This window comes from Nuphar pumila, chromosome 2 (genome assembly GCF_984573655.1).
Source record: "Nuphar pumila chromosome 2, dmNupPumi1.hap1.1, whole genome shotgun sequence".
NCBI lineage: Eukaryota > Viridiplantae > Streptophyta > Magnoliopsida > Nymphaeales > Nymphaeaceae > Nuphar > Nuphar pumila.
In genome coordinates this window covers 6,185,066-6,246,013 of record NC_143250.1, presented here as the reverse complement: position 1 = coordinate 6,246,013, position 60,948 = coordinate 6,185,066, and the positions used below count along the sequence as shown (strand labels likewise).

The 60,948-nt window shown below is 37.3% G+C and overlaps 1 protein-coding gene across 2 annotated transcripts; it reads right to left on the bottom strand.

Annotated features, from left to right (window-relative positions):
- Nucleotides 1-2,342: 2,342 nt before the first annotated feature.
- GEX2 (gamete expressed 2) lies at nucleotides 2,343-50,732 on the bottom strand. 2 transcript variants are annotated; one of them, XR_016429787.1, is made up of 18 exons: nucleotides 50,619-50,732; nucleotides 49,468-49,803; nucleotides 47,715-48,053; nucleotides 46,739-47,065; nucleotides 45,768-45,974; nucleotides 44,222-44,301; nucleotides 43,993-44,134; nucleotides 43,403-43,711; nucleotides 31,785-31,909; nucleotides 31,182-31,399; nucleotides 30,780-31,022; nucleotides 6,505-6,647; nucleotides 5,528-5,763; nucleotides 5,248-5,407; nucleotides 4,812-4,972; nucleotides 4,229-4,320; nucleotides 3,769-3,877; nucleotides 2,606-2,720 (listed from the first exon to the last, which is right to left on the bottom strand). XR_016429787.1 is itself a non-coding variant. In XM_089994897.1 (17 exons), the coding sequence occupies exons 1-17, from the start codon at nucleotides 50,695-50,697 to the stop codon at nucleotides 2,576-2,578; spliced, it is 3,342 nt and encodes a 1,113-aa protein (XP_089851023.1). In that variant the 5' UTR covers nucleotides 50,698-50,732; the 3' UTR covers nucleotides 2,343-2,575. The 2 variants fall into 2 exon arrangements, 1 of the variants encoding a protein (XP_089851023.1); XM_089994897.1 differs by lacking the exon at nucleotides 3,769-3,877 and having other exon boundaries at nucleotides 2,343-2,720.
- Nucleotides 50,733-60,948: the final 10,216 nt, after the last annotated feature.

Genomic DNA, 60,948 nt, shown 5'->3' with positions numbered 1-60,948 from the left:
CTGCTACAATGTCGACAGTGTCATGAGGCATTCCATCATGATTTCCTATATAAGCGTCATCTTGATCTCTTGTTGCATGAAGCCTAACATACCCAAATTCACCCCCATGATACAGTGATCTAGCTGGCTGCGGGTAGATTGGAAAATACTATAATATTAGGAGTCCTACATATGCAAATGAAAGTGACAAATAAAACAAACAACAACTACGCCTTCATCCCAAAACAATTGGGGTCAGCGATATGAACCAAAAAAGAAATTCATTTTGGGTCTTCCACATGAATCCTTTTCCTCCAATCATTTCTATCCAATGCCATGTCCTCGGTGAGGTTCAAAGCATTCATATCCTTTCCTATCATCTCCATCCAAGTCTTCCTAGGCCTACCCCGATCTCTTTTAACTAATATATTTTCCCATTTCTCCAACCTTCTAACTTGAGCATCATTAGGCCTTCGCCGAATATGTTCAAACCACCGTAAACGATTCTCTCGCATCTTATTTTCAATGGGTGCAACACCTACCTTCTTACGTATCTCCTCGTTCTGAATCTTATCTTTTATTGTATTTCCACACATCCATCTAAGCATCCGCATCTCAGCTACACTCATTTTTTGAATATGATGTCTCTTGGCAGCCCAACATTCCGTACCATATAGTAAAGCGGGTCTAATAGTCGTCCTATAAAACTTTTCCTTCAACCGCAATGGCATTCTACGATCGCACAACACTCCGGTTGCACTTTTCCATTTCATCCACCCAACCTTTATCCTATGATTTACATCTTCATCAATTTCTCCATACTTTTGAATGATGGATCCCAAATATTTGAAATAATCATTCACCGGTATTTCTTGCTCACCAAGCTTCACTACACTCCCATCACTACTTCGTTGCTTACTAAACCGACATTCCATATATTCAGTCTTACTCTTACTCAACTTAAAACCTCTAGCTTCCAATGTTTGTGTCCATAATTCTAACTTAGCATTAACCCCAGCTCTAGACTCATCGATCAAAACAATATCATCAGCAAACAACATACACCGCGGTACATTTTCTTGAATTGATCTCGTAAGCTCATCCATCACTATTGCAAATAGGAAAGGGCTTAAAGCAGATCCTTGATGTAACCCAACCGTTATCGGGAAATTGGTTGTCACCCCTCCACAAGTGCGGACATTGGTTACTACTCCTTCATACATATCTTTAATTATACTAATGTACTTGAGAGAAACACCTTTCTTCATCATTGTCCACCAGAGAACGTCCCTAGGTACTCTATCGTATGCCTTCTCTAAATCAATAAAAACCATATGCAAATCTTTGTTCCTCTCTCTATATCTGCGAAGGAAAAAAAAACAAAAAATAGAACTGTCCTTGTCATGAAGCTTGTCATTGCATAAGATTATTTTCTTATATACTATGTTATTTAATGACAGCCTATGTCACACGGATACTCCATTTTGACTCCCATTCTGTATTCTCTTGTTTATTAGCTACATTGAAAACTTCATACATATGGTTGTATCCTCGTATCTTCAGTCGCATCCATGTGACATAGATGACAGTGAGATTTGACTGATTCAACTGTTCTGAGGAATTTTGGTGTGGGACTAGGTTACTCTTTTCCGGCCTATAAGAGTGCTCTACATAGTATCAGGATGCTTGGGTTGGTAACAATGTTTAATTAAATTTTCAGTTGTTTATGTGCGGCAGTTATTTTCCCAGTTGTCCAAATTGTTTGCTTTTCAATATTGTCGTTTTCTCTGCTATCACTTGGTATGCTTTTGAATCTGACAAGGATGTCCACATTGCAGGTAAATAAAACTCAATTATGCATAAGGACTTGGAGCAGTCATGGGAGGTGCATGCAGAACAGATACAGACTAAGTTTTCAGTTCTGCATCAATTTAATGGCCACCTTGTTTTCTTAATTCTAAGATGAATATGATACTTATTTAGTTGAAGGATAACAGATGTTACAATTTAGAAACGATGAATCCTCTAAACAAGCCCAGATAACATTGTTCTTTAGAGCAATCTCAAAAATCACTTTTCTTGTTCTTTTTAAGCATGTTATCCAGACACAACAGAATTTCTTTGAAAAGGTTAATTCGTTCAAGGAAATTCCAATGTATTGATAAGCGTTTACCTGCTTCTGTTTTGTTCTTATGAAAGTGAATGACAAAAGAATTTTTGTTGATGATACTAGTTTTGATCATCAGTTACTGACATGGAGGGGTTTCACTCCACACTAGATTATCTCATTACAAGGGCCTCTTCATTAATACTAACCATGATTGGATTACATGGATCCTTTGGATCATGACCCATTCCCGAAATCCAATCAACCCAACTATTTACAAATTATGTGATCCACGATTGACCAACAAGGTACATATCAAAATAGCTATCAAAACTTGTTCATGAAACTCCACAATAGGTCAAGGCATAATGTCCACAAAATTAAAACATCCACTGCAAGTCCACCAGCTTATGTAAATCAAATACTTAGGTCTCTTTAAACAGAACTACCAAGAGAACATGATGGTTCCCACAATCAAATCATCATAGCTTAATCTTCCCTTGTGAACTCCTTGGTAGGAGAGCGAACAAAATCAGCTGGAAGGTTCTGGTTAGCCTTCTCACTTGGGCAGCAGTCTGGATCCAATGGATTCTCATCCATGTTAGATTCTTCTGACCTTGAGCTCCTCCGAGATCTGAGGTTGTAGGACAAAGTAAAACCAGTGTCAAGTATTTGATTAGTTGTTTCACAAATATCTGCGATGTTTTGAAAATATCATGATTTTATTACAATATATTAAAAAATGATAAAATCCTAATAAATTGCAACATCTTCAAAATATTGTTCTCTTATTGCAGTATGAACACTACTAAATTTTTTGTTTGTTCTTTATGCATATTTTTATTAGTTATTCAATTCTTACTGCCATATTTTCCCAAGTTTTTCCTTGAAAATGCTAATTTATTGCAAGATTTTCCCTTACTGAGACAATCCTGATGCCGAAATTTGTGACATTGGATCCCCACTGAATGGACTCAAACCTTCTGTGGGCTTCCATATACTCGACCATTACAAGTTACACTGGGAAAATGTTTTAAGCAGAGAAAAGAAAACAAGGACAAATGGCTGGCGCTATACGTGCATGTATGGACGTGAGGAAATTATAGGGAAAATGTTAATAGGAAAGAAAAAAGTAGACTTTCCAATTGTTCCATGTGAGAAAAAACTTTCATATGATTTTTTTTCTAAAAATCTAAGCTTTTCATGTCAAAGATTTCTCCATCTCTAGAGATGAAACCTTTTTCATATGACCAGCCTCTCTCTCTCTCTCTCTCTCTCTCTCTCTCTCTCTCTCTCTCTCTCTCTCTTCCAGTTTGATTTTCACGTCACATACACAAGAAAAATTTTCATATGAGAATTCATATGTAAAAATTTTCTTATGAGATTTTTCCTCACTTCTAAGCATGCCCTACAAGAGCACAACTCAGCCCGAGTCCTAAATCTTCAAAGTGTATATGAAGTATTTGCAAAGCTATCCTTGACCTACGAAGACTGATCAACACAGCATTCCATTTAGCTCATGGGCAGCATCAATGTATCAAGCTGTGAATTCATCTGTTTTTTTTTATCAAGCTATGAATTCATCAAATATACCAAGAACCGTAATTCAATTATGACTCACAAAAACACCCTTTCTGAACAAGCATTCATGGTCATCAAATGAAAAGACCACTTGTTATTACCATTAAACTAATGCCAAACGAGCCATCCAAGATTCAGGAAGGGCTAGCCTCAAATGTCTTGGTCCAAATCTGCGATGGTATCTAGCATCAGTCTGTCTTGGTCCAAATCCTAGAAAAGATGCCAAGTAAATAAAGTGTTTTTCATTTGGACCCAATAAGATTGACTCAACTGAATCTGGTTTGAGTAGATGTCTCCAAATAACAGAAAGGACCATCCAGGATTCCTCTCAAAGATGATGCCAGATCCATAACAATTTAAAATAGACAACAAAAGATCTAGCAATCAAAATTAGAATAAAACTGAAAGGTTAGACTTCAAGAGTACAATGGCCATTTGAAATCTGTAAAGTATGAAGGCCACGTTCAAAAGGAGCACAAACATGCAAAATCTTCACTACTATGGAAGCACAAGCACAGACAGGTCAGAAAAATTGTGGTGAATCAACGAGTGGATTATTACCGTTGCCGAAAGTTGGAGTGATAATTCCTGAGAAAAAATGGACCTGAACATCCAGTAAAGTATGTTATGCTTTCTGACGAAGGTGCACTAGTCTGCAAATGTTGAACATTATTAGCATGCGTTTACTCTGAATAAAGTCTGAGATACAAAAACCGATTAAAACACTAGGAACATAGTCTGTTGGCTTCAAGCCATGGATGTGTTTGGCTTGGGACTTCTATACATCCTAGCACTAATGATCCTCAAAGCTTCCAAAGTGGATGCCTCCATGCATCTAATGCGAAGCTCACATTTTTCAAAGAAATCCAAGTTTAAATGATTAATAAGAACAAGAATGAACAACCCTCTTAGGAAATAAGGTTCCAAAAATTGTGTGTGTGTGTGAGAGAGAGAGAGAGGGTGGTAACAGGGCTCCCAAGGAAAAGGCTTCTTTAAGTCTTTATTTCTTTGAAATCTGATGGAGCCTTTGAACTGTTTCATATGACGTGGAAATAGAGGATTCATGGGAAAGTAAGCGATGATTCTCACTGACAATTACCGAGCACACCCTGAAGAAATATGAGGACAAAAGAGCACGACAAACCTCAGAATCATTGAAGTTCTCTGTTTTAGAGAGATGAATATCATCCATACTTTGTTTTCCCTTTTTCCGAAGAGCAAGTGCACACTTGCAACTGAAAAATAAGAGCATAATGCCAAGGAAAAGAGTTGTGATCAATCCCAGAATTACTGCTGCTCCAAGAGCTGCCAATTTCCAAACAATGACGTTGAAAAAAGTCAGGTAATTGAGTTGCAAGAAAGAAAAAAGGTCCAATACTAAGATCGGAGTTAGGTTTAAAATTTCAAGTGCAAATGCAGCCAGAGCCGGGATAATTAATGAACCTAGGGACTGGTGAATCGATCCATCTTCTAGAGCAAATTCTTTTGCTTGGCTCATCTTATTTCATCAAACCCTTTTATAAACAGATGGGATTATGAAGACCAAAGGAAGATGTATAATTTGCTGATTTCATACTTACAACGGGCTAAGAGTGGCTTTAGTGGCCTCCTCCTGATGATATCAACATTGGCCCTTGTAAACAGTGGGGCTGCCTTCTTTGAAGCACAATCTTCTGGATAACATCCATGATTGCCCATGTCATTCAAAACTATAGTCAACAGAGCACCTATAGCCCTGCCCTGAATAAAAAAGTGAACCTCAATAATACAGTTGACTGCATTCTTGGATCTTGACCAATTGCAGCATATATCCTTGAAAAGAAATAATGAAAATGATTTTAGAACAAGGCAGGCGATCACCTGATACAACAACTGCTGCAAGGCATTATTACATTCCTCAATCTTTCCACGAAACCTAATTCCTTTTCCTTCAACAATGACATGGTCTTTGATAATGACAAAGGAATCAAGTGGCTGCCAATGATTGCTTCCCTTCAGTTTCAATTCAACTGTATCAATGACACTAACATGCAGTTTTGCAATCAGGGTTCCAGAACTAACTTCCATCGAAAGTGCAAGCATGAACTGATTTATATCTGAAACAAATATTTAGAAACAAAGTAAAGGCTGTTAGATTCCAATGAGGGTTAAGCATATGCAGGTCGGCTGGCAGCAGTGTCCAAAGGAAGGAAATGGTTATTTATTATACATTAGCCAGTTATTCATTTTCTCTTTCAAAATGAAAAAACTCCATAATATATGTCTTCAAGGTTATTGTAAGCCATCATGTAGGGTCTGCAAATGACTCAACTATGAGTTTGGACAGGTGGATTTATCAATATCACAGATCAAAGGTAGGATATGACGAGAATTTGGCTCTTGGCTCAAACCTAAAGGAACCAGTTGAGTTCATAAACTTTATGGCCAGGTTTCCAAGTCTACCTGTCACCTTTTACAAGCTATGGAACAAAGACCAAAAGCACGCAAGTCATATTTAACCAAACATACTCAGCTGGGTCAACAAAAAACTAGGCTCTCAGAAATGCATTTACAGACCTGGTGGAGCACTTTGACTTCAATCAAGCCTACAATGGACAAAAATGACCCTCAACTGTCATCCTTAAAAAAAACATATGAGAGTAGAAACTTAATCCATCTATTCAAAGTAGACAATCCTCATCGTGATACATTGAATAAAGTGTAGACAAATCGGCCACTAGAACTCTGCTTTATTCTTGACAAACCTGGAAAATAAATGCTATCTGGATCTCCAATCAAGAACTCAAACTTGTCCAAGTTCTTGTCAAAGATCTGAATGCCATTGCTGAATTCCTTACCCTCCAAGTTAACATATTTAGGAGCAGTGATATATGGAGGATCATTAACCGGTTCCACTAAAATTGGCACTTGAGCATGTTGTATGCCATTATTGTTTGATAAAGATATGGTGAGCATATCTGTTCCAAAAAAGTTCTTGTTTCTGCAGAACAAACAAAACATTAATATAAATGAATATAGGAATTACATGCTCACATTTAGTAATTACAATTTTCATGATTCATTTAAAATAGATTACAGCCTTTAAAACACATACTATATGCTTCATTTTATTGGAATAAAGCATCAAGCAATATGTGAATGAGACTAAATCTATAATATCTCTCAAATTTGTGTCTAACTTTAAATTTAATAAATAGTTTTATTAAATGAATATATTTTTGCTGTTTGGAGTGATATAATATATATATATATATATCATAATATTAGTGACTGACGTTAACTTTGGATCCAATATGGATCTTGGACCCTTTTGGGACGAGATCCATGATCCATTTGTATTAAGATAAATAGGTAATTAAAATAACAAATTATAACTATAATACTAAGATAAGATATATTATATATTTTTTTAATGTATTGTTAGGAAGGGATGTTCCTTAATGAAATAAAATTCTTTCTATTTCAGTAAGTAGGGGCGTCCCCTCCCTTAGAGGACTCCTATTTCCTGTTATAAAAAAGGCATGAGCATCCTCTCTTTCTGTATCGACTTTGAGAGAGAGAGAGAGAGAGAGAGAGAGAGAGAGTGGGAGGGCGACTGCAGCAACACTTTTTCTTCCACGTCTCCTTCCTCTCTTTTCTTCGCTGATCAGATCGTAAAGGTACGGGTTCTTCTCTTTTTCTAATAGACGAGAGGCTAGCATGGGTCGAATCACATGGGGTTAAGAAAACTCAAATCTGCATTTATGCACAGATTTATGGGTTTTCCTAAACAATGATTCCTTCCGCAGATTCAAAAATAGTTTTCTGATTTGCGTGTTAATGAACCTAAAAGATCTTATTTTCTTCTACTGAAATTCTGATTCTGTTTAAGCTAAATTTATTGGTTGATATATGAATTTGCATGTTCTTGGACTGGTTTCACGCTGGGTTATAATCAAAGATTCAAAATCTGTTTGTGTTGGGTTCGATTTATTTGGGCCATCCTTAATCTGCGCTTTTTTATTTTGATTTTTTATTTATTGATTTGAATCCACGGTGGGTATTGGGCTTTGAAAATTCTGAATCTAACGTTCCAATGAGACCAAATATATTATTTCTTTGTTTACGTTGAATCAGTTATCTCTGTACAGGTTTTTACTATTATGTTTTTACAATCGTATTTATGCATGATCAAATTTTAGTGAAAAAATTGGAATTTTGGTTGTTGAAAAAAAAATCGGTTTTCAGAGGTTCACGTTGGGATATAATTAGGGTTTATTTCTTATGGTATTGATCAAGATTTACTACTGTGTGAATCAGATTTTTTTTTTTTTGGGGGGGGGGGGGGGGGGGGGGGGGCTTATACATATGTATATATATTCATCCAGGGGCGTAGCTAGGATTCATTTGAGGGGGGGGGGCAAACAGGGATGTAGCAAAAAAAATATTTGTGTGATAATCGGGGGTTCGGGGGCAGCGCCCCCGAATATTTTTTTTTGAGATAAAATAAAAAATGGCTACAATTATTAATAAAAATCTATTTCATATGGACAAATCAAACTATTTGCTGCAGTCAGGGCTGGGCTAGGACTGGTCTGGGCTACAAAAATGAATAAAAAACTATTTCATATGGAATCAGGGCTGGGCTTGGACTGGGCTTTTAAAACAAAAAAAATAAAAATTAACTGTTTCGGGAGGCAGGACTGGTCCTGCCCCCCCCCCCCCTAGCTACGCCTTTGTATTCATCTGCATTTTCTTTACTTAAACTGAGGTTCTCGCACCTTAATCAGACTGTCTGCCTTGATATATATATATATATATGCTGTTATGTAACGTGCACAGGTTCTATATGCGTTACAGATTTTTTTGCTGTGTTACAGAAATTGTAATGACTTAATCTGATTCTTTGCCAGTTAGATTTTTTTATAGTTTGATCTGAATCTTTGTTGGTTCAATTTTAATAGCTTAAACTGATTCTCTTTTTAGAATGAATGGATGGTGCTTGTGAGATGTTAATAGCGTAAACTGTTTATTGAATTATGCTTGCACAATTTTTCTGAACCTGCATTAAGTTGTTTATGAAGAGTCAGAATCGGATCCTTTGGGTTGTTTGGCTTTTTGGACTAGACCCACGGGTCTGAACCGAACCCAGTTATACTTGGGACTGGGACTGAACTACCATTGGAAAAATCAAGATACTCGTTTCTCCTTGGTGGATTCAGGTTGGACCACCACAGGGAATCTAGTGATCCGACTTTTCATGATAGGATGCTCTGAGTCCTGGATTAGTCCTATTCCGCCGTGCATGTGGAGTGACCTTTCTCTAGTATGGTAAATAAGTGGATCAAATCTGAGTTTGTCCGTTGATTAAAAAAAGAAAAATACAACTGGTTTTTATGGTTATAAAGAAAAATCTGTTTGTCTCTACTTAGACACTCTAGACAGGTTTTATGATTTAATAACACCTGACCTGCGGGTTTATAGAAAATTTTTGAGTCTTAATCGACTTGTAAAATGTGGTTTTAGCAAATTAATTGGACCGGTTTAGATTAAAATGTACTTGTGTCTTTCTTAGTTATTAAATCGGGGGTTTTGGGAAAATCCAAGTTTTTGTGAATGGGTAAATCTGATTTTTTTACTAGGATTGACACCGATTTCTTACAATCTGTATGCACATGTTATAATACTCCAAATTTGATTTCAAAATCTAGGTTAATATGCCTTAAAAAAGTCTAGTTTTCGGAAGGTTATTAGAAATCATATTTGTTTTGACCATTTAGTTAAATCCATATTTAATCTAGTAGGCTATAACAATTGGGTTTTTAGTCATGACATTGAATGGGGTTTCAGCTGGCATGATAAATCTGATTTGTTTATTTCAATATGCATTCTTTCATTTGTCATAAATATGCATTAATGTTGTGTACCCTGAACACAAATTGGTATATCTATGTGTGATTGATACAACAACAACAACAACAACAACAACAACTACGCCTTCATCCCAAAACAATTGGGGTCAGCGATATGAACCAAAAAAGAAATTCATTTTGGGTCTTCCACATGAATCCTTTTCCTCCAATCATTTCTATCCAATGCCATGTCCTCGGTGAGGTTCAAAGCATTCATATCCTTTCCTATCATCTCCATCCAAGTCTTCCTAGGCCTACCCCGATCTCTTTTAACTAATATATTTTCCCATTTCTCCAACCTTCTAACTTGAGCATCATTAGGCCTTCGCCGAATATGTTCAAACCACCGTAAACGATTCTCTCGCATCTTATTTTCAATGGGTGCAACACCTACCTTCTTACGTATCTCCTCGTTCTGAATCTTATCTTTTATTGTATTTCCACACATCCATCTAAGCATCCGCATCTCAGCTACACTCATTTTTTGAATATGATGTCTCTTGGCAGCCCAACATTCCGTACCATATAGTAAAGCGGGTCTAATAGTCGTCCTATAAAACTTTTCCTTCAACCGCAATGGCATTCTACGATCGCACAACACTCCGGTTGCACTTTTCCATTTCATCCACCCAACCTTTATCCTATGATTTACATCTTCATCAATTTCTCCATACTTTTGAATGATGGATCCCAAATATTTGAAATAATCATTCACCGGTATTTCTTGCTCACCAAGCTTCACTACACTCCCATCACTACTTCGTTGCTTACTAAACCGACATTCCATATATTCAGTCTTACTCTTACTCAACTTAAAACCTCTAGCTTCCAATGTTTGTGTCCATAATTCTAACTTAGCATTAACCCCAGCTCTAGACTCATCGATCAAAACAATATCATCAGCAAACAACATACACCGCGGTACATTTTCTTGAATTGATCTCGTAAGCTCATCCATCACTATTGCAAATAGGAAAGGGCTTAAAGCAGATCCTTGATGTAACCCAACCGTTATCGGGAAATTGGTTGTCACCCCTCCACAAGTGCGGACATTGGTTACTACTCCTTCATACATATCTTTAATTATACTAATGTACTTGAGAGAAACACCTTTCTTCATCATTGTCCACCAGAGAACGTCCCTAGGTACTCTATCGTATGCCTTCTCTAAATCAATAAAAACCATATGCAAATCTTTGTTCCTCTCTCTATATCTTTCAATAAGTTGTCTAAGAAGATGTATAGCTTCCATAGTTGATCTTCCAGGCATAAAACCAAATTGATTCTCCGATATCATGACAACCTTCCTCAACCTAGACTCAATCACCCTCTCCCAAAGTTTCATAGTATGACTCATGAGTTTTATACCACGATAGTTTGTGCAATCTTGTATATCACCCTTATTCTTATATAAAGGCACCAAAGTACTCTTCCTCCACTCATTAGGCACCAAATAAAATTCTATGTGTGATTGATGTTCACCGAAATTTGCAATGCCATTTAAATTTTGCTAAATTGTGTAGTAGTTATGTACGAACCATTGGTGGATCTTTGGAGGCCAGGTGCATGTGTTTCTCTTAAAATAACAAGTTTTAAATGCATTGCAAAATTGTTTTATATTGCTTTCAAATTAATTACTCTTAAAATTGACAGGGCAAAGGCTCGAATTTGTTAATGCATGTTGATTTGAATAATTGTTTTTGTGTAAAGAACCCTTAATGAATTAAGAATGATAAAAGAGACCAAACAGTGTAATAATTATTCTTCCTTGGTTGCCCTCTATGGATTTTGGAAACCTGGGATGACGGTCATGGGAGACCGTGAGCTTTCGCGTCTTGGTATACCGAGTAATGCCGTCTAGGGTGAGGATGCTCTGACAGTGGTCGTTCAGGTTGAGGATGCTCTAACGGTGGTTGGCTAGGGTGAGAATGCTCGATGATGTCAATATGTCAGCCTAGGGTGATGATACCCTTGTCGTCCCGGCATTAGGTGAGGATGCCCGATGTTCTAGCCTAGGGTGAGAATGTCCGAATTCGGTCGAAGGACATGTGTGAGTCCCAGTTAATAAAATACAAATTGTATGTTTAAAATACAACCGAGGGTTGCCTTGGACCTCGAGAATTTGACCCGAGTTTTGTAATTGCGGGTTTTATAAAAGATGAAACTTAATTGTGTTTCATTGAGTAAAGACATGCATTCAAAAGCAATACTTGGTAATTAAACTTAAAAAGTCATCCATGTATATTGTGTTAGTTCATGCATCGCTAAATTAAACCCTAAATGTTTAATTTAGCATGAGATTGTTGGTTGTTTTTAATTGAAGTGCTTATATTGCAAGTCTGCTCTGAATATGTATTGTTGTTAGAACCTTCTTAAACTTGTGTTTGATTTGATTTATGCTAATTTTCTCACATTTGGATTTCGAGAAGGTCTTGTTCGAGAACTTTAGTTCTTACCTCGTTTTTAAAAAACCTTTTTCAGGTACTGAGGCTCAATGATAGCAGGACCAACTTGCTAAAGGGAGTGAGGGTTATGATATGATGGACCAGATTCTAATAGTTTTGGGGAGTTATTGTTTTGGGAAACTTGTTGAACCCTAAATGGGGACTCATCTATTAAATCCAATTCAATTTAAATTCATGGTTTGATTTATTCTATGTGTGGGGTGTATGTTGGGTTATTTATATTAAATCTATGATGTGCCCCGAGTCTTTAAGATATCTTTCCGCAATGTTTTAAAATTATTCATTAGTTTAAAAAATAATAATTCCACAAAAATTCGAGGAACAGTTTGGGGTCGTTACAAAATCTAAACAAAAGAATAACAAGATATGGGTATCTGAAGGATGGCCAGACAAGAATTGTATTATCTAATGGGCTGCATCCATAAATATACAAATGATGCAACCGAAGGCGATTGAAGTTATATGCCTCATTACCAGCAATGAACAAAATGTGAAAAGAAAAGCATAATAAAAGGGCTTAGGTGCCAAAATTTCTACAATAAACTTTAAGCAGAATGCTTACCTTCTCACATTAGAGTAAAAATGTGTTAAATACTATAATAATATATACATTATATGTATGTACATATTATATGTATATTATATAGCACTATTGTAAAAACCGTAAGTTTTGCCATTAATTTGTTTTTTTTTAAATGGTTGGAAACACGCAATTTGGACCTAAGATCCATATTTCGGATCTAGGACCCATAAATGGGTATTTATGCATAAATAATTGCGTTATACTAAAATAATATTAATATTTGTAATAAAACAAGAAATATAAGTATATATATATAGAGAGAGAGAGAGCAAACTCGAGGATCAACAGTTGGATCCATTTGGATCCAACTTGGGGATCCATATTGATGGGGGAAAGGCGTGGACCCAACTCGGGGTCGGTTATCAGGTCCCGGGTTCGGACCCGGGTCGCCCCTGTGTAACGAGCAAATAAGGGGGGGGGGGGGGGGGGGGGCAACCAGATATTGCTGAAAAGGGGAAAGAAAGAAGGGGGGGGGGGGGGGGTAGGGTGCTGAGAGAAAACCCTAACCCCTATCGTGTGAGGGAAAAGAGGGGGAAAGATGGGTCGCAGCCACCGACGAGAGGGTAACGTCTCCACCAGTTTCGGAGGGCGTCCTTCAAAATGGCAGGTTGGTATCTCCTTCCCCTTACCTCTCTGTTTTGCCCCAAACCTCTCTCTCTCCCTCTCGTTTTCGTGCACATTGTTGGAGCCTCCATCGCCGGCAACTTCCCAACCGCGGCAGGCATACACCCGTGTCAAGCGGTGTTCCTTCTTCCTCCTCCTCGTTGTTTCCCTTCAACCTGAGTTCGACAGTGGGGGGTTCGACCTCAGCCGATCTCTCTCTCTTAAAGGCTGTCTCCGATCACCAGAAATTTGCGAAACGAGGTACGGGTACCTCTTCTTGATTCGAATGAGGCATCGGGTGGAGATTGGATTTCCATGCAACCTTTAATGGAAATCCATGGAGAACAGTGGACCCACGATTTCCACTGTTACCCACTCGTACCTCCTGTATTTTTTTTTCGTAAAAAAAAAGGATATATAATGTAACTAATAAACAGTTTTTATGTGAACTCTTATGCTATCGTTTTTGACAATTGGGCCTGTGTATATGCTGTTGAGCCCAGCCGACAAGGTCGGCTGGACTGGGCATGGCTCTAAGAAAAAAAAAATCTATTTTCTTCTTTTGGGTTCGGCTGTTGGCTGGCTGGCAGCCAGCCGAGTGGCACTCGACTGACTGCTAGCTACTGGCCGAGCCGACAGGCCCAGCCAAGTGATTGGCTGGGTAGGGTGCTGGTTTAGGCAGGACCGAGGCAGGCCCAGCCGACCCAGTCGGCTGGGTGTTGGCCTGTGATCCAAGTAAAAAAAAAGGGATATCATACTGGCCCACAAACATTTTTTTTCGGTATATATATCCATGATGCCTGTACTTGGACTGTTATGTTTCCTATTTATACATTCACCTCTGATTTCGTTGAAGCATTAATAGTCATGGGAATGTGCATGCATCGTACCATCATACCCTGTTGTCAGATGTAAATATCCTCTGTAATTATGAAAATTTCATTGAAGTATAAGGATATCATGCTGTTATCCTTTATTGAAAATATATATATATATATATATATGATTGTATAATGCTCCCAAGGGTTCTGAATTTGGGTTTTATCACTTAATGACTGGGTTTTTCATCTGATATCAGACATACATAGGTACAGCCACAGTGGTTGCCCTGTGTATGTGCTGATAGGGCTAGCCGACAGGGTCGGCTGGACTGGTTTGACTAGCCGGCCAGTAGGTTGTCCGGTCCGGGGTTGACATACCCAACCAGCAACTCAAACATATGTTGGATTATATGTTTTGACAGAAGGAAATATGAATCTCATACATGCAGAATTTTATTTTAAGTACATTATTGTAGTTGTGCACTTAAACGTGTGGATGTTGTGTTGTCATGCATTGCCAGGTCATTGATGTTGTATATTTAATACGAGGATGCACACTTAATGGGAATATGTACTTGTATGTGCACACACACACTCAAGGCAGTATGCATTGGCATGGATATATGTAGGTTGATGCAAGATTTCACAGGGGAAAATGCATATGAATTAAGCACTTTCATGCTTATGAACAGTTTTGCTTTAAGGGCACATTTGGAACACGAGTCTTGTATGATAAAAGACACAATGTTTGGTTTTGGCATGCGATGCATCGATGGCCTAAATGAACCATCACCGGCCTGGAGAGCCGTGGGCTTGGTTGCTTTTTTCAAATATTTAATTTCATTACTTAAATCACACTTTTTGGTACTGCACACTACTGCACTGTTTTGGTTGTCCTCACGGGCGAAAATCTCGTGATGGTTCTCGCAGAGGTGGATGCGAGCTTTTGCCCTTGCTTTTGCATGCTGGATTGCAAACTTCAAATAATGGCTTTTAATAACAGACAATAACTAAAAACAGTGTAATATACCTTCTTGGATCACTCATATGGGGAATGGGGATCTTAGAGATCCGGTCTTGGGGAGACAGTGAGGATACAAAAACTTTGTGGCTTTACCTTTGTCCCCTGAACCCGATGTTGAGGTTCCTTCTCTTGGCTACGGTTTTAAGGAGAGTCCGCCACTTTACCTGGGGGTGGTGTGTTTTGACACAGCTGTTGTTTTGGTACCAAGAAAGTGGCACTTGTGGGCGTGGGGTGTCCATTGTGTCCCCGACATTAGATATGGAGGTCTAATGTTCCGAAGGTGATTCGGTTGAGGGCTAAGTTGGAACCCAGTAATAAAATACAAATTGTATGTTAAGCTACCCTGGGAACCTACTTGACCTCGGAGATTGTACCCGTTTGGTGTATCCGCAGGCCACAGTAATTAAAAAGAGAAACTTAAAGTGTGTGCATTTAATAGGGCATGCATATGTAAACAAAAAGATTTAAATGAAAGATAACAAAAGGATTCATGCATTGCACAAAAGTCAAGCATTTTCCTGTTATGCATTAGATCATGCATACTTTAATGGTTCCCTCAATCAATACATGATGGTGAGTGTGGAATGTTTAATTCTTGTTGCATGCTGAAGTTTTAGTATTTACTACTGCTTTACTGTCTTCGTATGCTTAGGATTTATGATTGTTGCATGAATAAATTTCTAAATGTTATAAACTGTCTTGTATGTATTTCCCTCAATTGTTGCTTGATATCTTATCTTACCTCTTTATCTCACTCGTTTCATTAAGAAGTAGCCGTGCTCAGGATTTCGATTCTGACACCCTACTTTATTGGTTTTTCGCAGGAACAGGGGATCAGTGAAGTCGATAGCTACTGGAAGGGCGCTAAAGTCACACTGAGTTTTTGACAGCTTCATGGGTGGACAGAGTGGCTCTTTTCTTTTTGGTTTTTCAGTCTAGTGTCCTTTTCATTTACTTATTTACGTCAGTGGTTATGTTACTTTCTATCGAGTAGAACTCTGTCTTTGAGATTTCTTCTTAACTCTTGAATAAATAAATTTAGTTTGGTTTTATGGATAATGATTGCAAGTTCGTTGTGGTGTTTAGCTATCCATCTGGAGTTGGAACTGTGAGGACCCCGGGTCTCTGGAAAGTTTTCCGCACTGAAAAAAATTTGCATTTTCAAAGGGGATGAGTTGGGGTCGTTACAACTATAATATGAGAACTACAGTGTAAACCACAATTTTCATAGATTTTTTTGTTCTTTTCTCTTGAATCTAACTGTACAGATGTGATCTACATGTTGGGTTTTATAAGGACCAGCTCCTGAATCATCCGATTATGATACATAAACAAGATTTTTTAAGGCTTTAAAATCAATGGCTCATAATCTTGATAAATATTCAAGCATCCAAAAGTCGTATTTTTTCATCGAAAATACACAATCCAATAGTCGGTTCCTAGCAAATTCAACATGCCGAACACATCTACATGGTTGGATTTGCACAAAAAGTGTTGGAAATGCTCAGTTCACATGGTAGTTCTCATACTCTATTGACTCTTATATATATATATATATAGAGAGAGAGAGAGAGAGATGCTAGATGCTAGATGCTCTGGGAGCACCTACTCCCACATTCTAGAAATCATAGTTGAAGGTTGTATCATCTCAACTGTAAAACCCACGTTTTTCAAAAAAAATATATAAAAAAAAATCTTTTTCGAACCCGGGCCGGACTCAGTCCCGATAACCCCTTTAGGGTTATAACACCCGATGCAGGGGGGCAAGGGTTTTTAAAACCCTCTTCCTCCCCCGCGCCGCTTTCCCCTTCCCCGCTCGACTGAAGAAAGAAACCCCTTTGGGGTTTCCCGAATCGCGCCCCCCTTGCCTTTAAGAGTACGCAAGGGTGAGAGAGGAGCCCTCACCTGTGCGCTCTTCCTCTTCCTTCTCTCCTCTCTCGCTCCCTGTGTGTGGCAGCACCGACGACGCCGGCTGATGCCACCGCCTCGCCCAGATTTGCACGATGGATACCGCTTGTGCCCTACAGCCTGTGTCCTACATCGCCTACAGTTATACGCACGCACGACGACACAACCTCCCGAGGTAGGGAAAAGAGAGGAAGAGGTTCCTCTTCTCCAACAACCCTTGTTTCACCATCATTCTTCTCTATTTTTCGATTTTTTACAAAGGTACGGGTCTTCTCTCTTGATTTCAAGTGAGAAATCGAATGCCAGCTTGATTCCATGTAATATTTTGGTTGGGAAAAACGTGTAGAGTATGTATTCTTAAAGATCCCATGGAGGATGACCCATGGATCGTCCTCCATGGCTGTGTTTTTTTGTATATCTTACATTTTTTATGAAATAGAAATTTTGTACTAGTATAACCAAATTTTTATTCTTGATGGGAGGGGTTATTTTAGGAGCCCTTTACCTGTTATCGATTTCCAACGGTGGATTTTGATACGGGTTGTGTAAAAGCATGAAAATATGCATTTGAAATCATGTTGTATACATATGTTTTTCAGAAAATATGTGTGTAATGGTGTACTTATTGAAACCATTGAATATAGATGTATCGTTGAATAAGTATACACAAATAGGCTTAATCTTCATGTTAGATTCTTTTGAACATGCACATGATTTGATTTATTTACGATCATACGTGAATGTGAGCATGTTCGAATCTGCATGTTTGAGTCTTAAAATCTGTACATACATGTTTGAACAAGCCTGGGAATGTTTACGATAGGTTTCCTTTATGGAAACGTGCACCATTCGGGTATAGTTGGTTTAAAAAAAATTGGGTATTCAGTTATGTTTTTTTAAATTTATTTTAAGACTTGTCAATTAAACTAAAGTTGGCTTGTTGTGTATAAAAGAATGGGGTTTGGTTTCATATGCTCGGAATTGATACGATACGCATTAGCAATATACTATTTCAAGTGATTCCAAGTGCTCGTGTACACTTAAAAAGAACATGCCCAGTCATGTGATTATTTTTCAGATTTTTGCTAAAGTACGGTGGACTTAATCTGATGAATGAAATTCTTCTTATGCTTTAGTTTGATTTTAGCATGTTGGATATGAATGCATGCATGTTAACATGTTATTGCAAAGTTTGTTTTGGTATAGGTGCATACATGATACGAATGTGTGCAGCCCTAAAATTCAATTTATAGATCCGGGTCATGTTCATGTGTATGGATGTTAAACACATGTTATGAATGAAAAGTTGCATGTGCCTACATTTAAGGGACATGTTTAATTATCATGCATTTATGGATTGGTTTCAAATGCATGTGCATACATGAAATCGATGTGTGTTTAGCATGTACAATCCTGCTTAAATGTTCTCATGTACTTATGAATCATGAATGAATGCATGTGTGTTAAGTGATTACATGAAAGCAATTTCACATGGATGGTGAACACATGCATATGACTATGGTAGCTCATACACATTGTTAAATTGGTATGAATGAATGTGCATTTAAAATCATGTTGGTATCATTGCATAAATTGCATATTGTTATGATTTTTGTATACGATGCATCGATGTTCGAAATGAATCGTCATGGGTCTGGTGGGCCTCGAGCTTTGGTTTGCTCTTCCTTTATGTATTTTAAATGCATTGTAAAAATTATATTTATTTTTATTGCACTCTTCTATGTGTTTCCACGGGCAGGAGTCTAGTGATGGTTATCGCAAGGGTAGATGTGAGCTTTTGCATGCTGAATTATAAAACTCAATAATTAGCTTTTAATAAAAAGATAATGAATAAGAACAGTGTAATATATGTTCTGGGATCTCCCATCGGAAGAATGAAAATCTTAGAGATTAGGTTTTTTGGACTACGAAAATACAAAAACTCTGTGTGCTTTACTTTGACTCCTGAACCCGATATTGAGGTTCTTTCTCCTGGCTACGGTTTTAGGGAGAGTCCGTCATTTTACCTGGGGGTGGTGTGTTCGACACAGCTGTTGTTTTGGTATACCAAGAAAGTGGCACTTAGGGGCGTGAAGGGTCCCTGGTGTCCCGACATTAGATGTGAAGGTTTAATGTTCCGAAGGTGATTCGGTCGAGGGCTAAGTTTGAAACCCAATAACAAAATACAACTTGTGTGCTAAGCTACCCAGGGAACCTAACTTGACCTCGAGAAATTTTACCCGTTTGGTGTATCTGCGGGCAACGATAATTAAAAAGAGAAACTTAAATTGTATGTATTTAATAGGGCGTGCATATGAAAAATAAAACTCTAAGGAAAGATAATAAAGTATTCATGCATTGCACATAAATCATGCATATTCCTGCTATGCGTTAGAACTTTATATTTTACATGTTCCCTCAATTACTACATGTTTGTGGATGCATGATGTTTAATTTCTAATGCATATTAAATGTCTTGCTTACTTAAATTGTGATCATTGATATTGTTTAAATGTTCTTTCATGCATAGAAATTGTTCTCTGTTGCGTGAATGTTTAATTGAATTATGTAATGATCATAATTGCATTCCTCTAAATTATTGCATGAAATCTTATCCGTATTCTTTAGCTCACTTGTTTCATTAATAGACTGCTGAGAATATTTTTGTGGTTAAAAGTGAAACACCATGGACTTAACTATTAAAGAAATTTATGCCTGTTTGTGAAACTTGTTAAATGCCATTTGATATGAAGAATACTTTCTTAATAGCCGTGAAACAAAGATTACATGGATTACATGCATTAAAGATGTCTCCAACCAGGGTCCAAAGACTCTAAAAATCAAACATTTACTAGGACCACAAAGGTTATTTTCTTTTTACCCACTATAGCAACCGAGCACTTGTGATCAGTTGGTCATGTGAATGACACAATTATTACTGGAATTATTCAAAAGGAATAAATTATTTCTCATCTGCAAAGTTCAGATTGAAGACCCAGGCATACAAATTGTTCTGGAATAAAGTTTTGGATCATATTTGAGTAGAATTTGGTGTGTCATCCCAAAAGTATGCATCAAACTCATCCAGATCACTAGTGAGAACCAGCTGATACTTGAATTCTTTTCAATGCAGGCCATGACACAGTACATATTGCTAGTCCTATCATCTTAGAGAGTGAGAGTCGAATTCTCAATATTGCAGGAGATTTCTGATAAAACCTGTATCTGCAAATATGTCAATCATTGCTTTTCTACTAAAAAACATGCTTTGGATTGAAACATTTCAACCAGAAACATGAATTTTTATTGCAAAATTCAGATGCAATATGAGCAGTTGATTTTTAGATTCCTTTGAAAACATGTATAAACATAAAATTCCCTAATCCAATGAATGCTTTCTACTAGTAAATTATAGAGATCACATTTGTAGTCTCTTATTTACAATGCATGTGTTAAATCATTATATATCTTTTCTCTCTTATCACATGCTGGCCTTTCTAATCTTCCAATTGAAAATGATCTACACTTTTGATCTTGTACCATTTTGTTTTTTTCCTATAAATCTGACCTTGTAGATGTGATTTACATAGTTGGTTTTGTGAAGATCGGCATTCGGATCACCAGATTTTGACTTATGAGCAGGTTTTCCAGTGATCCAAAAAATAATGGCCATAAAAATTTCAAAATTTGTCAATTTAAAAGAAAATTTGTTATCGCAACAACATGATCCAAGGGTTGATCCCTAATAATCAAACATGATGAACAACACGCTTCAGGTGTCAGATCTGTTAAAATGTAAAATATATATAATAATAATAATATTCATATTATTATATATATTAATGTAATTTTATTTTTATTTTTCTGTATTTTTTGCTATTTTCTTTTTATTTATTTTTTGAGAGTCTAGTTCTAATAGAACTAGACTTACATTATTAGTTAAGTTCCACTTGGAACTTAACAAATAAATGTAACCGTTGGACTAGTCCAAAGGTTACATTTATAACCGTTGGACTAGTCCAACGGCTACAAGGGAGAGCTCCTTAAGAGCTCTCCTCTCCCACTTGTATATAAAGGGGTGCATCCCCTCTTGTATTATTATTCATATGCTTCTTAAGCATTTGATGTTTTCATATCAATAAAGAATATTTTATTTCTTCTTTTGTTTCCCATTATACCCTTTTTAAGGGTTATGTTTTAGTGTCCATTGAGACACTTTCTCGTGCAGATCTAAGTTCGTGTTTGGAAGATCCTCATTTCATTTCACGGTATCAGAGCAAGGTTCATCCTACATCGTGAAGATTTCTTGCCTCGTTTTCCATGCCAAGCTTGCAAAGGTGTTTTATCACCTTGGTTGGGGGTTTTAAAGCCTCTTTTGAAGGAAGGAGAGAAAAGAAAGGCTCGTTGCATCAAAATATCGTGTTTGCTTTCTCTTACTCTTTCTTTCTCTTTCTTTATTTATTTTTCTCCTTGTTTTATCACCTTTGTAAAAGATGGATGATCAAGATAAAATCAGCTTCATACCCATGAAGCTAAACGACACAAATTATGTAATGTGGGTTTCAATAATGAAGCACCACATGTGGGGAAAAGGGTTGTGTTGTAACGCCCCAAAATTTTAACCCAGATTTTTGAGGATTTTTTTTTTTTAAAGCGGAACAACAAATGATGACAGGGTTAAGCATTTCAGAACGATACAGGAAAGTAAAAGAAAACCCTACCATTTATTCTTATTTCAATAATAATAGAATCCAAACAGAGTTTATCACATCCTCAGTCTTAAAACAAAAATTTCAATCAAAAAGCAATTAGGATCGCCAGGGAACAAATAGATCCAGTCCTGGTCTGCGCCTCATCCCGTTCCGCTCATTGACTACTCTGTGCCTGAAAATAATAAAAATTATAGGAATTAGACTACCACGTCTAAGTAGGAAAACTGTAATTATTCTTGCAAGTAGATCATGTGTCAAGTATGATGTGGGTGGCGTGTTTGAATTTCAGTCTAAACATAAACACATAAGGAATTCAATGCAATAGCAATCATAGACATATATCTGAATGGAAAGGTAGATTATGTAACAGTTATACTTAAGCACAAAAAGCATTTTATGCAACTACAACAATTAAGCAAGGTATTAAACAATGAAAGCAGAACTTACACTAACATGAATAACATCCATAATATGAATTCAATTAACCAATAAATACACAATTTAGGATGTCGTTTCATCATAAGCACCGAATATAAAGCATGATGAAAGAGTAAGCAATTGTCTCTTTAATGACTCCAACACAGTGATACCTAACTGTTCTAGTTAATGTTTATCTTTTCTTATCCCGCGGGTACACACGGGCCAAGGCAACCATCACAGAAGAGAATGTCCGGGGGTATATTATTCAGGGTTGTTTTATTTACCCGAACATTCTAACTGTGACTGAAATCCCAAGGGAGCGGCCAGTGACCGAGAGAAACTCCCAAAGGCCAAAACCAAAACAGGATGCATCCCTAACTTCTGCAGAAGAACATGGAACTACCGCCTAGGACACAATTGGTAGTCCGGGTCCCCCGACTCTGAGGACTGGGACCAACGAGTCGCTTTACGCTCGAAACCAAACACATGTCCCCAGAGTTTTGTACCACTTACCCTCTCCAAGGTAAGCCCGAAACTGAGAGGGTTAATCTTTTCATTTAGTTAATTTCCCGAAGTATGGGGCATTTTCCCAACTCCTTTCTACTATCATAGTAGTAGGATTCTCAACCTTAGTCATTCTACCCAGGTGTATAGAACAGTCTCAGTCATTTGTCATTTTAATTGCATAACCCACCCACAGTGCTCCGGTGCCTTTAAACCATTCAAGCACACAAGTTATTATTTAATTTCCTTACCAATATACTTGAACCAGACCACACACCTTCATTAGGTACTTAACCCGTATCGGGTAGTCCAATCTGTCTTGCCCATTAGCCAAGGCACATGTCTAAAGATTGCAGCGTACGCCAAGTTATGTGTTGAATCAACATCTAATATGTAACAGCTTCTATGTATGCTCAGCATAATTTATTATCATGTAGGGTCTCACTATGAAAGTTTCCAACAAACCTGGTAACTACCAGTATCTTCAATAGTTAACATGAGTTATCATAAGCATGCCATATCTCCCAACATAATACATAGACAAAAATAGGCTAATAGGAATTTACCTAGACAAGTTAGGGTTTACGTAATGGAATAGTGTCAATCGGCCAGCATAAACATGCTATATTTTTCAGGATGAAACCATTAGCATCAGTCAACATAAATTATGTTATGTTTAACATAGGTTTACATAATAATTTAATCAACATAGGCTGATTATAAACTATGCTAAGTTCAGCATAACTCTACAGACTAAACCATCAACATTTGAACAATAACAAGAATATCCAGTGGGTGATCAGAATTAATATGAAAACTTTATAATCACAAAGCAACAACTGTACCAATCGGCCAGCATAAACATGCTATATTTTACAGAATGAAATCATTAGTATCAGTCACATAAATTATGTTATGTTTAACACAAGTTTATATAATAATTTAATCAACATAGGCTGATTATAAACTATGCTAAGTTCAGCATAACTCTACAGACTAAACCATCAACATTGAGCAATAACAAGAATATCCAGTGGGTAATCAGAATTAACATGAAAACTTTATAATCACAAAGCAACAGCTGTACCAATCGGCCAGCATAAACATGCTATATTTTACATAATGAAATCATTAGTATCAGTCAACATAAATTATGTTATGTTTAGCACAAGTTTATATAATAATCTAATCAACATAGGCTGATTATAAACTATGCTAAGTTCAGCATAACTCTACAGACTAAACCATCAACATTGAGCAATAACAAGAATATCAAGTGGGTGATCAGAATTAACATGGACAACTTATAATCACAAAGCAACAGTTGTACCAATCGGCCAGCATGAATCAACACAAGCATGATATGGGTTTCAGAATAAGAAAAAAAATATGTTCTGTTAAACCAGATTTTCATAAGCCTAACTTGTATTACAACATAAAAAAAAAAAATCAGTCTGCATCATCACAAGCCTGGAAGAACCCCTCCAAATTTGGGTTTATCCACTGCTACTTCTAAAAGCATCTCTTTAAGAATCTGTGAAACACGGACAGTCCCCTCTTTATTTTTATCTATTTTATTATATATTTTTTTTTTCATAATAATCTGAACCCCCCATACATGCTCGATCCCTAGAAACAGAAATCCGAAACCCCCAAATTAAAAATTTGGGGTTTTCGGTTTGGGGTGACAGACAACCCCAACATTGGAGATTTTAATTTGGGGTTTTCGGTTTGGGGTGACAGACAACCCCAACATTGGAGATTTTCTCTCCCCCTTGCAAGTCGACCCATTTGGGTTTTGAACAATCCACACCCCACCCAATCCATGATCGACCTGAAGAAAAATTAGAGAAACCCTACCATTTTCCGGCGAAGGAGTTGCGGCAGCCACGCAAGGAGGTCGGTCGGCGTCACCCGGCAAAGCTTCGAGCAGCAGTCCTAAAACTCGGAGGGTGATCCGAAAGTTAGAGAGGGATAGAGAGAGAGAAAGAAAGGGGTAGCGAGAGAAAGGAGAAAGGGGTTCGGGGGTCCCTCTTTGTAGGAGGGAGGCCACCCGAAAAGGAAGGAAAACCTACCTTCCCGGCGGCTGCGTGTGCTCCCCCACCTCCCCATCTCCTTATGTGTTAGGGTTCGGCTGAACCCTAACACCCGATGTCTCGGGGGAGAGGGTTTCCCCCCCCAAAACCTTTTTTATCGGGCAACCCATATCGGGTTGCCCCCCCCCCCTTATTAACCCCCCCCCCCCCCCCCCTTTTAATTTAACAGGGTATGGGTCGGTCCGGGTCTGACCCACGACCCGAAATGCTGGACCCAAATTTGATTTGGGTCCGGGTCGCTTAACCAGCAGTGGACCCAAGAGTTGGATCCACTTGGGTCCGAACCGTGGATTTGAAATATCTAATTTCTTAAATATTTATTTATATACTATTACTAAAATACTCTAATATCCGAAATTTTCTTTTGGGTCCAATAACGGATCCTAGGCCCAAATCCACATAATTCTTAAGTTTTTAGTGTAAAATTTGTGGTTCTTACATGTGTGGCATAGTAGATGGTTCTGATTCGGAACCTAAACTTGTTCTCACCAAAATAGAAGGTGATAAAGAAGTTCCCTTGACCGAAGGGGAAAAAAGAAAAGTCTTAGCCAACTATGAAAAGAGTTGGAAAGAATGGAGAATAGGGCATGCTAAAATTATGTCATGGTTAATCAATAGCGTTGACATAAAGAAATGTTCTAGTCTTGCCAAGTTTGAGCATGCCGATAAGGCGTGGGAACATCTCAAAAATATGTATTCCCTAAAACATATTGCACATGTATGCAATCTTAAAGAAAGGCTTAGATCTATGACCCAAGGTGACAAGACTATACGAGAATACTATAATGAATTATCTGAACTTTGGGGTGAATTGGCTATTCTAGAGCTAAAATGGCATTGTCCAGAAGATATTGAGCTCCAACAAAAACAACTTGATATGGAACATTTTTATCAATTGGTAAACGATTTAAGATCGGAATTCGAGTCAACGAAATCGGCTCTTCTTTATCGAGAAAAAGTTTTCTCTATTGTTGACACTATAGAGGAATTAACTATGGAGGAAAACAGAATCAAGAAATATACTCCAAAGGCTGAAGATGATTTTGTTCTTTCTATATCCAGACCAGGGAATCATGTACGATCATGTAGACCACCCTATTTTAACCGCCAAGGAGTTGATTATGACAAGAAAAAAGTTATCTGCCATCATTGTTATGAACCGGGATACTACAGGCCTCAGTATCCTAAGCTTACGGAGCTCAGAGAAAAGAGAGTTGTGATTGCTGGATTGGAGCCCAAAGATCAAGATGCACCAGTCCCTATAGCCCAGCTAATGGAGATTCTCCAACCTCTCATCAAAGGAGCTTCCTCCTCATCAGAAGCTTCGACTGGGGCAACTGCTTCATCTTTTTCCGATCCAGGTAACTTCCCTTGGCTTCTTGACTCTGGTGCTTCATTCCATATGACCCCAAATGATAAAAGTTTATTCGGATGTGTTAAAAATAAAACAAGTGTGTCAAAAGTTTTTACAGCCGATGAAACTTCTCTTGAAATAGAAGGAATAAGAAATTTTGAAAAAATCCATAAAACTGAGAAATTTTTTGTTCCAGAAGTAAGATTTATTCCCAAACTAAATTTAAATCTATTATCCGTTTCTCAAATATCTAACCATGGTTGTAATGTTTTCTTTTCTTCTCATGGTTGTTGGGTACAGGATCGCCAATCAGGAAAGTTGATTGGGGAAGGCCATAGAGAAGGAATACTCTATTACATGAATTTTTCGAAAATGCCAAAGAAAGCTTTTTGTTATAACATTCAGAAAAATGAGTTGGAGTTGTGGCACAAAAGACTCGGTCATCCTCATATAGCCAAAATCCAACATTTTTCAAATCTAGAAAAATTTTGTAATTCTGAAATGTTTACTTATAAAGATTGTATTCTTGGCAAAATGAAAAGATTACCATTTCAGAACAGAACTTTTGTCTCTTCAAGACCACTTGAATTAGTTCACTCGGATGTTTAGGGTCCTGCACCAATAATTTCTAAAGGAGAATTTGCTTATTATGTTATCTTTGTCGATGATTATTCTAGACATACATGGATTTACTTTCTAAAACATAAGTTTGAAGTATTTTCATACTTTCAAACATTTCATAATATGGTTAAAAATAAGTTTCAAAATGAAATTTTCATCTTTTGCACAGGTTCAGGGGGAGAATTTTTGTCCACAGATTTTAAAAATTACGTTAACTTGCATCGCATCACACATCAAAGGTCTTGTCCATATACACCCCAACAAAATGGGCTGACAGAACGAAAACATCGCCATATTATGGAAACCACTAGGACTCTATTAATAGCAAATCAAGTCCCAAAAAAATTCTAGGCAGAAGCTGCCTTGACTGCCACCTATCTGATTAATCGAATGCCTTCTTCTTCTTTGCAAAATATAACACCAATTGAAAAATTTGTGAACCTTTATCCAGATTACTCCAGACTGAGAGTATTTGGATGCAAATGTTTCATATTTACGGAGAAAAATGATAAACTTTATCCCTGTGTGATTCCTTGTGCCTTTTTAGGATATGCTGAAAATAAAAAAGGATACAGGTGTTTTGACTTCAAAAATAATAAGTTATATGTATCAAGAAATGTTTCTTTTCTAGAAAAAGAGAGCTTATTTGATTTTGAAAAACCAAAGGATGTCACATAGTACTCCTTTTTGTTAGATCTAACATCAAAATCTGATGAATATGATCATGACTATAACTTTGATGATGATCAAGGTATTATTGACCTCGATTACAATGTTGACAATGAAGTTCATAGAGATACTAGTATACAATATTCAAGACGACGAGAGCCTAATCTTCCATGTGCACTTGAAAGATATTCTGAAATTCCAACCAGAAGGTCATCTCGAGTCTCAAGGCCTCCAAGAAAATTTGTATCATATGAATTTTTCTCTCCCACATATAGGGCAGTTATTGCATTAATATGAAGAACCATCTTCATACTATCAAGCCAAGAATGATGTCAAATGGGTAGAAGCCATGAAAATTGAGTTAGATGCACTTGAAAAGGCTTCTACATAGTCTATTCAAGACCTTCCACTTGGAAAGAAACCTATAGGGTGTCAATGGGTTTACAAGGTTAAAACTAAGAGTGATGGTACTCTTGAAAGATATAAAACCCATCTTGTGGCCAAAGGTTATGCCCAAGAATATGGCATTGACTACGAAGAAACCTTTACCCATGTTGCTCGTATGACAACAGTCAGAACCATAATTGCCTTAGCTTCCATCAAGAAATGGCCCATATTTCAGATGGACGTCAAAAATGCATTTCTAAATGGAAACCTAGTTGAAGAAGTATACATGGAAGCCCCTCTCGGTCTTAATATTCCTAAGGGTAAAGTCCTTCGCCTGGAAAAAGCTCTTTATGGCCTTAAGCAAGCACCCAAAGCGTGGTATGACAAGTTTAGTCATGTTATGATTGATATTGGTTTTCGCTTATGCTTGACTGACACTGCTTTGTTTATTAAGAGTTTTTATGTAGGGATTATTGTGTTTCTTTTATACGTGGATGATATGATCATCACTGGAAGCGATAAACAGGGAGTTGAAAACATAAAAAGTCTTCTTAAACCTCATTTTGAAATGACTGATTTAGGTTTATTAAGATATTTCTTAGGTATTGAAGTTACTTACTCTTCTAGGGGTTATCTACTATCTCAAACTAAATTTGCTTCTGATATTGTTTTCAGGTCTAGCATTACCGATGATAAGAAAGTAGATACTCCAGAAGTTGTCAATGTAAAAATGAAGATTGATGATGGAGAACTCCTTGAAGATCCTACTCCTTACAGACAGCTAGTCGGAGCTCTTTCCTATCTATCCATTACCAGACCCGACATAGCACATGTTATGCACACAGCAAGCCAGTTTCAGCATGCTCCCACACAGGGGTGGCAAAATCTGACACGACCCGCCAACCCGCTTCTTAGCCGGGTTCGGGTTTGGCTTAAACGGGTTCGTGTCGTAAACGGGTCGACACGCCTAACCCGTTTATTAAACGGGTCGGGTTCGTGTTAGGGGTATGTCAACCCGCCAACCCGGCTGACCCGTTTAATAAACGGATTAGGTGGGCGAGTCAACCCGTTTACCCGAACCCGACCCGCCAACTCGTTTACCCGACCTGCCTGCCAACCCGTTTACTCGAACCCGACCCGCCAACCTGTTTACCCGAACCTGACCCGCCAACCCGTTTACCCGACCCGACCCGTTTATTAAACGGGTTAACCGTGTCGTGTCGGGTTACCCGTTTAATAAATGGGTCGGGTTCGTGTTTGCCACAACCGATCCGTTTAATAAACGGGTCAGATTCGTGTTGAGGTATGTTGACCCGCCAACCCGACCCGATTGCCATCCGTACTCCCACATTTGTTCATATGGGAGTAATTTTGCATATCATCAGATACCTCAAGACCTCTCTTTCGAGAGGTCTCTTTTGTCTTCTACTTCCTCAATTGATAAATTGCATACACTGATGTTGATTGGGGGGTGATCCTAACAACCGACGTTCAACCACTAGTTTTTGTATCTTTTTAGGTGACTCTTTGATATCGTGAAGATGCAAAAAGCAGCAGAAGGTCTCTCTCTCGGCCACGGAAGCCCAATTTCGTGTCATGGCAACCACGACCATAGAAGTAGTTTGACTCAGACGCCTGCTTGCTGATATGGGAGCAGGAGCAACACAAGCTTCACGTATGTGCTGCGACAACAAAAGTATGATCTACATTGCAATCAACAGACCATTTCATGAACGCACCAAGCACATTGAAATGGATTGTCACTACGTCAGAGAGGAATATCTACATGGAACAATTGATCTGCCATATGTTACCTCAGAATATCAGTTAGCAGACTTCTTTACAAAGCCTCTCGCTGCTCCCAGATTTCACTTCCTCTTAGACAAACTTTCACTCATTGTACCGTAAGTTTGAGGGAGAGTGTTAAAATGTAAAATATATATAATAATAATATTCATATTATTATTATATATATTAATGTAATTTTATTTTTATTTTTATTTTTATGTATTTTTTGCTATTTTCTTTTTATTTTTTTTAAGAGTCTAGTTCTAATAGAACTAGACTTACATTATTAGTTAAGTTCCACTTGGAACTTAAATAATAAATGTAACTGTTGGACTAGTCCAACAGTTACATTTATAACCGTTGGACTAGTCCAACAGCTACAAAGGAGAGCTCCTTAAGAGCTCTCCTCTCCCACTTGTATATAAAGGGGTGCATCCCCTCTTGTATTATTATTCCTATGCTTCTTAAGCATTTGATGTCTTCATATCAAAAAAGAATATTTTATTTCTTCTTTTGTTTCCCATTATACCCTTTTTAAGGGTTATGCTTTAGTGTCCTTTTAGACACTTTCTCGTGCGGATCTAAGTTCGTGTTTGGAAGATCCTCATTTCATTTCAAGATCAAGTCAAAGCAACTTGCATTGTATGTGTGTGCTTGGAGAGAGAGAGAGGGTTTATAAAATATGAAAAACAAGCACAAGAAATGCAATATGCCTGTATGGGACCTCTTAGAAGTGCCGAGGATAGCATTCGCAACTACCAGCACTTTGTATGTGCATGACAGTTAAAACATGCATGTGCTGCATTTTTGTTGCCTATGAAATGGAGCCCTAAAGTCCTTAATAGAGTTGTTGCCTCATCTAATCAAACCAACGGGCACAACAAATTTATCTGTCACCACTAGTACCACAATTTCATGGAGACTGATTCATGCAGAAATAAGGTGAACTGCAAGTACATTCAACATATAGCCCACTAATTATATAAACTTCATAGCATCAAACGATGTGCATTTAACCATAAATAGCAAATAAAATTCTAACATGCACCCACATAGCAAAAAATAAAGTCGCAATCAGTGCAAAACACAAGGTTACACCAATATTAGCTAACACTGAAAATTTTAAGAGACAATCAATCAAGTGTATGCAAATTTAAAGAAAATCAAACTGATATCACAAAATTAATTCAAAAATCTATAAAATTAGAACCCCTTGAAAATATAAACATATCTAATGATCAGAATAACTAAACAAAGAAATACTACCCAAGATATTGAATTGATTGAAGAGCTGAATTGATTACTTCAACAGGTCCAACCAAAAGCACCTCCTCCATTGATCTGTCTCTTCTCAGGATGAATACTTCAATCCCAAAGCTAGAAAAATCCATTGGCTGCCAACTCTGTGCAGAGGATGAAGAAAACAAAATGGTACCAGACTGTGTACTGAGACTGACAGATATGTTCTCCATTATATTGGAATATTTAATCTCAAATCCGGTGAAACCTCTGAAAGAAAGTTCAGTTATCTTAAGTAGATATGTAACCAATGAAGCTTTCCGGAGGAAACTAAGTTGGGATAGACAAAACCTAGCACTGCTTTCAATGAGAATCAATCATAACATAAAAAAGGAAAATGAAACTCCAAAAGAGGTGGGCGAGTCTTACCCAAATGGGGGACTTACAACATCCTCCACTGCTTGTAGATGTACTGGTAAACAACTAAATTGAGGGGGAGTGTTGAGTATAGATACGGTTGCAAATCCGGTAGCAACATTCTGGTTTGTATCAGATATAGTGAAGGAGAAGGTATCATTCCCAAAGAAACCCTTATATGGTGTATATCTAAATAGTGTGCCATATTGGAGGAGAGTTCCATGATATGGCTGCAAAGAAACACAAATGAGGATAATTCAATCCATGGGAAGAAATTGTACAGTTTATTAATGCACCAGAATTGTTGTGAGAAACTGCAATCTTATGAGCAAAAAATTACTCTTTATGGCTGCATATATAGTTATGACCTGTCAGAAATACTGCTTGTTATTGCATGCACTTTAGGGCATCAATAACCCAAAAAAAACATGTAGAATGATTCTTCTTATTTCAGTGGTATATCTGGCAAACAATGATAACAGTGTTGCACAATTAAACACAGAACATCGATATCCAACATGAAAAGGTAAAAATCCATATAGTTGGTATGAGGTAAGTAAAATACGAATGGCTAAACAAGATCTAAATCCTCATACAATCACTTTTTGCCCTAACCTTGGAGGTTTCAAGAAGAGTGATGTTTCCACTTGAGAAATGGACAGCTGCCAACACATCAAAAGCTATTGATTCATCCTCCCAAATGGAGAGACTGACATTTTTGGCTTCGGGGAAATGATCATCTGCTAATGTAACAGTAGCCATCAAATATACAAAATCAAAATATCATAAACAGGAAAGAAAATTTTATGAGAATACACATTGCATTGATCAATGTACTTATGTGCTGCTTTATGACTTCAAAATTAACAAAGGTTATACTGATCGACTACTAAGATCAAATAATTAACATGAACCATTGAGATCCAGTGGACTTGCATCTGTCGTTGATAGGGATGTAAATGAGTCATGTGGGCACTGAGGCCAGTAGCACCAATATCTAAGCCCAGATCCTGCCATATAAGGCTTACATCCTCTGCATATAGAAGTGAATTTTCTATATAGAAGTATGCCAAACTCAAACAGGATTCAAGGTATGGGCTAGAAATGTCATAATTAAAACAAGTCACAAATTACCCTTATAAAGGCAGCAAATCCTCCATTCAGTTCCATTTCTTATCAGGTACGGCATTAAATTGACCCACTACTCTGGAAGGATTGGACATAGAGACAATCTTTTGACAAGTGTAGTCATCGAGAAAGAACTAATCCTCTTTAGGCTTCATATGAAGCCTAAATACTACTTCAGAGTTCAGACTGACTTTAAAAATTAAAATATATTTAATAATATTATAAAATTAAGAGATAAGCTAATAAAGTTCTTCCTTTTAATTATAGCTGAATAGACTCAATTTTTCTTTTGTTAGTTATTGAACTGAATAGCCAAGATCACCACCCCTACATGGAACCATCAATAAACTATGTTGTGCATTTGCTGGGGGAAGGGTCAAATATGAAGTAGCATAGAGTAGTATTACAACAATCCTAAGATCATTTTGGAAGAGAAAAAACCATAAGATTCTGCTACAACAATATATACAATAACAAACATGCAGCTGTCGCCCTTGTAAGGCATAATAAATAGACTAGCCTAAAAGACTTAACTAGGCAAGTCGGCTGACAAAACATCAGCCTGTAGGGTCATTAGAGATCATCGCCCCCCAGTCACTGAATCCAACAGGCTAAAACCAATACATATGACAAAGGAATCATTTAATGCCAAGCATTTTTCTTTTTTTACATACATTTTTAAAAGCAATAATGAAAACTTTGTATTAGAAATACTAGAAAAGCACAACAAAGAAAATGGAGTCAAAGACAAGGGGTCTGTTGAAACTACCAGCCTTTGATCTATTTTAGAGAGATGAGAGAGAGAACGTCTTTCATTAACCCTAATCACCTACTTAAATAGGGATTAGTAAAATGGAAGTTTATAAGTAGGCATATTTAATTATGCTAAATTACGTATGACCACCCCAGATTTATGAATATTGCTTTGACACTCCCCCTCAAGCTGGAGCATATATATCTATCATGCTCAACTTGCTGCAACATCTTGAAAAACCTGCACTTGCGATAGGCTTGGTGAAGACATCTTCAACTTGGTCCTCAGAAGTCACATGACTAGTAGAAATATGCCCTGACTGCACTAAGTCACGTATATAGTGGCAATCAACTTCAATGTGTTTCATTCTCTCATGAAAAACTGGATTGTTAGCTATATGGGTGGCTGCTCTATTATCACACATCATCAACATTGGGAATGAAATCATCACTTGTAGATCTCTCAGAATGGACCTAACCCACATCATTTCAGCAGTTGTTTGAGTCATAGCTCTATATTCTGATTCAGCACTCGAACGAGCTACCACAGTCTGTTTTTTACTTCTCCACGTAATTAAGTTTCCTCCTTCAAACACGCAGAACCCTGTGGTGGACTTTCTATCATTGATGGCCCCTGCATAGTCTACATCTGAGTACACAATTATATCAAGGTTGGAGCTTTGTTTATATAGCAATCCCTTTCAAGGAGAGGATTTCAAATACCTGAGAATCATCATAGCTGCCTGCCAGTGCATTCGGGTTGGTTTGTCCATGAATTGGCTTATCTTGCTCACGGCTAAGGAGATATCTGGCCTTGTTACAGTAACATATAAAAGTTTACCAACCAAGGATCTAAAACTACTATTGTTAATTGGTTCTGCATGTTCATCATACATATGAAGTTTAGGATCTATTGTTTTATTGGCTGGTTTGGGGCCTAACATCCCTATTTCCTGCAATAGGTCAAGTACATACTTTCTCTGTGATAGAACTAACCCCTCACTGCTTCTAGACACTTCTATACCCAAGAAATATCTAAGAGAACAAAGATCTTTTGTAACAAAGTGCTTCTGAAGATGAATTTTTGTGTCTGAGATGTCCTTTGCATTGCTCCCTGTAAGAATAATATCATCCACATACACAACCATAACTACAATACCAGCGGAGGTTTTCTTGATAAACAAGGAGTGATCTGATGCTGACCTGTTGAAGCCAAAAGCAGACATAATTTCAAATAACTTCTGAAACCATGCACGGGGACTTTGTTTTAGACCATATATGGCCTTCTTTAGTTTGCACACCTTGCTACACTCCCCCTGAACCTCAAACCCGGGAGGTTGCTGCATGTATACAGTCTCAGACAGATCCCCATACAAGAAGGCGTTTTTCATATCTAACTGGCATACACTCCACCTACAATGAACAACTACAGATATGACCAGACGAATAGTCCCAAGACGGGCGACTGGAGAAAAAGTCTCAAAGAAGTAAACTCCATATGTTTGAGTATACCCTTTAGCCACCAACCAGGCTTTGTATCTTTCAATGGAGCCATCCGAGTTATACTTAATGGTGTAGACCCACTTACATCCAACAATATCTGCATCAGTAGGTGGAACAACCAAATCCCATGTGTCGCAGGATAGCAAGGCATCCATCTCAACCTGCATCGCTTGCTTCCACTTAGGATCTAACAACGCCTGATGATGATTAAGTGGAACCGATGTGGCAGATAAAGATGAGATAAAATTCTTCATGTGAACCCCAAGCCTTGCTTCAATAACAAACTTGGAAATAAGATGTAATGTGCATTGTCTTGTACCTTTCCTGATAGCTATAGGTCTGTCATCATCAACATTAGACATCTCAATACTTTCAGAAGAACGTACTTCTGAAGAAGGCGGTGATGTAGGTTCTGATTCAGGTGGTGATCTACGAGTGTACACCAGAGGAGGATCATGATACCGAGCAACTGTAGGAGACGAAGAATGAGTAATAGTTTGTGAAAACAACTTCAAGGAAAAAGGAGGAACGGGACGAGGCATGGCATCACCTTGTTCAACATATAGTCTGGATGCAGTGGTAGAAAAGCAGAGTTACCGGAAGCGCCTAGGCATATGGGGAAGCATGCTTCCCCGATACACGCTTCTGAAGCGTGAAATGTCGCGCTTCCGAAACGCATGAGGAAGCATCCCCTTTTTTGGGAAGCGCGCTTCCCTCTCGCTTCCCCCCCCCCCCACTTCCCCCTCGCTTCCCCCATTTTTTCATTTTTTTTGCTTCCCCTCGCTTTTGGTTCGCTTCCTAGGTCGCTTCCGAGACGGTTCATGTAACGCCCCAAAAATCCAAGACTTGTAACTTTTTAGAATAGTTTAGGAAGCTTTGAAATCATACAATAATCAGAGTTTAAATAATACTTCAGCGGAAAATGATATTTTTAAAACCACAAGTCAATGGACCTTGAGCGCATTACAGCGTAAACTTTCCTTTTGTCAAATCTCGCACAACCATTGAAATCAAATGGTTTAGAAACGGAGTTTCAATAATTGAGAATTCGTTTGTTGAAACCAAAAAGAAGCTTACTAAAACAGTTTTATTAACTCACGGTTTAATAAAAGATAAATTTTGAAACACACTTTATACCAAATTCACCATGTCTTCAGGAGCGAAACGTCAGGGAAAGAGCTTTATCTTGACCTCATCACGCCATCGTGCCATCGCAGACTGTATTACCTATCCAAAACCTGCCCATAAAATGGGTCAGTTTCACTAAAAACTGGTAGGTGCACAGACATGACAATATTGAACATAATTAAGCAGAATAATTTAATATGTCAAGTAGACAGACAATTATATAGCAATTTAATTTCAACAGATTCACAGAGCAACTATCATGAACACAATGTTAAAATTATTACAAGCATTTTACTGGCACAAGTAGGCTAACTATTACAAGCAAAGCACTGCACAAGAAAGTTAACTAGCAAAATACAATGCTTCATCAACCACACACACAATTCCATAAGTATTGAACCTGTTGTACCCTATAACTTTCATACGTGCATAACTGAACACATTGTGTGATCGGATTTAAATTATGTTTCGATATTAACTGGCCAAGCGGGTACGCACAAGGCACGACTCTAGAAACAGCCTAGACTGATCCGGGGATTTATTATGCTATGTATTTTATGATAACTCGGATAGCTGACTGAGTCCGCACCTAAGGGGACGGTCGGTGACCAAGAGAGAAATCCCCAAAGCAGCATAAACAATAGATGCATCCCAAACATGGAGAGCTACCACCTAGGATAATTATGGTAGTCCCATTCCCCTAACTCCGATGACTGGGGAAGCCGAGTCTTTTGCTCGTAACTGCCATTAATGGCCTGTCCATCGAAGTTTTGTACATTCTTGTCCTCTCTCCTGACAGGAGTCAGCGATTCGAATGAGTACATCAGGGGTAGTTAACTGAAGACTCATTCTACATACTCTGGTCTTTCGACCCACTCGAGTATCTTGCCGGTGAAGGCGAAAACATCACTTATTTAGGTGATCACAACATTTTGTTATTTGCACTCATCGAGGTTGCCACAACCTACTCATCCAATCATCGCAACGTAAGAAGACGTACTTGTCAAAAAGTACGGTCGTACATGTCATAAGTACGACTACGATAAAAGGGATATGGTTCCACAAAAGAAACCCCAACAGATATTATCTGCCAAAGGATTAATACAACACATCCTGGCAAGATAAGTCTTGAATTCAATTCAACATTTTTCATATTTCGTGATGCAAGGTCATCTCGGATCTCTCGTCCGATCAACAAAGTACTTAACATGTTGTGCATTATTGAACCAGGGAGGTCTGTGGGCTTCTCAAAAGGAATACCCAACACGCAACTTCATAACAATTCAAAGAATATAGGAGTGCTCATTTGACACGATTCATCCTTAAAAGTCATAATGCCACATTAAGTCATTCACGCAAGGCGCAACACTATCAAACTCGCATCCAAAATTTATCTTAGTATCGACATGTGATACTAGGTTGATACATAAGGAATGGGTCCTTCAACAGAACCCCACTCATTCATATGCTCATGCCCCCAATCGGGGTTATGTAAATTGAGCCGCAACTTGAATCAAGGTTATAAACATTTCTCCCAAGTGTGTGGACTTGGGAGGGGTCAAATGTGACTTCGCAATCCTGCAAGACTTAATCTTACTTTGCAAAAGTTGTGCATTTCGAAGAGCACCGGGTTCGCAGAAGGAAACTCGTTTTTAGAGAACTGAAATGCACATGCACAACTTCTAGTGTTTTGAAAACAAGTGAAATCAGGATGGGCACAAGACTACATTTATGTAGGTACATATTTACCATAAGTGTGAGCATATGCAGGTTATAACATGACGACAAGCACCTCTCGACTTGCGATGCCGCACATCAAGCGAAAAACACATAAGTAACACACAAGGTACCAGAAACATACATTGTCTACTTAGATAGGAAAACACATAAGGTCATAAGTAATACACGAGACACAAAATCGTACCTCACTCAAAGGAAACGTGCAGGCAAAAGTGGAAGCAAGCAAACAAGGGCATATGTATTTCGAGAAATACGAAACCACACCTCAACTCATAATCAACTTATGCAAAATAATGATCGAAGAATGAAATTGTACATCGACCCATAGGAACGAACAGGCAAAAATATATGCAAGCAATTAAGGGCATAAGTATTGCAAAAAGTACGAAACCACCTTCAACCACATGAGCAAATACACAAATTAATACTCAAAGAGTAAAATCATACATCGACTCATAAATATGCAGACAAGAAATTATGTAACGCAGAAGCAATATAATTCTAAGCATATCTAGCATGGCCATCTTAATTATTTCAACTTAAATACGTTCATCAATTGCCCTTTTGTGCGACTTTACCCTACCTCAGAATGTCGTGCAGATGCATACGTCTACGGGTGAGGATGATACGAAGGTCGGGCCGCGGAGCGCGAACTGGACTCGTTGCAAACTCTGCAAGAGTGTGAAACATTTAATTATGTTAATCTAATTAATGGTGCAACGAGGCAAGGGTAGGATTAGGCGGCACGGAGTGATCCCCCGACTGCCGACGACAACGGAGCGGCAGAGAAAGAGCCATTGTCAAACATAGCGAGGCAGCAGTGGACGAGCCCCCCCCCCCCCCCCCCCCGCAGACAGCACTGAAGCGGCAGGGGTCGCACCCTTGCTGACAACAGCGAAGTGGCAGGGGGCTAGCCACTGCCGAAAACAACGAATCGGCAGGGGGCTAGCCCCTACCGACCACACTAAAGCGGCAGGGGTCGCACCCCTGCCGACGGCAGCGAAGCGACAGGGGGCTAGCCCCTGCCGACAGCAACGAATCGGCAGGGGTCGCTCCCCTGCCGACCACACTGAAACGGCAGGGGGTCGCACCCCTGCCGACGACAGCGAATCGGCAGGGGGCTAGCCCCTGCCGACAGCAACGAATCGGCAGGGGTCGCTCCCCTGCCGACAACACTGAAACGGCAGGGGGTCGCACCCCTGCCGACGACAGCGAATCGGCAGGGGGCTAGCCCCTGCCGACAGCAACGAATCGGCAGGGGTCGCTCCCCTGCCGACCACACTGAAACGGCAAGGGGTCGCACCCCTGCCGACGACTGCGAATCGGCAGGGGGCTAGCCCCTGCTGACAGAAATGAATCGGCAGGGGTCGCTCCCCTGCCGACAACACAGAGACGGCAGGGGGTCGCACCCCTGCCGACGACAGCGAATCGGCAGGGGCCGAGCCCCTGCCGTCCGGTGAAAGGACGATGGCAGGTGGACAAACCCCTGCCGAAGAGAGAGAGAGAGAGAGAGAGAGAGATCGGGGCGAAGGGGTGTCGCAGGGGCCCTTGGCCCCCTGCTGGCACTCCGGCGAAACCCCCAAAAGAGGGAAGGGGACGACAAGGGCCCTGTAGGCCCCTTGTTGGGTCTCCAAAGGCAAGGAGGAAGGTGGGAGGGCAGGGGCCGTGTGCCGCCTGCCGGCGTCCTGGTGAGGTGACAGAAAGGGAGATGGGAGGGGGAGAAGAGGGAGGAGGAGACTGAGATAGAGGGCGTACCTGGAAGGGGAGGAGGCGAGGTGGGTGGCGACTCTGGAGGCGTCGATCGAGGGCGGCGTGTTGGGGACGAAGGGTTGTGTGCCCTCCCCCGCCCCCCTGCAGGGCTTTTAAAAGCCTCAGGGGGGGCGATGAATGGGGAAACCCCGATGGGTTTCCCCTAATCTCCCCGAAATCGAAGGTGGAAGGGGGGCGGCGCTCGGGAAGAGGATTTAAAATCCTCTTCCTGAGTCGGATTATTAAAACCCTAATGAAGAGGGGCCCGGGTCGGGTCCGGACCCGACCCGGCCCAGGTCCAAATATTTTTTTTTTAGCGGGTTTTACAGTTCATAATTTTCTTCTAAGTGGTCCCACGCTTCCCCGCTTCCTAAATTTTTGAAAGTGCCTCGCTTCCCGCTTCCCGCTCCCGCTTCCTCTATTGGTAACTCTGTAGAAAAGTAAGGAACAGATTCAAAGAAAGATATATCTACACTAACATAATCTCGAAGGGAGATGGGATTATAACACTAGTATCCTTTTTTATTTTTTGAATATCCAATGAAGACACACTTGATGGCTTGGGCAGATAATTTATCACGATTGGGTCCAAGTTTATGAACAAAGGACACATCCAAATACTTTGGGAGAAATCGGAAAAAGTGGAGCATTAGGATAGAGAATTTGAAAAGGAATTTGTTCTTCCAATGATGAAGAAGGCATGCGATTAATGAGATAACAAGCAGTGAGAATGGCATCTCCCCAGTATGAGGGTGGCATATTTGATTGCAACATAAGGGTGCGAGCTACATCTAGAAGATGTCTATGTTTTCTCTCAGCGACTCCATTTTGCTGAGATGTATGGGCACAAGTGGTTTGAGGACAGATGCCACAATTTCGATAAAATCGAAACAATTCATTAGACTTGAACTCGAGATCATTATCAGTGCGGATAATCTTGACAAGAGAATGAAACTGAGTCTTTATTTCAATGACAAAAGACATAAGAATGGAGGCAACCTCTGACCTTTCTTTTATTAAGAAAACCCATGACAATCTAAAAAATCATCAACAATAACTAAGTAATAATGACACTGAGATCTACTAGGAACTCTAATAGGTCCCCATACATCAGCATGCAAAATCTCAAACATTCCTTAACTCGATGGACTTTGACTAGAAGGAAAGGAGCTTATGTGATGTTTGCCCAATTGACAGGCGTCACACTGGAATGAGTCAGACGAAGAAATCTGAAGAATAAGTCTACGAAGCTTTGGTAAAGGAACATGACCAAGACGAAGATGCCACTGATAGGTACTGGAAGATGGCTCGGACACAGAATTCATGGGTCCAACTGGCTAATGTAGATAATAGACACCACCCTCCTCATGGCCTCCACCAATCCTCTTCCCCGTCAGCAAGTCCTGAAAAATACAACACACAGGATCAAATATCACCCTACAGTTATGTTCCTTAGCAAGATGACTAACAGACAATAAATTTTGAGGAAATGAAGCATGAAGGACATTAGTCAATTGAAGTGTGAGGGATATAGAAATGTTTCCTTGGCCTACAACAAGAAGATCTCCCATCAGCAAGTATAACATTGCGAGGTTCAGCAATAGGATTTAACTTTGAAAAATTATGGGGAGTCACAGACAAGTGTCTAGAGGCACCTGAATCAATAATCCATCTACTACCTTGATAACTCAGGCTATCACCTGTAGAACATGCAACATCAGCAACAAGCATAGGAGCACTCGAACTAGGAAGCCGATGAGACAACAATTCATCGTACTTTGCACGACTGAGGATAACCGAATCGCTGGAGGAGGCAGTGGGAGTCTCTGCCTCGAGTTTCACAACTTGAGCCTTGGACACATTCGGTTTAGGTGATGGGATAGGAGGTCAATCAGTCTTATCCCAACACCTATCTTCAAGATGTCCAAGTTTACCACAATATGTACATGAATCCTTCCTCTTCCTCCTATACTGTGACCGCGACCTCTTCCTCGAAAATTCAAGAAAGTACCTCTTCCACAACTTGAGGTGATTGCTAGGGTTGATGTCTGTGATTCAGATTGGGTTTGAGGAAGAGTGATGGCAAGCCTACTCAGACGATTGTAGGCTTCTGTAAGAGTAGGAACATCAGAACTAGTAAGCATTTGAACTTTAGCAACTGAAAAATCAGATGATAACCCTGTAAGGAACCAGGCAACCATAGTCTACTCTTGATGGGTCTTTTGTTTGGTGCAGCATAAGGCTCTGTGTGCATTTAGCATCTCAAAGGCAGATTTAATAGAGGCATAGTATTGGGCCAAAATGTGTTCTCCTTGCTGCAACTGGTAAATTTCCTGCTCAACTTGTAGAATACGACTCACATTGGTTTCATGAGAATATGTATCACGGAGATTGTCCCACATTTGTTTAGTTGAGGTATAATAAATCAATCCATCAGCTATATGAGGTTGTACACTCTTCATTATTTATGACATCACAATATCATTGTCTTCGTCCCAAGTGACATATTTTTCGGTTCTTTCAATGGGCTCCAATTCCAACAGGACGTACTTTTTCCGATGACCAGAAACTGACATCATGAAGGTACGAGACTGTTAAAATACATGTAATTCATATATATATATATATATTTATATATATATATATATATATATATATATATATATATATTTATATATATATATATATATATTTATATATATATGTATTTGTCTAAAATACCCGATAGGGGTACTTGTTTTTCTTCTTTTATTTTCCTTTTTATTTTTTGTAAATTATATTTTTCTTTTTTATGTTTTTTGCTCACACAAAAGGGGCCCCACCATGTAGTCGATGGGGCCCCCAACGGTCACATTTGTGACCGTTGGGGGCTCCCAACGACTATATGGGGAGCCCCTAGGTGGCTCTCCTTTTAAGGCCTCTTGGCCATCCCCCCTCTCCTTCCTTTGTGTATAAATAGGGGTGAACCCCTCTTGTATTTTCCACTTAAGAGAGCTCTCTCTCTTTTCAATAAGAGACTTTTATATTTTTATGTTGTGTTGTCTCTTGTGGGTTTGGGTGTTAGCCCTTTTGTTTGTTCCTTAGTGGATGTTGCAAGTGCTTAATGCACTCTTTGCTTTTCCGCATATTTCATTACAGAGACTACCTTGCATAATTAGTATTATCTAGCTTAACTGAAGATCCATACGAAAATGGATTCGCAAAGGCCTTATATTCACCAATGACCTCTGTTTTTGGTCGTTATCTTGAGCAAGTGACTCAGCCATATATAAAAAATATTTGCTCACCAAGGACAGCAACTAGACACGACCAAAAAAAACTTTTTAACAACCCAACTATTTCTGCGCAACTTGCTTCCGGATCTGAATAGCGATCAGATCATCACCACAACCAAAAAATATATATAATTTTTTAAGAAAAGACTATAGACTTCAAGACAGAAATTTTTTAAGCAAAGACTACCAACTTCAAGACTGAAGCACCTACCATTTAATCTCCACGGTAATGATATGATCGTAGACATTCAACAGTGATCTGTCTTTTTCGGTCAGATCACTATTTGTCGGTCAGATCGCTGACTGCAACATAGTGTAACATCATTAAAAAATTTTAAACCCAAGACAATACCACTCAGATCTGAACTGTGATCTCTTTATTTCAGATTCAATCGCTGTCTTCAGATCAGCGTGCTTCTACTTATGCATCACGATGATCAGACACGATTTGATTTTTAAGGTCCACAAGCAGATCACGATCCACGACATCCAACTCTTCTTCACGCTTCACGATCAGCAGCAGCCTCATCACCATGATCAGCAGCAGCAGCGTCATCCCAGAAGGGAGAGCAGCCTCATCACCACGATCAGCAGCAACGTCTTCCCAGAAGGGAGACCCTCTGATACCATGTTGAAACTACCAGCCTTTGATCTATTTTAGAGAGGCGAGAGAGAGATAACAAAGAGAGATAGAGCGAGAGAGCACGTCTTTCATTAATCACCTACTTAAATAGGGATTAGTAAAATGGAAGTTTACAAGTAGGCATACATAATTGTGCTAAATTACGTATGACCACCCCAGATTTATGAATATTGCTTTTAACAGGGTCAACAAACTATAAAAACAGAGTTACTTGACCACTATTCACTAACCAGTGTTTTAATTAGTTTCTATTATTCTATATGAATAACAAGCAACCTTCAGAAAGAAAAGATCACAAGCAAGAAATGACTTACTATTGTATGCTTGAACTTCGAAGGGACAAGGATTTAACTTTTGCTCCTCAAATAAGATACATATTTCATAACTTCCTGTTTCATTTGCCACATAATAGCCTATGTAAGACCCATTCTCATAGTCCTCAAACAAGTCACTCATAAAGTTCGAACTATGTTTAAGATCAACATCAAATCTCAGCTTTGATTTTTGGAAATAGATAGGATTCATGAAGGAATCTAAGAGTTGAATCACAACTGCATTCTGGACCTGTTTCCTTACAGCAGGATCAATCTTTGCAATGCTTGAAGTAGAAATATCAACTTTTCCTGCAACTCAAAGCATGTATTTCAAAGAATCTGTCAGCACCATGATGAAACTTGATCACTAGCATATTAGTAGAAGCATAAATACAGATAAAACTATAACTCAGGACATCTCTATTATGAATAGGCTGCAGAATATGGTCAAGGTGTAAAGTGAAGTATCCGCAGGACAGTCATTGTGTGAGGCAGCAACTATGCAGATTAAGATTCAAATTTATAGGCCATGTTGAGCTACCATGGCCACTAGAAGAATGAAAAGGTGCAAATTTCAAAGACAAAAGTACCTGGTGACACATCCAATGTGAATGGTTTTCCAGCATTTAAAGGGATATTGCCACAAAATACCCAAATTTCATAGCTTCCAGACTTTTCTGTTGTATATGTGACATTGAAAGTAGATGTCTCCATCTTCCCATCTTTATCAAACTGCAAGGTCAAGAGTGCATTTATGTCAAAATAAACTATGCAATTGATTATTTTCTGTTATATCAAAATGTGAAAGAATGACCTTACTGTGTTGTTCATGCTGCTATATAACACAAAATCACTAACATCAACCCACTTAACACCATGCCTGGGTGCTGAAACTGAACCTAAACAGGAATATACAAGGTTAATAGTTGTTAAAATATCCAAAAGCAATGGTTAGAAATTCATATCATAACAAATTTTTTGTTCATAATTTTATCATTTTAAAAATTAAAAATACAAGTTTACAAGAAATAGGAATTGAAATAACCATCATAAGACATTAAGACACTAATAAAATAAATCGCCTGAAGTGCACTCAATTTATACAACAACAACAACAACTACGCCTTCATCCCAAAACAATTGGGGTCGGCGATATGAACCAAAAAAGAAAATCATTCTGGGTCTTCCACATGAATCCTTCTCCTCCAATCATTTCTATCCAATGCCATGTCCTCGGTGAGGTTCAAAGCATTCATATCCTTTCCTATCATCTCCATCCAAGTCTTCCTAGGCCTACCCCGACCTCTTTTAACTAATATATTTTCCCATTTCTCCATCCTTCTAACTGGAGCATCATTAAGCCTTCGCCGAATATGTTCAAACCACCGTAAACGATTCTCTCTCATCTTATTTTCAATGGGTGCAACGCCTACCTTCTTATGTATCTCCTCGTTCTGAATCTTATCTTTTATTGTATTTTCACACATCCATCTCAGCTACACTCATTTTTTAATATGATGTCTCTTGGCAGCCCAACATTTTGTACCATATAATAAAGTGGGCCTAATAGTCGTCCTATAAAACTTTTCCTTCAACCGCAATGGCATTCTACGATCGCACAACACTCCAGTTGCACTTTTCCATTTCATCCACCCAACCTTTATCCTATGATTTACATCTCCTTCAATTTCTGAATGATAGATCCCAAATATTTGAAACAATCATCTACCGGTATTTCTTGCTCATCAAGCTTCACTACACTTTCATCACTACTTTGTTGCTTACTAAACCGACATTCCATATATTTTGTCTTACTCTTACTCAACTTAAAACCTCTTGCTTCCAATGTCTGTTTCCATAATTCTAACTTAGCATTAACCCCAGCTCTAGACTCATCAATCAAAACAATATCATCAGCAAACAACATACACAAAGTGCACTCAATTTATACTTTCCCAAATTCAAAAATATATAATTAAACGATATAATATAACTAAACAAAAAGATAATAACAAATACCCCAGAACTGAACAAGACATAACATTAATGGTTAAAAGAGAAAAAACTAAAAAGTTACAAATGGATATGATTAGGTTAAAGTTCAGCTAAAATATTAATTGTATTTTAAAGAAACTGCAACAAATAGATAGAAAAATAATAGTCCAGCCAAAATGACTTTCCTTCTCCCAAAACCCTATCAACTGAGGGATTTTAATTTGTTTGTCAAAATTACTTGTGTAAAAGGTATTAAAAATACAAGTTTGGATGAAATCGATTTCATTTTTTTAACATGTAGGTGAATTTTGTGACACTAGTTTAAAGTCCCCAAAAATAATCTAGAAAGATCAGTAAGGAATGAACTTACTATTTGCAACCAGCAAAGGAGATATATTTGGATGCACACCGTAAGAATCACTTTTTCTTAAAATGTGTACTCGAAGCCTTTCTAGTTCAATTGGAGAAGGATTATGATAAGTGTCTTCAAGATACACAGAAAAGGAAGAAACCTGACCAGCAACTGAACCTGCTACACCAGATCCATTCACAACACTGTTCGAACTATGGCAATAACCTGAAAAAATATATCCGAAATTTTAATTCAAACAAGATGCCATTATGCAAAAGCTCAGCAGATGTATGCCACAGTGAAAATTAGTATCTCATAGCAACACCGTCTCCCAACTTGCAAAAAGTTTTTCCATAAAGGCCTGCCAAAGAAGGGGCCAAGGAAGAAAAACATAGATATCAGCCTGAGCCTCAATAAGCTAAAAGGAAGCTTAAGCTCATATGGCATCTTGTTAATGTTCATAGAAAATTTATATTTCAATTCAGTTGAATGTAAATCACGAATAGAATGAACATATCAGAACAAAAACTTTAGATAAGCAGTACAAAATACAGAGTACAGTGTTAAAAATGTCCAATGTAATGCTGATAAGGGACCACCTACCTAGTTACCCTAAACAAATGTCCAAGATATTTTTTTCTAAAGAAAAACAACAATGAAAAGTTGCCTTGCCTAGCTTATTTAGTAGACAAAGAAAGAATTACAAAAGATGAACCATAAGAAAATCTCTGAATAGAAAAGTTATAATTTTTAAAAGAAAATACCAGTTGCATAGACAGCATGACTGGATAAACTCTTACCATGTGACCAAAGGCAACATGGTCATTTGCATTTATGTTAAATCAATTAAAGTAAGATATCGAAACATGTAAGCAGACATGAAGAGTGAAATTTAATAAGCAATGATCTTATAGAATTGTTTTGCATTTGTTAATATTATCAGTACGGCGATGCCCTAAAACAGAGAAGTTTGTCAACGATTTAGTTACCTATATACACGGTGTAGTTGTATGGCATGTTGAAAATGTGCTGAAACCACTCACTATCAAAGATCGTTAGCACGAAATCCCCTGGTTCAGTTACAGAAAAAGTCAATGACTGAATGCCTGGGTGAACTTCTTGAAAAGTCATATCTGTTATAGGGACGGATAAGTTTGTTGACTTCATCACAACATGAGCATCAAATGAATGCCAACCCGGCACTAAATTCCCACATGCATCTTGCTGGTATATAAAGATCTCCAACAAGGAAAACACTTGCAAAACATTTGTTTCATAATTCCACTTGGCAAAACATTTAGTGATATCCAAAGGTCCTGTAAGAAAGTTCAAGGTAGCTCTAGTGAGACAGCATATGATGAGTGCTAAGGAGAAATTCTATAAATGCCAAATCTTCAAATACATGAAAAAACACGTAAGCAAACATTGTTATTTGGCTAAAAAAGCATACAAGTATTTCAATAAAAATAACAGATTCCAGAAAATGCTCCTTTTGAAAAGGAAAAAAAAACAGCTTCCAAACATGCTTTGTAGCTATAAATGTTCAAATAAAAAAGACCAATATTTCCTGCTCTGTTTCCTCATAAATCATCATCTATTTCGATTTTATATATAAATTAATTCAATTAATGGAAAATAAATTTGGTACCACCAAGATTAAGTATGCAATGTTACACAACTTCAAACTTATTGCAACTGGATCACTAAAGTATTTCTTTTTTTTCATTTTACTAGTTCTATGCATCCATAGAGATCCATCCTTGTAAAATAAGATATCCAAAAAAACAAAAGGAATTAATGGATAGATACTCGATTACATGATTTTAGATAATGTATAAGTTCCATCAACAGTTGCAAGCCAACAAATTGAATTATTTGGATATGGAGAATAAAGAAAGAGCATATTTGGATGAAACGGATGTCAAAGTTGTCAAAATCTTAGAATACCCATAGTACCATCTATACCTGGATTTACAAGAAAAGGCAGAGGAGATCCACATAAGGATTGATTTTCAGCCTTAACATGTAACAAAAGGCTTCCAGCTGTGGTGACAATAAACTCAATAAGAATCTGGCCAGTTTCTTCATGCACCAAAGAGGTAATGTTCTGCACATCTGCAACACGACCATCTCTAAATAAGGCTGACACCATATAGTTGTGTGGCTGTGCTATGATGTTCATCAAAGGCACATCATTTCCAAATGCATCACTAGGATGTATCAAAATATTAGCCTTTGATCCAGCTATAAACTCATTTTCCAAATCCTTCCATTCAACCATGCAAGCAGGTGGGTATATTGATCCTACACATCATGTAAAATATCAAAGCAGTTTGTAATATTCCATCTACTATTCACATGAGCAGCCTAAGAAACACAAAAATAAAATCTTGTAATGCATTTTCAGGTTTCTGAGACTTTAACAATGATTAGCTATTTGCTAAAAGAATTACAAAGATATAAGTGCAAAAAGTTGGCAATTTCAGTCTAAACTAGAATGCACTATTCATAGGCATAAATGTACACACAGACATGTGTGCACACATGTACACATGCACATGCACGCACTCGCGCATGTACACACATGGGTATTTATATCATATATAAATACTATAGAAATGTGACTGAAAATTATAAAAACCAGTATCCTGATCAACGTCTATCATGTATGAAAATCAATTAGTCTCCCATTGCACCCTTTCCAAAAGCTTTTTCATTTAGCCATATCAACCTTTATCTTATGTCACAAAGATATGAGTACCTACATGTATGTGACTCGGAAACATGCCACTGATTCAACAAAATCTTGAAAGTATGACACGTCGACACGGGTATATATATATAAAGTATTTTATATTAATATAAAATGTTTTGTATTGTTTTAAGTGCCTATAAAAACATTTTTATATCAATGTAATATGACTACTATATAATATTTTAAATAACCATTTAGAAAAGGGTATTTTCATAATATTTACTTAAATAGAAGTGTCTTTCTCTACTATATATGATTGACAAAAAGTAAAAAAGTGGCATGTCATTTCTCTGACATGTCATCCTCTCTCTCTCTCTCTCTCTCTCTCTCTCTCTCTCTCTCTCTCTCTCTCTCTCTCTCTCTCTCTCTCTCTCTCTCTCTCTCTCTCTCTCTCTCTCTCTCTGTGTGTGTGTGTGTGTGTGTGTGTGTGGAGAGGTGGCATAACAAACGACTTTTTTTAATAGGTTAAATCTGAACTAACCTAAGACACAAGTCTGACACGTTTAGGAATGTGTCATATGTGTATCATGTGCAAAATCGTGTTGGACTTTGTGTCCGCACATGTCACACATGGCACGAGACCATTTAGGCGTGTCACTGTGACATAGCCTTTATCGCTCCATCAATTCATGTATCAAGATTTCCTTTTAATCACTTCCTCAATTGTGTGGTATGTGTATATGTGCAGAATACATACATATATACATAGAGAGAGAGAACATTAGATTAACTATATTAATATTAGCCACATTCAACTGATTCAAATGATCGAAACACCCTCCAAGGTAATGGCATCTATTGAAATACATCATTACTTTTTGGAGCAAAAAAGGTCACTTCCACTTTTCAAGAAATAATTACAAGATATGCTGCTTCTTAGAAAATAATACAGACACTGATGAAGTAGAAGAAAACTAAGAATAACAGCTTTATTTATTAAAATAAAGGCAGTGCCAGTAATACCTGCTGTAACACTAAAGTGAAGTGAAGAATTACAGATCCCAACATAATCAGCACTGACATTAGCAGAAAATAATCCAACGACCAATGGAATAAATGTAATACTCCAAGATGTAGAATTCACATCGAAAGACGAAGAGACACCTGACACATATGAACTATTTCCATTTGTTCCATTCACAGAGAGGTTAAAAGCAACAACATCTCCACTGGGAAAAGGATTTATATCATGACCAACTTTATCAATTATATTGATCTTGATAGCTACTATGTCACCTGCCTTGAATGCAGACGAATCACTTAGCCATCTAACATTCATCCCAAAAGGTGATAATTCACCTGAAAAACAAAAACAAGCACCGAACGTCATGAGACAGAGCAAATTGACCACTTCAGACAAAATCTATTGTTGCTAAATACCCACACTTCTTAAAACCCCTAAAGAGCTGAATGTTAGCTAAAAAATTTAGAAAGAATACTTGCAGGTGATTCGACTCCATATAAGCAATTAGTTGATAGCCTTATTTGTCCTACACCTTTTGAATAAGACACTGATGTAGTGAATCCCAAATTTATATATACGAAATAGAATTCATTATAAGTGCCAATAAAATGCATCGAAAGAAGGAAAATGACTTGGAAGCCATGTCACAGGATACTCCAATTTAACCCCATGTCGTGTCCTCTTGTGCAATATTTTAATAGAAAATTACGAAAAAATAGTGTGTCCCTAGTCCCTTTCGTCATACATGGAAGCAATATATTGTACAAGATGATTGATAAGACGATTTATAAAATCCTCTCTGGCTTCAATTCTACATATACCCTTTAAATGGACAGCTCATGTAGATGATAACTAGGGTTTATGATCTTGTTGAAAAGCATCCATCATCGGCATTTCTGTTTACTCGGGTAATTCTCTAATGACATGGTATAGCGAAAAAATAGGATACTTCTTCACGGTCTACTAAGAGGTGCATATGGGTAGTTTCCACTCAGAATTGTCATTTAAGCAGGATTTCCTTAGAATTCCAAAACTTACACACCAAATAGATGGTGCTTTAGGGTTCTTTTACCAAGTGCGGGACTTAATAATCTTGTTTGTTAGGATGGGAGTTCCAAATCAGATGCGGTTTCTTGGATTTATCACATACCATTATCTGACGCAAACCCGAAAGAAGACAGATGATGCAGGAGCAAGAAAAGGCAGATAACCCTGACGGCGTGACTCATTTTAAAAAACAAGCATCACCAGCGTCCAACCAATTCCTGTTAATTCATAAAATCGATCACGTTATGAGGGGTAACTGAATTGCAAGTAAAAGGAAAAAAAGAAGCTTCTGGCAATGAAATATATGTAAGATCGCATTGGCATCACTGAGTATACATCAAACACACACACGCACACACATACACACACACACAACCACAATTCTGCGGCATAATTAGAAATGGGTATCTGAATATAGAGCAGAGTTTACTTTCCTTAAGGGTGATCCTCCTTGTTTACAGAGAGAAAGAGAGAGAGAGACCCCGCTGTTTTCCCTTCCCTCCCTCACCTCCTGAACGAGCATTTTGTGGGGAAGTGGGTGTTCATAGGTATTGGCGGTTACAGAAAGTAGGAGAGAGAAACTAAACATTCAGGAGGGAGGCGGGAAAATGGCACTCTCCCTCTCTCTCTCCCCAAGTAGTGGTGCAAACCAAATCGAATTATGCCAGATCAAAACTTGAATCTGAAGTGAAAAAAATAGATTTGATGAGGAAAGGTTGAATCCAGAACCAAGATATATGTGGTAATACGAGGTCTGTCAAAAAATAAATAAAAATAAGATATTTACATATGAAAAAAATCTTAAAGTACCAATCTGAATCTGAACCAAGTCCGAAAGTAATCCTATTTAACATATCCAAATATGATCCTAATGCACATTCGGGTTTTACTTAAAGGATCCAAGGCCAGATAGCATGTCAAACTTAGATTGGTCTGACTATATCAAATCCATTTGTACCACTACTTCTTGTAGACACAAGCGCTCGGTATATTCTTAATATATGATTGTATTAAGTGAAAAATCCCTCGCCCTTACCAGATGAATGCAAAAATAAAATGCCTTGGCTACAAAATGCTCTCCTGCCATTTTGTAAGGTATAAGTCGTATAGGCAGGGGAGGAGCCAGGAATCTAAACTAGGGTAGGCACAGACGCACAATAAAAAAACTAAATTAAAATGTTAAATCATAACAAGTATTATTCATAAATATGCTAATTGAAGAAAAAAACTTATAATTCTAACCAAAATCAAGCATGCATTCATTAAATCATGTTTAATGTTGATTGAAAAAAGTAAAGAAATACTTAATGCTAATTGAAAAAACAACATAAAAACCTTAAAACCATAACTAAACATTTATGATATTAAAAATAAATAAAAGGACCCTAAATCCTAACAAACATCATTAACTTTTACCAAAATCAAGCACGCATTCATCAAATCATGTTTAATGTTGATTGAAAAACCCCACAGAAATACCTAATTAAATGTTCATGACATGCCTAATGCTAATTGAAAAATACAAAACCCTAAAACCATAACTGAACATTTACTCCACTTAAAAAAAAACCTAATAAAAAGACCCTAAATCCTAATAATCATCATTCATAGGTATACTAATTGAAAAACAAAATAAAATCACAAAAAATCCAATCAAAATCAAGCATGCATTAATGGAATATGTTTAATATTGATTAAAAATTTATGAAAATACTTAATTAAATATTCATGTCATGCCTAATGCTAATTGAAGAAAAAACACAAAAAACCCTACAACCCTAATTAAGCAGTCACACTATTAAGAAATAAACTAAATAAAAAACCCAAACCCTATCAAATATTATGCATTATGTTAACTAGTAATGTGCTCATGCGGTGCACAAAAAAAAAGATTCAATTGTACTACCAAGAGAGAGAGAGAGAGAGAGAGAGAGGCCATGTTGAGATTCAAGAGAAGGAAAAAAAATCACCATATGTATAACAAAATAAACAAAACTTTTTTTATAATAAGATCCTTTTTGTTTAGATGGAAAACTCTTAGGCCTTCTTAGAAAATGCCAAAACAATCTAAGAGCATATTTGGTGCTAAAAGTTGACAATGTTTTGTAATTGAAATTTTGAAAAAAAAGGGTGTTTTACAAAAGCTTAAGACAATTGCTTAGTTTTTTAGGAATGTGCTCGTATGATGCACAAAAACAAGCAAAGGGAAGGATTTAGTTACACTAACAAAACTATGATTGAAATTAGAAAGAAACATCATTGAATATGACAACAATACCAAAAATTCTCTCCAAAATTCAGTAAGTAAACAAATAAATAAATAACAAAAAATTTAACATAAATATCATTTGGTGATTCTACGGATTGTAACATCAAACCAAATAAAATACTTCAAAAAATTATTTATTTAGACAAAAGGCAAGAGCCCAATGGAATCTATAGCCTAAACGAACCACAATCTTACCATTAAAAAGGTATAAAATTACAAAAAAAAACTGAAAAAACAAAAAATATCCAAAAAAACCTTGAATGAACAAATTAAGAAATGGAGCATGCGTAACGCTCAAAAGTTTTTACCCGAAAAATATGTATTTTTTTTTAAATTATTGATTCTAATATGTAATGATGCAATAACCTTATCAATGGCTACACTCTAACCGTAGCAAAAACTAGATGGCTTACCTGAGCACAAACGTGAGTGTGTCTTAGCCTCTTAGAACCAAATTCAGTACAAAACTACCAAAGGCAAACTGAATTGATAATGTTACGTAAAAAAAAACTCTTTTCTTAGGTATTGGAAACATCATTTTTTTCTTTTGGTTAAAAAATTTTAGCAGGTTACAGGCATTTAAACATCGCATTCATACATAAATCAAATTAAATGTTCACCACATAAATATAATATTTATACATCCAGTCTAAAATTTGATAATTCAAATAATCAAAAGAAAGTCCTTGGGATTCAAATGATTGGTTCACATGGCACCCTCACAACATCCCACAATTGCTCCAACCTTGCTCATTCATTACCTATATTTGTATAAAATGTAGAGGGCCAGACTTCAATAAGTCCAGTAGGCAACACATTATCAAAGTGTGCATACAGGAAAATAAGCATGCAAGTAATCAACATTAATTCAGAATATGAACATGATAATCACAACTATTAACTTAGGTAACCCTTTATCAGGACATATCATCAATTGAATATTAACAATATTAAATGCATGCTTTCAATAAAGAGAAAATATAAATGCAACTATATAAGCATAAAGTGTACCAAATCAACTAATGCATTGTTTGTCTTATTTACCAACCCTATTGGGTACTTGAAGGGTATTTCATTAAACAAACGATACCAATTAGGTGTTTATTATACTATATATCTTTAAAAAAATTGAATGATTGACTAAGTTGTATGCCCACGAGAACAGTCTATGATCGAGAGAAGCTCCCTCAGTGGTGCAAACCAAACAAGATCGATCATACACTTCTGGACATATCGCCTAAGACAAATATTGATAGCACGCCCCCCTAACTCCAAGGATTGGGGACAAACCAAGTCATTGTCACTCGAAGGATTTTTAACAATTCAATAGTTCAAGGAGTTTGTACCACCTACCCTCTCCAAGGTAGACCTAGGACTTCCGATACAATATACCCTTGTTAGGTACTCAGAATCTCAAATTTGAGTTATCTTCATTAGGTCATAAGTCAATGCAGTTATTTCACAGGGATAACCCATTGCATCAAGTATGTCATGATTCTCATTTGGAACCCCAGCTCAACATGAAAGTATGAGCATACACATGCACATATATGGTTTTTCTAGTTTAATGCATAAACACATACATGACATACTGCATTGACATTGAAATTATATGATATATGCAAGCATTTTAACATGATTATATTATGGCCACATGTTGCACATCACAACACTATGTGCATTTATAACTCTGTATGCATCTCATACTCACATACTGCATGTAATAGTATTATATGCATTCATAACATCATATACACATTACAAACATTTTATACATCATAAACACATACAATATATCATAATAAGCATGCATATATAACAAACATATTCATAATTACATGCATATTCACCAAAATTGGATTATCCAAAAACCCAAAATTTTTAGAAATTCACACCCATGCACTATGACAATTGATTTCAGACCTGAAATTTTTTTTAGTCACTTCATATGTCTAAAATTACTTCTTAAAATCTCATATTTTTAGGATTTATAATTTGGGAGAAACAATTTATTCTTTTGGGTCATCCGAGATAAAATACCCCACAACCGCACAAAGTTTCGCAAGGGTTCATCTCAAATACAGTATTAAGTTCACATCTAATGGCGTCTACATGCAGTTCAAAAAGTGATTCAGCACATAATATTATTGCAACACCTGAATTTACTCGTAATTGGCAAAGAAAAACTTATTTTCCAAACGAACACATCCCTAAGCCAAAAATGATTTCTCATAAATATTGTCAAATGTTTAGTCATTCATACATATTTAACATGAGTTTAAACATGAAATAAAAAAGAATTATTCTATTTATTAATTAATTTAATTCATAAAAATAAATCTTGAATCACATAAAAGCCATTTTTCCAAAATAAAGGTTCAAAACACCAAATTTGTATTGCACCAATTGGGATTTATTTTTTGATGTCATATCAGTCATGCATATATTATATCAAACCTATCCTAAACATAAATTTACACAGACTGATCACAAAATAATTTGGCACAACTAAAAATAAAATCATGTAAGCCATTTTTTTTTTGGAAGGCTCCCATAAACCCTAATTGATTTCAGAATACATGAACTTATTTATGTATCTCTAATTCAGTCATGCATACCTATATTAGTTTAAATATAAACCTGATCCAAATCATATTGTACATGAGCATCAACACATAATCTAACAACATAAGCTCATAAAAATTATCTGTCTAGAAAAGAGACTCCATAACTCAAAAATCGAGTTTTCATATTTGGGATTTTTATTTTTATTTTGCATATCTATCAAGTGTGTACCATAATTATCAAAATAAACATGGTTCTAACATCATACATACTGATCTTATTTCAAACAAACAATCATCATTAATATAAAAACATCAAACATGTTTTTCCTAAGCAATATCATGAATTATGGGGTTTTTCCTAAAATTGTTTTTGTCAAAAAATTAATTGGTGTTCTTCAAAACCTCTAATCACAACATGATGTCAGTCCAAGCATGAAACAAAGACTGATAACACATTAATACAAACTTTGAAATTTTCACCAACATACACATGCTCGAAAACTAAAGTAAAATTACACTATACGTAAGCTTATAAAAAAAAACATTAATACATGCATTAAATGATTTTTTTTATTCATCATAGATTCATCATAGATTCATCATATACATACATGTAACCTCTATGCATGTTGGTATTACATAGAAAAATATCATAACAATGGTCGACACACAATTCATACTAAAAAATCAAGAATCTTATAAAGAGACGACTTTAAAAAAGCAAGCATTTAAATATCAAAAAATCGGTTCTTACAAAACCATGTGTTAGAGGTTGGATCAAACATCCAAATCGACATAATCATGGATCTGAAATAAAAATATAGATCATACATGCATCCATACACATTAAATATCCAACTCAAAATCGATTCCAAGAAAGAGACATGAATCTCTCCAAAACCTGATTTTTTTCAAAATCATTTTTTTTTAGATTTATTCTTCTAAAAACACTATGATATCAACCACACCATTATGCTTGGCTGATATTCATATGTTGTTGGGCATTTGTGGACCATAACATGCACATGCAACTTAATACCATGTACATAAGCAAGGCTAAGTGTACCTACCTCGAAAAGCCAAAAAATTAAAACTGAACACCGAAACAAAATCCACTACCGTGAAGATCCTTCCTTTTGTATTGCATACCTTCTTCCAACTTGTGCAACCTCTATAGGAGTACCTTCAACCCTAGTCCAGACTTTAGATGGGGCATGGGATTTGGAGGAAGAGAGAGAGAGAGAGAGAGAGAGAGAGAGAGAAGTAGGGGGGGCAGTGTCAATGCCCCTTTTTATAGGGTTCATGTCATCCTAATCTCATTAGGCAAGCCATATCCTCCCTCCTTATTGAAAATCCTAATTGTCTTAGGAAAGTCCAAGTCAATTGGGATTCTCAACCCAAAAAGATTCTTGATTTAAAAATTATATATTTATTATTATTTTTTGTATTACCTTCTTTAAAGAAAGGTGGGGGATGTCCCACCTCATTTTTTCCTATTTTAATAGGTTGAGTCCACCTAAGGTGGACTCCCTATTATGTGGGAGGGCGCACCAAGGGGGTGTCCCATGTTATTAACTTTTTAAGTTAAAATATCTAAGGTTCCTACTTAATTAGGTTGCATCTTTATTTTAGGAAACTTAGTTAAATATTTTTTACTTTAGCTTAGTGTAGAATCCTAGGCAAATTACAATTAGGGAGTTAGAGAATTTCCAGCCAAGTACGATGGATTCCTTAGCCAATTAGGAGGGCCCACAAGGGGGGTCCCACTCTCTTGGGATTCTTACTTACTATATGATTTATTTAATTTATTAAATTATAAATTCTACTTAAATTCCTATTTTGAATTCCCATAAAATTTTAATTTGAATCTAAATCCAAATAAGATGCAATTCTATTTAAGTCAAACCCATATTCATATTCAATTCAAAATCCAAATTCACATTAAATTAAATTCAAATTCAACTCTTAATCCAAATTCACGGTGAATTAAGTCTAAATTAAGATTCAAATGAAATTCAAATTCATGTTTAATAAAGTCCAAATTCAATCAAATAAAAAATTCAAATTTTCATATAATTCAATATTCAAATTCAATTGAGATTCAAATTCAAATTGAAGTCCAAATTATCTTGAAATTCAAACTCATCTTGAAATTCAATTTAGATCAAGATTTATTTTTTAAAACTTTAAATTTCCTCTTCCAATGAACATTTAAATCTTACTTAAACATGAAAATTCAACATAAAAATTTAACTCATATTTGAGACATAAAATTAACCTTTATTTATTTAGTAATTATCAAAAAATATGTGGGTATTACATCCTTCCCCCCTTAAAAGAATTGTGTCCAAAATTCGATACAAGAACTATTCAAACAAGTTGGGTATTTTTTTTTGCATGTCAGTCTTTGGTTCCCATGTGTATTCTTCAATGCCATGGTGTTGCCATTTCACTTTGATGAAAGGAATGGTCTTCATCCTCAATACCTGCTCCTTTCGGTCCATAATCTTCATTGGCCTTTCTTCTTTGATCAAGTCTTCTTGAATATCTACATCCTCGTACTGAATCACATATGATGGAATGTGAACATACTTTCTCAGCATAAACATATAGAAAATGTTATGTATCTGTGAATATTGATGAGGCAACACTACATGGTATGATGCTTCATCAATCCGCTCTAATATCTCAAAGGGTTTGATGTATCTAGGACTTAACTTCTCCTTATTATTAAATCAAAACACACTCTTGGTAGAAGATACCCTGACAAAGATGAAATCTCTCATGGCAAAAGTGAGTTTCATGCATCGTTGGTCTGCGTAGCTCTTTTGCAGACTCTCAGTCATACATAGCATGTCTCGAATGATCTGTACCTGTTGAGCATAATATTGTAGTACGATTGGTGATTTCACTGTTTGCTCACCAACTCATCCCAATAAACCGGAGTCGACATGGTCTTCTGTAGAGAGCCTCGTAAGGAACCATATCAATACTAGCATGGTAGTTGTTATTGCATGCAAATTTGGCCAATACTGCATGCATGTCCCAATCATCCTTCCAGTCAAGAACACAGGCTCACAACATATCCTCGAGTGTTTGTATTGTCCTCTCTTACTATCCGTCTGTTTAGAGATGAAAGGTCATACTGAACTTTAGCTTTATATCCAAGACCTTCTGCAACTGTCCCTAAAATTGTGAGGTGAAGCAAGAAATTCATTCTGTTATGATCGAGACTGGTACCCCGTGTAGTCAAATGATTTTTGTGATATACAACTCTGCTAAACTCTCCTAGGACTGGTTGATTTGAATAGGTAGGAGGTGTACTAATTTGGTAAGTCTATCAACAATCACCTAAATCACATTGTGTTGTTGTCGGGTCCTGAGTAAACCTACGACAAAATTTATTGTGATATCTTACTATTTCCACTGTGAAATCTCCATCTGTTGCATCATATCACCATGTCTCTGATGTTTAGTCTTGATCTGCTGACAAGTTAAGCACCTTGAGACATAACCGACAATTTAAGTCAATATATAATGTTACATAGATACCATAAAAATACCTAAGAATGTATTCAATACAGCCTACCTTGTGACTTCTCGTTTCATTCAATTTCACCAATACCTCTATTGTAGATCCTTATATATCTTTGTACTACTTGGGTGAATGGTGTACTTGGACCTGTGAGCTTCATCCAATAGCTCTTCCCTTAGTTTAGGGTCATTTGGCATCCAAATTCTCTCTTTCATCCATAAGCTTCTATTCTTTTTTAGTCTAAAAGAGGTATTTATGTAATACTCACAATTTTTTTTTAAATAAATAAGTTGGATCATTCTGGTAAATTCATCGTAAAATCATCATTTTCTGACAAATTAATTAGATATCATTTCTTGAGTTAATTGTCAATTATTTATCAATAATATTCTAGGTTTTTATTAAGTTATTTGACATTTAGTTAAGATTTATGAGGTTTTAAAAAGTATCTAAGTTTGGATCTAGAGAGATATCTGAATTAATAAACCAATATGTGGATCTATTTGATTGGACCCAGTCCAAGTTAAAAATAACTTCGAATTTAGATCTAGGAGGGGATTCAAATTACTCAAACCATAGGATTGGGATTTGGATCCATTAGGAGGATCCAGTCTCAAACAAGTAAGACCAGAGGAGATCCAAAGTGTTAAACCCATCGAGTTTGGAATTGAATCCATTTAACGGACCCAATTTAAAACAAATAAATAAATAATGTATGTATATGATATATAGATATATGGGTTTGGATCCTTAGCATATTTTAAATTGGATTGGATCCATTGGATGGATCCAATTCACTTTAACAAAATAATTATATATATATATATGAGGTTTTGGATCTAAGATCTAAATGAGACTTGAAGAGAGGTCTCATTTAAAATTTACCACTTGGGTTAAGGTTGGATCCAAGTGCATCCAAACTAAACCCAACACTTACCATATGGGTTGGATCCAACCCAACCCAACCCCAAAACTCCTCTCCCATAAGCCCCTCCCTATAAAATCTATAAATACTCTCTCTCTCTCTCTCTCTCTCTCTCTCTCTCTCTCGTGGTCCTGGTTCATGAAGGTGCCCCAACAGAACCTCTTCTTCTTCTTCACTGTGGAAATGGAGTGGCCGGACAACCACTACCTCCCAACCTCACTGCACCTCATACCACCACCCTCCCTACCCACTTCTTCTGTCCCTCCCCTTGGTTCTCTCTATTGTGTGCAGACCCACACTACCCTCCTCCCTTTCATCTGCTTTTGTTGATGCCTCAGCGCCACCCTCGGCATCGGGTTGCGCCACCTCCCCTCCTTTCCTATGCTTTTGTTGATGCCCCAACGCCACCTCGATGCCAAATTGTGCCACCTTCCTCGCCTCCTTCTTCTTATTTCTTCTAACATTTTCGATTGGATAGGGTGGTCGGAACCACCCTATCGCCTCTCTCTCTCTCTCTCAACTGTCAGCCATGAAAAGAAAGAAAAAGAAAGAATGAAAAGAAAGAAAAAAAGAGTAGAAAAAGAAAAGAAAGAAAAAGGGGAAGGCCTGTGAACCGCCACCAAGTCGGGTGAGCCCCACGGTCACAACCACTATGTCGCTGTCATTGTCACAACTGTTTCAGGAACCACGCCACCGCTGCCTTCACCGCAGTGTGATCCACTACCATGACCAATAAACAACATAACGATGTAAAACTGTACACATCTCCTTTCAAGTGGTATAAAATAAAGGACAAGAGTGAGCCTTCTCTTACATTCAAATTCACCAAAAACCTACACGTATTTTGAGGTAGGAAAATACATACAATATTCATATTTATACGGTTGTGATATATGTATTTATTTTATGTAAAAATATATATTTAAATATACTTATACTAAATGTTTTAAAAATATGCATGTTCATATCTTGATTTATGAATTCATGTTTCATATATTGATTTGTTTACGCATGCTTTATTTACTTACAAAAATTTATATTTACAAGCAAGTCATTTATTTATGTGCACATAATTTGATTTGTGTATGATTGCTTTATTTACTTACGCATATTTATATTTATGAGCAAGTGATTTAT

What these genes read in the sequence shown, in the direction of transcription:
- GEX2 (XM_089994897.1), bottom strand. Translation starts at nt 50,697, where the DNA reads ATGAGTCACGCCGTCAGGGTTATCTGCCTTTTCTTGCTCCTGCATCAT. An exon ending in GCCTTTTCTTGTAAATCCAG is followed by an intron (nt 47,066 to 47,714) that starts GTATAGATGGTA and finishes ACTTTCTTACAG; the next exon opens with GACCTTTGGATATCACTAAA. An exon ending in ATAGCAGCATGAACAACACA is followed by an intron (nt 44,135 to 44,221) that starts GTAAGGTCATTC and finishes TTGACCTTGCAG; the next exon opens with TTTGATAAAGATGGGAAGAT.